The sequence below is a fragment of the Carassius auratus genome, unplaced genomic scaffold (assembly GCF_003368295.1).
Source record: "Carassius auratus strain Wakin unplaced genomic scaffold, ASM336829v1 scaf_tig00216514, whole genome shotgun sequence".
NCBI classification, from domain to species: domain Eukaryota; kingdom Metazoa; phylum Chordata; class Actinopteri; order Cypriniformes; family Cyprinidae; genus Carassius; species Carassius auratus.
Window position 1 is genome coordinate 625334 of NW_020528609.1, and position 72089 is coordinate 697422.

The 72089-nt window shown below is 39.1% G+C and overlaps 1 protein-coding gene and 1 long non-coding RNA gene across 2 annotated transcripts; one reads left to right on the forward strand and one right to left on the reverse strand.

Annotated features, from left to right (window-relative positions):
• Window positions 1–11327: 11327 nt before the first annotated feature.
• On the reverse strand, window positions 11328–46895 carry LOC113098319 (uncharacterized). Its single transcript, XM_026263348.1, has 9 exons — window positions 46395–46895; window positions 45736–46074; window positions 45345–45632; window positions 44363–44443; window positions 13447–13539; window positions 13112–13140; window positions 12943–13017; window positions 12773–12841; window positions 11328–12594 (listed from the first exon to the last, which is right to left on the reverse strand). Exons 1-9 carry the CDS (start codon window positions 46450–46452, stop codon window positions 12532–12534), a joined length of 1095 nt encoding a protein of 364 aa, XP_026119133.1. The 5' UTR covers window positions 46453–46895; the 3' UTR covers window positions 11328–12531.
• An 11601-nt stretch (window positions 46896–58496) lies between these two features.
• Window positions 58497–59005, forward strand: LOC113098325 (uncharacterized). The gene is made up of 3 exons (XR_003288990.1): window positions 58497–58524; window positions 58676–58834; window positions 58954–59005. It is a non-coding gene; the product is annotated as an uncharacterized LOC113098325 (long non-coding RNA).
• The last annotated feature ends 13084 nt before the right edge of the window (window positions 59006–72089 follow it).

Sequence of the window (72089 nt, forward strand, 5' to 3'; positions counted from 1 at the left end):
GTATCTTACATGGTAGATGGTGTGTATGTGAATGTGTGTGTACGTGCATGCATTTATATCTGTATATTTGTGTATGTATGTACGTGTGTATATAGGTGTGTCTGCATGTATACATGCATGTCTTTGTGTAAAATGAAACTATTGGTTACTGCCATGTCCAGGAAGTGCTGAGAAAGTTGTAATGTTATCGATTCACATGTGATTATTTGCATACTGAATGTTGATTGGTTGGAAGCTTTCTGTATGAGAGGCAGTTGATATCCAGTAAAGACGGAAGCTAGACGCAAACATGTGTGCTCTTGGTTATTTCTTGGTACGACACTATTCTGAATGACTACACGAGAATAATACAAAAGTGTCCCTCACTTTGGGCAGATCCATCACACCCATGTAGAGAAGCAGATCTACGTAACGTTACTTATTTCTTCAGGGTATACATCAGCCCATGAGAATCTCTTACTCTCCAGATTTCTCACCACAAACTTGTTTGTGTTTGCACACAAGATATTTATGTATGTGCGTGTACATGCGTTCATGTATGCAAGCATGTGTATATCTGCATATTTTTGTAAAGGTGTTTGTGCATATGCATGTGTTTGCATATGTGTGTGTGTGTAAGCAACTGCAGGCTATATTTTTATTGTTATTTCATTGTTATTGTATTATTATTATAGTTACCTTTTTTTTTTTTTTTTTTACAGTTTTGCTCTTACTAATAATTAGATTTATAATAAAAAGTATTTTTAGGACTTTATAGTGAGTTTGTAACACATGCTCTATTTTTCTTCCCGATGTGTCTTCTCCAGTTACCTACGAAGAAGCACATAAGAATCACTCGACAAGGGGTACGTGAAATCAAAAGCCCCGGAGGGTGGATTTATTGAATAGTGTGTGGTGCCTGGTGAAATGTGCTGCTCCGTTTTCTGGTGGCCGGTGCTTCCCGTGTGCTCTTCGTGCTCTTCTGTGCCAGTTAAGGTGAAAGTGGGTGTCCAGACGTGCTCCAAAGTGGCGGAGCTGTCGGTCACTCACTGCTTTCTGTAGAGAGATGAGAGAGGGATTAGACCAGCATTGCATTCGGTTCGAGACTGTTGTTTGAGTGCAGCGTGTGCTCCTTAAGAGTGTGCTGGCTGATGGGGAGCAGCTGTGACCGATCAGCCGGTGATGAGGATGTGCAGGTGTTTTCCGTTGGTTGCCAGGGCGATGCTGATTCCTCTGGGAGTGCTCATCACAATGTGTATTATAGTTAATGCATAGCCTTTTTCAATATTAAGGCATTAGATTCTTTCATTCATGAGTGTTCATATTTTTTTAAATAAAAAGCATTAAAATTTCGTCTGTTCGTTAGTTTTTTGTCCAATTAAATGATATTTACTAAAACACCACACACAATAATGTACAATAACTGTAATTCCCTGAAAGTCAATAATTTTCTGGAAAAAAAATGACACCCTGCACATGTATGGAGCCAGAAGAGTCTCAATAAAGATAAATGCACACACTACATTCACATATGCACACACAGGATTCATAGATGCACACACATGATTCATAAATACACACACAGGATACACAAATGCGCACAAAATTCACAAATGCACACACAAAATTTAAAAAGCACAGAAGATTCACAAATGCATACAAAATTCAGAAATGCACACAAAAATTCAGAAATACACACACAATTCAGAAATGCAAACAACATTTACAAATGCACTCAAGATTCACAAATGCACAGGACAAGATTCAGAAATGTATTTCTGATGCACACACACATATATCTTGATTCACAAACTGCTTGCGGTCTGTGAACTTCACTGCATTTGTGTGTGAATTTTGAGACTCCCCTGACTTGGCTTGACACACAAATGCTTTTTTTAAAACAGGGAATGATCTGCAACCAATCAGATATCTCCCTTCTTTTGGCCAATCACAAGAATGCACCCCATGTGGGGGGATTGTTTACTTATAAGCCAATCACATGAACGTGTTCACACAGCAATTGTATTAAATTGTATGAAAATACAGATGTTTAGATTACAATTCAGGTTTATTTTTTATTATTTTTTATAAAGTGGCTCTCTGGCTGCGAAAAGTGGGTCTCCGGCTGTCGTTCGCTTAGGAAAGTGAATTGATCGCTGCGTGAGGAAAGTGAATCGTTCGCTGAGGAAAGTGAGTCGCTCGCTGCGTGACTTGTGAGGAAAGTGAATCGTTCGCTGAGGAAAGTGAGTTGATCGCTGCGTGAGGAAAGTGAATCGTTCGCTCAACTTGGCTGCTTGAGGAAAGTGAATCGTTCGCTGAGGAAAGTGAGTCGTTCGCTGCGTGACTCGTGAGGAAAGTGAGTCGCTCGCTGGGTGAGGAAAGTGAGTCGTTCGCTGAGGAAAGTGAGTCGTTCGCTGCGTGACTCGTGAGGAAAGTGAGTCGCTCGCTGGGTGAGGAAAGTGAGTCGTTCGCTGAGGAAAGTGAGTCGTTCGCTGCGTGACTCGTGAGGAAAGTGAGTCGCTCGCTGGGTGAGGAAAGTGAGTCGTTCGCTGAGGAAAGTGAGTCGTTCGCTGCGTGACTCGTGAGGAAAGTGAGTCGCTCGCTGGGTGAGGAAAGTGAGTCGTTCGCTGAGGAAAGTGAGTCGTTCGCTGCGTGACTCGTGAGGAAAGTGAGTCGCTCGCTGCGTGACTCGTGAGGAAAGTGAGTCGTTCGCTGCGCAAAGTGGGTCGCTGGCTGCGCAAAGTGAGTCGCTGGCTGCGCAAAGTGAGTCGCCGGCTGTGTGAGGTAAGTGAGTCGTTCGCTGAGGAAAGTGAGTCGTTCGCTGCGTGAGGAAAGTGAGTCGTTCGCTGCGTGAGGAAAGTGAGTCGTTTGCTGATTGGCTTATAAGTAAACAATCCCCCACGTGGGGTGCATTCTTGTGATTGGCTAAAACAAGGGAGATAGCTGATTGGTTGCAGATCATTCCCTGTTTAAAAAAAGGCATTTGTGTGTCGAGCCAAGTCAAGGGAGTCTCAAAATTCACACACAAATGCAGTGAAGTTCACAGACCGCAAGCAGTTTGTAAATCAAGATATATGTGTGTGTGCATCAGAAATACATTTCTGAATCTTGTCCTGTGCATTTGTGAATCTTGTCCTGTGCATTTGTGAATCTTGAGTGCATTTGTAAATGTTGTTTGCATTTCTGAATTGTGTGTGTATTTCTGAATTTTGTATGCATTTCTGAATCTTCTGTGCTTTTTAAATTTTGTGTGTGCATTTGTGAATTTTGTGTGCATTTGTGTATCCTGTGTGTGTATTTATGAATTATGTGTGTGCATGTATGAATCCTGTGTGTGCATATGTGACTGTAGTGTGTGCATTTATCTTTATTGAGACTCTTCTGGCTCCATATGCACATGAAGATACCACATTGTGTTATAATTTTATACTCAAAAAAAAAACTGAATGAGTTAAAATGGCCTATTTTAGCTTTAGGTTCTAAAGGGTTAAAGAGCCAGTAAGATGAAAATTCTAAGCTTCCTATCACTGTTTATAAGTCCTGTACATTAGGTTTAAATCCATCCAAGGTTAAAAAACATTGTCATTTTGTCAAAATATCATTTTAAAATTACCTCAATTCTCAGAGATCCCCAAACGGTTCATACGAAGCTTTTCAAAAGATTCAGTTTCCTTAAACCCCACCTTTCGGTAGCATACTGTGTTCTGATTGGTCAACTGACATAGTCAGGTTTGATTGGTTGTTCCGCACACAACTCCACGGTAAACTATGCGTTAGCATCTGTTTGGGGTGAATTATGTCTTATTCCTCTTACCGTGAAGCAAACAGTAAAATAAAAAACTTGAACAGTCTCGCTGCTTTTTCTTCTGTGTGTGTGTGTATTCAAGCCGCGCGCTTCAGTTTGAATCTGAATAGAGCGTTCAGCGCGGGGGCGTGGTCACATTAGATATAACGAAGGGAGACATGAAAAACAGACATCGCGTTGTTTTCATATGGATTACTTTATCACAGAATATCTGTTCGGCAGCACGTGTTTAATTTTGAAGTAAACATGTCAAGCTTTCTATAGATATCTCTCTCATGTCACTTTGTTGAGTATTCACGGAGTTACACTTCATTTTAATGACGTGTTTGTACATGACGATCAGCGCAGACAAAGGCTGCAGACAGCACACATACTGATAAGACGCTCGGGAGAAAACAAACACATAACTTCATAATCATACTTCGCGTTGTGATTCGGAGATGCTCGTTGGTCTAAATAAAGTTGGTAATGAACCCTCTTTTATGGCCAAACGCTTTGAAAATCCCGCTGTACTCACCGAGATTAGAAAAGCAGGCATCAGTGAAATGTTGTGAACACAACAAAAGGGATTTGTTGTACTGCTCTGGTATTGTGGTGAAAATGAATTTTAGCCATTGGTTTTTCTGATCTTCATTCTTTGGCAATGAAAATAAAACAAACTTGCCTTTACAATTAAAAACACACTGTCTCCTCGACATGATGCTATCACACCCACCAGAGCGTCTGTGTGTGTGTGTGTGTGTGGGGGGTGGGGCAGGTCAGAGTTTTGTTTCTCCCAAGACGGTAGGCGGAGATTATTATGCAAAGTGTTCTAGTGACGTACATAGAGATGGGCAAAAGATTTGAAATCTATAACGACTCGTTTCAGTGATTCAGAGTCGACTCCTTACTTTAGAAGCCAATAACTTTATAAATCGTGTACCTTTTGGGTTTAATTACTTTGTACATTGTTTACACTGATGGACAGCTACATCATACACTGTAATACAGGTCATTTTTTATTTCCCATCTGTGTGCCTCTTTAAAGTTCATGGTATATATACTGATATCTTCTCAGCTCTTCCCAGGCATTGCTGTTGATTTAACTGGGTTATACTGTTTAAGAATAAAGCAGAAAGTTTTTATCAAAGTATTTTTGTGTCCATAGTACATTGTGTGCAAAAGCTTGAAAGTTCAGGTTCATATTCATGTCAAAATGATGCTGTCATCAATAACACACTGTTTATCAGCATTCCAAAGGAACAGGTCACTACTGTAGTTGAGGGGCCACAAACATGATGAAGTGAAAAATTTATTTACATTTATATTTATTATCTGTGTTCATACACCTGGAGCAATACACAGCTAGAGCATGCAATCACTCTAAGGACACACAGATTAAGCCATGAGAACAGGGTTAAATGAGACCAGCATTCTCGTGTAAGCATTTCAACAGGGGTTCGCTGTATTTAGCGGCGAAATATCAATGTCACTGGTGTTTATTTCTAAGGTTGATGTCACATTAACTGTGTGAGTGTTTCAGATGCACGCAGCTTCAAAAGCACGCATTTATCGCTCTATGGCTTCTATACATAGGAGTAAAAGAACGTGATCTCAACATGTATTTTATTTTTTTCATTCAGATTTGACGATTCGGTGGACTGTTTACATGAGACATTATCTAATCCGATATGGTGTTTACATGTGGTCGTGCTTTCGATTTGGGACATACTAAGTGTCTACGATGACATGCAAATTATCAGAGAGAAATTTTTTTTTAAATCCCACCCGAGGTTGCATTAATATTTTTAATAACTGCTGCACTTGCTTGGAATTAACAGACTAATATTGAACCTCTAGTGTTCATTCATGTGCTCAGTCATGTGGCCCGAACACGATCACATACACACTAAGGCTGTCTTCTGTCGTACCACATGTGTGGTCGGGGCCATTAAGTATACCCACTTGTTTTGTTGCTTCGCACAGTCTGTAATTTACTATCATGAACCGTTCCCTTTAATGGTGTACCATACAGTTGTGAAACTAGTGATTCTTTGTTGTAATTGGTGCATTATCAGTTCTGTGATTTCACATTTCCCCGCCCATCATCTACTGATTATGCGCATCCACTGCAGCGAGAGAACTCCGCTCAAATGCCATTGGGAGCACCGGGACATTTCTGGTCCGGTTGAGTGAGAGCTGATCGCCGAAGCGAGGGGAACCTCCCCCACTTTAGGCATGGTTTCTAAATTACACCAAACTGGGGGAGATGCGGTGACAGTGGAACGAGGCACATATCAAAACACTCTGAAGACCATCTTTATGATGTACCACTGGCAGATAGAAGAGAAACACCAGGGTCTGGATCATAGCACCCATCACTGTTGCCCTTCACTTCTCAGAAGATCAGAAGCACTGCCAGGGCCTCACATCTCAGAACAAAACCATCAAACACCTGTCCATTCAGCTTAACCCTGCAGTACAGGGGTCTGATCTGATTTAGGGAAGGAAGGAAAAGATAAATTGTTTAGAGCTATGACAACATAGTAAAGGAAATATTGAGATACTTTAGTAAACTATAATAACTACTAATACTGTATTGAGGAAAAACTTCTAGTTGTCATATTTAAAACATTTGCTGAAGGGACAGTTCACCCAAAAATAAAAATTTCAAACCTGGAACAACATAAGGGTGAGTAAATGATTACAGAGTTTTCATTTTTGTCTGAACTCTGATACTCTAATATACTTAAGGTATTGAGAGTAAAACTGTTGGGTAGTTTAATCTACAACAATGCATCATGTTGTAAAAGAACATATTTTTGTAGTGCTGATGTCCTATGAGAGAAACAAAAAAACGTAGTACTTTATAGTTGTATGAGTATACTTAACAAATGTACTTTCTTACAGTCCACCTCTGATTTTTTTGTTAGCTGTCACAGATGCCACTGTACTATGCTAAAATAAATAAATATAATCAGTTTATTCCATTTTATTTCCATGGTTAACTGCCTTAAAATTCTGGCTTGCAAACCTGTCTACATATGATCACCATGGTCAAGAGAATAAACTACATAACATCACACCTTTGTCAAGTCAAGTCACCTTTATTCATATAGCGCTTTAAACAAAATACATTGCGTCAAAGCACTGAACAACATTCATTAGGAAAACAGTGTGTCAATAATGCAAAATGATAGTTAAAGGCAGTTCATCATTGAATTCAGTGATGTCATCTCTGTTCAGTTTAAATAGTGTCTGTGCATTTATTTGCAATCAAGTCAACGATATCACTGTAGATGAAGTGACCCAAACTAAGCAAGCCAGAGGCGACAGCGGCAAGGAACCGAAACTCCATCGGTGACAGAATGGAGAAAAAAACCTTGGGAGAAACCAGGCTCAGTTGGGGGGCCAGTTCTCCTCTGACCAGACGAAACCAGTAGTTCAATTCCAGACTGCAGCAAAGTCAGATTGTGCAGAAGAATCATCTGTTTCCTGTGGTCTTGTCCTGGTGCTCCTCTGAGACAAGGTCTTTACAGGAGATCTGTATCTGGGGCTCTAGTTGTCCTGGTCTCCGCTGTCTTTCAGGGATGTAGAGGTCCTTTCTAGGTGCTGATCCACCATCTGGTCTGGATACGTACTGGATCCGGGTGACTGCAGTGACCCTCTGATCTGGACACAGACTGGATCTCGTGGCTACGGTGACCTCGGAACAAGAGAGAAACAGACTAATATTAGCGTAGATGCCATTCTTCTAATGATGTAGAAAGTACGGTGTTATGTGAAGTGAAGTGAAGTGAAGTGAAGTGTTAAAAGCATATTAGTATGTTATGTGTAAGCCAGGTTAAAGAGATGGGTCTTTAATCTAGATTTAAACTGCAAGAGTGTGTCTGCCTCCCGAACAATGTTAGGTAGGTTATTCCAGAGTTTAGGAGCCAAATAGGAAAAGGATCTGCCGCCCACAGTTGATTTTGATATTCTAGGTATTATCAAATTGCCTGAGTTTTGAGAATGTAGCGGACGTAGAGGAGTATAATGTAAAAGGAGCTCATTCAAATACTGAGGTGCTAAACCATTCAGGGCTTTATAAGTAATAAGCAATATTTTAAAATCTATAGGATGTTTGATAGGGAGCCAGTGCAGTGTGGACAGGACCGGGCTAATATGGTCATACTTCCTGGTTCTAGTAAGAACTCTTGCTGCTGCATTTTGGACTAGCTGTAGTTTGTTTACCAAGCGTGCAGAACAACCACCCAATAAAGCATTACAATAGTCTAACCTTGAAGTCATAAATGCATGGATTAACATTTCTGCATTTGACATTGAGAGCATAGGCCGTAATTTAGATATATTTTTGAGATGAAAAAATGCAGTTTTACAAATGCTAGAAACGTGGCTTTCTAATGAAAGATTGCGATCAAGTAGCACACCTAGGTTCCTAAATGATGACGAAGAATTGACAGAGCAGCCACCAAGTCTACATGCATACTTTGTAAGATATCAGTCAGCATTTGAAATGCTATTTGTGTGTGTGTGTGTGTATTTTGTAGTTTTTCATATGTTTCATTACATTATTCAAGTAAGCTCAAGACAATACCTGCATTTAAAGTTGTAAAAGGACGCAGCAAACCAGTGTAACTTGGAGCTCGATCTTGGTCAAGCCTGAGGTACATCACATTCTCCACTTTGACGTAAAACATAAAAACAGAGCAGTTCTGGCTCCACCTCCTGACAGGATTGTCCTCTCGTCAGCGCTCCTCTCCCACTGTTGCTATGTGACAGAGCTCTACACATGTTTAAAATTAATTCCCTGTAAATATTAGAGCAGTATTTTCTTTTGCATTTCATAGTTTCTCTAGGATGAATATTTAAAAGCTAAACATATGAGAAAAAAACAATTATTTTTGACGTGATTAAACCAGCTCACTGTGAGTATATGTTCATTGTATACCCTGATCTCTTTTCTCTACACTACAAACAGAGCTACAGAGAGCGATCTAGCTCAACAAGTCATGGGTCAAGAGCATAACTAAATCAAACACTGATCTCGTGATGATGGCATCATTTTCACCAATAAAACATCGACATCAGATCCTCTGTAATTCTCAATAACAGCAGCTGTTCATCACTAATGCACAATCTTCATTTAATTAGTCATTTAATTATCTCATTGACTTGGGATTTAACTGGTATGGAAGCATATGGGTAGCATTATTCAATTTGGGATGTAATATGCAAAATGACAATGCAATATGTAAAATGACAATGCATTTCTGTATTTACATTTACATTTTCCAATACATTTGTGCAACGTTTGGTGCAAAATGAAAATGAAAATTAAATTACATAATTTTCATTTGCCATTTACTACACCAGTTTTAAAATGTAAAATGAATATTAATTTTAACGCTTTATAAGTTGCAAAATGAAAATGAAAATGTATAACAGAAATGATTAGATATGTCTAACATGTTAAAGCAAAAACTGTGGCAAAATGATCATTTAAATGCTATTTTTCTTAATTGCATTAACGCTCACAGTAAAGACACTTAGGATTGCATTTTCATTCGGTGTCCCGCAATGAATGTAGCAAAACTCAATGTGCACATTGAAAATGCATTCCGAGCCGATCACGTGTCCCCGCCCTCGCGCCACGTCAATCATTGTGTGAACAAGGCGGGGCTTACAGAAGGTCAGAGACTCAAGTCTCAAGAAGAGGATTCAAGTGAGAGAACATGGACAAGACAGTTGGTCCGTGTATGTTTTGATCATTTCGGTTTATGGCTTCAATATTTCATTCGCACTTGTGGGCGGAGCTGAAACGGTGCTTTCATCTGATTGGTCGAATCGGATCGGTTTTCATCTGACAGCCTTCAGCTCGGTCTTGTCATTCTTTCAGGCAGAATAAGAGTCAGTGCGAGTGAAGCACTGCAATGTCTGAAAGCACTCACTGTTAATTAGCATAATATTTGAATCAGATGTAGCTGGGCAAATTCGTGCTGCTGAGACCTGCAAATTATTTCTAGGTTGTAGTATTGTATGAATATTGTCCCACTGATAAATACAGTGCAAATAGTTCTGTCCCTTTGGATAACAGTGAAGTGGAAATAAAAATCAATAATAGACTGAACAGTTCCATGTCTGTAACATTTACCACTCTCATCTTTTAAGTCATAAGGCACTAGGTATGTGTGTGTGTGTGACATTAATAAATAATTGTAAAAATGAATATAGTTACATTTCTAAATAAAAATAGTAAAATTAGCTCTATGCTGCTCAGTGCTCCTGTAGCCTACCCCAGAGCGCCCTCTCGCGGCTGTAGACGGTAATGTTTTCTCTTTGTCTTGAATAAATGTGACATAGTCCAGTGCGACTTATATATGTTTTTTTCCTCGTCATGACGTATTTTTGGACTGATGCAACTTATACCGAAAAACACAGTAAACATTATTATTATTATTTATTATGAGAGTAATTGACACAGACTAGAACTTTAATGTTTCACCCAATTCAGCTCATATCTTTAGACTCGTCCGACTCGTGTTGCTTGTATAACTGGCCAGACTTACCTTCCCAAAAAATCCTATTTAATTTTATTTCATAAATGTAACTATATTTATTTCCACTTTACTGTTATCCAAAGGGACAGAACTATTTGCACTGTTTTTATCAGTGGGAAAATATTCATACAATACTACAACCTAGAAATAATTTGCAGGTCTCAGCAGCACGAATTATGTGCCCAGCTACATCTGATTCAAATATTATGCTAATTAACAGTGAGCGTAGTTTCAGACATTTCAGCTGAAGGCTGTCAGATGAAAACCGATCCGATTCGACCAATCAGATGAAAGCAGCGTTTCAGCTCCGCCCACAAATCCGGATGAAATATTGAAGCCATAAACCGAAATGATCAAAACATACACGGACCAACTGTCTTGTCCATGTTGTCTCACTTGATTGAATCCTCTTCTTGAGACTTGAGTCTCTGACCTTCTGTAAGCCCCGCCTTGTTCACACAATGATTGACGTGGCGCGAGGGCGGGGACACGTGATCGGCTCGGAATGCATTTTCAATGTGCACATTGAGTTTTGCTACATTCATTGCGGGACACCGAATGAAAATGCAATCGTAAGTGTCTTGACTGTGAGTGTTAATGCAATTAAGAAAAATAGCATTTAAATGATCATTTTGCCACAGTTTTTGCTTTAACATGTTAGACATATCTAATCATTTCTGTAATACATTTTAATTTTAATTTTGCAACTTATAAAGCGTTAAAATTAATATTCATTTTACATATTAAAACTGGTGTAGTAAATGGCAAATGAAAATTATGTAATTTAATTTTCATTTTCATTTTGCACCAAACGTTGCACAGATGTATTGGAAAATGTAAATGTAAATACAGAAATGCATTGCCATTTTACATATTGTATTGTCATTTTGCATATTACATCCCAAATTGAATAATGCTACCCATATGCTTCCATAAACTGGAGACTCGTTTGTGAATTGAAGGAATGGCTTGGTTCCTCCTCTGAAATCAGCTGCTGAGTTCATGAGTGGAGCAAAAATATGGCAGGACTTTTACTCTTTGGCCCCTGGACTTCCCACCTCTGAGTTCATGCAAAGTAATGTCTTTATTGGGAGAGGATCTTGACTGATTATCTGGGTGACCCCAACTTCACGAGACTAATGATGAGCATAGACAACAGAGAGAGAATTAAATTAAATTGAGTGCTTTTATTTCCAACATACGCTAATTCATAGCTACATATTAATTCAGGAAAAGATTTTTATTGGGACGGGAATTGATGGATTATGTAACATGACTCCGTGAGTTAGTCTCTATTTCTTAGAGCCAAGCTACATAAACTATATATCAGACATTTATGTAATGCATCTAATTTGTTCATAACTGGCTGTTATGTTATAAAGTTATAAAGTTTACTAACTACAGCAAATCAAGTACCTTCACGCAGTTGTGTTTGTTGTATTGTCTCCCCTCAGACGTGCTGCAATGGTGATCCTGTGTCCAATTTCCAAACACCCACAAGAGGGCGGCATTTAAAACAGTGAATCCAATATTATGAAACCGATATCTGATTATGGTAAAATGCTTAAATATCGGGAAAATATAAGGAAATCAATATATCTGTTATATATTTGTTTTTGTATAATTGAGCTTTATGTACTTTTAAGCAATATAGAATATCTGCAATTACATTTTTGCCAAGTATGTTTGCAAAAAACAAAAAAACAAATTCTATCTTGAATTTGTTTAGTTTAAAAAAATTTACCTGTAACTGAGAAGTAATAACACTAGAATACAGTTTTAGTGAATAGAGAAGTTTTGGCTTGCAGTACTGATTTGGAGAGAAGGGGTTCTGGGGTAAAGGCAGTTTTAGGTAAAGGCAGGCCCAATTTTACAGGGGTATTAAGAATTGAATATGATTTTTTATATTATTATGTAAATTATAATAATAATAAAGTAAACAGGAAGAGTGTTTACTCAACTGGTTTTGCGAGAGAATGCAAAACTTTCTAAAGGGAATTCAAAAGTTTTGAAAAAAAAAAAAAAATCCTTCCACATGTACTTTTAGGGGCTCTGTATGAATTCAACAAATATCTGCATACAAGTTATGTTGATTCACATACAAATATCTAATTCTTCCAAACAGCAAAGCTATAAATCTCATCAGTCATAGAAGCGTCACATCTGCAGCTGATGTGAGAAGCTCACGCTCCTCTGTATCATGAATCTTTATTTGTGGAGCTCATTTTGTGTTCCTCTGATGGCAGCGTAAGTCACTGAATCATCTTGATCCTGAAAGAACAGCACAGAGTTTCTCCGTCAGTGTCTGAACCACAGACACGTGTTGATAAAGCTTCATTTATCTGAGATTCAGATTCAGAACTACATCTCAGCAGCGTACAGACGAGAGAAGCTGCTGTTTTCTCTGAATAGTGATGAAGAACAAGAGAAGGAGCTGCTGTCTACTCACTTTGACTGATTTGACTGGCTTTTTACTGGAAGAAGAGACTTCAGAGTAAGTCACATCATCTGTCTGCTCCTAAACGTTTAACACACAGAACAGACGTGTGTCACTGTAATGTGTCAAATAATATGAGATTATAGACCAGAACTGAACGTCTAATGCTTTATTTGACTCACATTGTCTCTCGCAGCAGCAGGAGTCGACATGTTGATCGTCTCATACGTCACTTTATCTTCATTCTCATCTTTGACCTTCAGAAAACAAACAGTTCAGACTGAGGATTCACTCTTTATTGAGCTTTAAAGACAGAAATCAGATCTACATCACTGGTTTTACTGAACTCACCGCTGTTTCACCCGTCTCTCTTTTATTACCTGAAAACAATGTGCCTCATATGAATGATACATTTTATGAAACACATGCAAAACACTGAATGCTAACAATGCTAATGACATTCAGATTACACAAAAGCAAGATTAAGTAGAATCATTAGAATGAATGATATAAACTTGGTAACTCCGTGAGACTGACATTACAGGAATACATTTCTGTTTCACATTATCACATAATCCACGTTTCTATAATACAAATAATGTGAACATGATGTGCTTGTTTGCTAATCATTACAGTGAGATCTGTGCTGCTTTTAATTTATAGAAATTAGTGAATCTGAAACTCACCAGCTCTTTTTCTCCAGATCAACCAGAGAACAGCAGCAATGACAGCAATAACAGCAATAACAGCAATGAACACAGCGGCAGCAACAGGCATCACTGTCGTTAAAGAAGAGACAGTCATAGTCAGGGTCATTGATCACAATCATAGTGTAAACCTCTTCCACAGGGCTGGAAATGGAGGGTTTCAGCTGCTTAAGATTTTAGTTTTTGGGGGAAATGAAAGTAGTTTCTATATTTTATGAATTCAGTATTGAAATTCAATATTAAAAAACCTTAATGCGATCTCATTATTTGCAGTGCTATAATATATAATATATATATATTTTTTTTTTTTGTTTATGTTGGCTTTTGTGATTTGTAATAACCTGCAGTCTCCAGCCAATGGAAAGCTTCTCTATCGCTGCATTTCCTGCTCCTTAAAAAACAGATTGTGAAAGCAGACTGCAGTTTTTTTCCAGTGCTGAGTCATTAAAGCTCAGATCCTCTCATTATAACAAAGTATATATAAACCTGATTCTAAAAAAGTTGGGACACTGTACAAATTGTGAGTAAAACAAGGAATGGAATAATTTACAAATCTCATAAAATTATTTTTGATTCACAATAGAATATAGATAACATATCAAATGTTGAAAGTGAGACATTTTGAAATGTCTTGCCAAATATTGGCTCATTTTGGATTTCATGAGAGCTACACATTCCAAAAAAGTTGGGACAGGTAGCAATAAGAGGCCGGGAAAGTTAAATGAACATATAAGGAACAGCTGGAGGACCAATTTGCAACTTATTAGGTCAATTGGGAACATGATTGGGTATAAAAAGATCCTCTCAGTGTGACAGTGTCTCTCAGAAGTCAAGATGGGCAGAGGATCACCAATTCCCCCAGTGCTGCGGCGAAACATAGTGGAGCAATATCAGAAAGGAGTTTCTCAGATAAAAACTGCAAAGAGTTTGAAGTTATTCGAGATTCTGGAACAATCTCTGTGTGTAAGGGTCAAGGCCGGAAAATCATACTGGATGCCCGTGATCTTCTGCTCTTAGACGCACTGCATCACATACAGGAATGTTACTGTAATGGAAATCACAACATGGGCTCAGGAATACTTCCAGAAAACATAGTCGGTGAACACAATCCACCGTGCCATTCGCTGTTGCCTGCTAAAACTCTATAGATCAAAAAATAAGCCATATCTAAACATGATCCAGAAGCGCAGGTGTTTTCTCTGGGCCAAGGCTCATTTAAAATGGACTGCAGCAAAGTGGAAAACTGTTCTGTGGTCAGATGAATCAAAATTTGAAGTTCTTTTTGTAAAACTGGGACACTATGTCATCTGGACTAAAGAGGACAAGGACAACCCAAGTTATTATCAGCGCTCAGTTCAGAAGTCTGCATCTCTGATGGTATGGGGTTGCATGAGTGTGTGTGGCATGAGCAGCTTACACATCTGGAAAGGAACCATCAATGCTGAAAGGTAAATCCAAGTTCTAGAACAACATCTGATCCCATCCAGACATCGTCTCTTTCAGGGAAGACCTTGCATTTTCCAACATGACAATGACAGACCACATACTGCATCAATTACAACATCATGGCTGCGTAGAAGAAGGATCCAGGTCCTGAAATGACCAGCTGCAGTCCAGATCTTTCACCCACAAAAAACATTTAGTGCATCATAAAGATGAAGATGCGACAAAGAAAACCTAATACAGTCCTATTCCTAAACTTGAGCAACTTGTCTCCTCAGTCCCCAGACGTTTGCAGACTGTTATAAAAAGAAGAGGGGATGCCACACAGTGGTAAACATGGCCTTGTCCCAACTTTTTTTCAGATCTGTTGATGCCAAAGTCAACTTATTTTCCCCTTAAACTTATACATTTTCTCAGTTTAAACTTTTTATATGTCATCTGTGTTGTATACTGAATAAAATACTGATATTTTAAACTTCCACATCATTGCATTCTGTTTTTATCCACAATTTGTACAGTGTCCCAACTTTTTTGGAATCGGGTTTGAAGACACAATGTAAATAATAGATTTAGTGTGCAGAGTACAGAGCTTCATTAATAGGACTTGGGCACCGCGTTGCATTATGGGATATGGCGGCCATGTCGATGGCCTCGTGTATGTAAACAAACAGCAAGTCGAGTTGGGAGAAAGAAAAAATATGTTAAAATCGTGAAAAGGTTGTGGTATTTACAGGGATACGCTAATTAGGGATGCCAGGGACCGGTATGCGGACAAAAAAGCACTATTAACGATTTGGATACATATGAAATTCCCAACAAAGAGTGGAGCACCGATGACGACTTGCTGCAGCACTTTTGCATTACAGATATCTTCGGCTGCCTTGTTTGTTTTGTGAGCGCCTACACTTCAGAATAGTTCCGAAGCTAGAAGTCAAGTCTCATGTACAGTTCACAAATGGATAGGTTCAGGAGCTGCAGATCATAAAGCCAGCAAACTGTATACAGTAATACAGACAAAGGTAAGCTGCGCTTCACCTAGCTGCTAGTTTAGTAACCGTTAGTGCTAACAACCATTCACACATGTACTTTTAACAATGTGTTTCAAAAGTGTAGTTATTAACTGACAACCCACCCGTTTTTTTTCCGGGGTTCTCACGTATTTGAGCTCTTTTCCCGCTGTCTTTCCGTTTTAGTATTTTCCTGTAAAATATCCCGTAAGCCCCTCCATCAGACCTGTCAAGTCTCTGTGCTGTTGTCCTGTTGCTACCCCTTGCCCTTCCAGCGAAGCAGATGTTTTCAAAGCATTGTTTTGCTTACTTAAAAAAACAACCTTAGCATGATGTTGGACTTGATAGCGTGGTTGTTGTGAGAGCACAATTTCACTCCAATCTGTAAGCAAAGTCACGTTAGACCTAGCTTCACAACTCGCTTAGTTAATACAAATTTTTTGCTGTCAGCAGAGGGATAGCAACAGAAAGAAGATGTTGAATGTTCCCGTATGTTGGATGAGTATGCGGGAAATTTTAGTAAATATTCAGATGTTATGGTCTCCGTGGTCACGCATACAAGCAGGAAAGTGGTGGAAAGTTATTCCATTTTCATTTTTCCCCATGCATTTATGTGTTGCGCTATTACTCCCTAAAGTGTATCAACAGTTTACCATGGTTGAAATAGATTTTTAATTAATCAAATTAAGACACATGGCTGAGAGGGAGTACGTCTAAACACTGCTCAGTAGTCCCAGTAGCAGTAAAGGAGGCCATCAACATGCCGGCCATGCTAAGTAATGACGTCACGACGCCCAAGCCCTATTATAACAGAAGTTTGTGAGATCATAATGAACTAAGATGAGTGACATAAAGGAAGTTTGCAAATGTGATATTAATTTTATACAACAATAGTATCTTGATAGGCGCTCCAGAGGAGCTGGCTCTGGCGGACACTGGAGGGAGCTCTGGGGCTGGAGCCCTCGCTGAGCTAAAAAAGGAATTAGGAGCCCTCTCTGGGCTAAATATTTAATCAGGAGTCCATCTAGGGCTTAATTCGGGAAAAGTAGCCCATCCTGGTCTTAACTATAAAAACAGAAGCCCATCCTGGGCTAGACTGGGGATTGGGTTCCCTTCCTGGGCTTTGCTCTGGGGCTAGTCCAACACTGGAGCAAACTCAGGAAGGCGCTTATGAGGAGCAGGCACTGGAGTGAGCTTTGAGGCTGTGAGGCTTGCCATATTAATGTCCTGTGGGCTTGCCACATTAACATTAACTATCAGAGACTCTCCAGAAACCAGATGACTGCCTTTTTCCAGCCAAGATTGGTAGTGACTGGGAGCTCTGCAGGGTTATGGTATGTCATCCCAATCCGTAACAGCATCACTAGGGTTTCCCCTCGAGGGAGCTGGTGAGGGCGAGCAGCACTAATGCCCTCACGTTACTAACTGGGTAAAGGCTCGTTTGAGCCACGTCAAGGAACCTCGCTCGTTCCTCCATTATAGCTTACTTTCGTTTTGGGGTCTGGAATTCTGTCATGGGGTGCTACTGTGAGGAGCACAGAGCAAGGAACGAGGAGAGGCAATGTCCCATTTTAAAGTTTAGTTCCCTCTAGCATGTTTCAAAATAATGATGGTGTCGTGTTGTGTTTGTCATCATGAAATGACGTATGACTGTCATTACCAATCAAAATGTGTGTTTATTTAAATGCAATTTGTGGACTTTGTAAATTGTCCAACCTGATCTCACTGCAATTTGTACATATTTTACTAGGTGGCGAAATCATATGAATTCATACGAATGAACACAACTAACCCCGTCCCTAAAACTACCCTCACATAAATCATGCAAAATCTTGATTTACAGTGGGTCTCAATACGTTACTGCCGCATTACACTGCTGACAGAATGCAGTGTGTTATAATCTAAAGATAGTAAAACTTATGTAGCACACGCACTGTCAAGTAAAGTGCCAGTGGATTAGAGACCTTCTCCCATGAGAATCAACGCAATGGAGTGCAGCGCGTGGGACAAGACTTGATAGGCGAGTGCAGAGACTTATGTGTGTGCGGGATTCGGTATAATAAAATGATTCATGGGACTCCAGTAAAATAGAAATACAAAAAAAATATCTAAAACAAATAAATTATTATTCATCTATTGCACAAAAGCAACATGAACTAATATAAAATACAAACAATTAGCAAGTGCAAGTGTAAGCAGAGTCTCTATTTAGGCTATAACACGTGTTTTCAGCATTGAGCAATGCATTGCTGAAATTTGCATGCTCACATTTTCCCTCATTATAACACACGAATTGTAGACATTATGAAATATTAATTATGCATATATTTATTACATTATAACAGAGATTTTTGAGATTATTTGAACTGCCTGCTCTCCATACAGAGATCGAAAACAAATGAAAGAGGTCGTTCTTATCTCGCATCCATCGGTTTCGGCATAAGAGTTATGGCGATGCGCGAAAGCAGCTATAAGAAGATGCCCCCTGTATAAAGAGCTTTCTTTCTGCGGGGGAGACATCCTCTCTTAATCTCCCGCCTTGCCATCTAGGCTCCTTCAAGAAATACATCTCGCTTAAACAGCAAGGCATATGCGACAGCAGGTCAGGCTGTGGCTTCATTACACACGATGGATGGTTGTACTTCAAGCAGCTCATCAACTACAAATGCCTGATGACTTCAAAGCATCAATGGATTACGCTGTTTTCATCTGAATGTGCGCAGCCTTATTAATACAATGGATTCTGTAAGAATCTGGGCTAATACGTTCATTACCGAGACTTGGCTAAAAACATCAGTCACAAACGATATGATCAAAATTGATGCATACAACGTCTTCAGATCTGATCGTGTTAAAAAGGGAAGGGGGGTTGCTATATACGTGAAATCTAATTTAAACTGCTCCTGCATACATTTCATCAACAAACCAAATGGTATGGAACTCTTAGTTCTCAAATTAAAATTTTCTGGTTCTGAGATTGTTGTGGCTGGTTGTTATCACCCACCCACATCATCATCAAGTGAGGCATGTACTTTACTTGCAAACTTCTTTCATGACTGGACTAAATATGAATTGATCTTACCGGACGATTTCTACTGGGATTGGCTGTCGTCATCTGATCTTTTCAGAGAGACTCTCTTCATTTGGTTCAATTGATAAGTTCAACAACTAGGATGAATCAAAAGGATATAGACTGATCCACTTTATTCAATATAACTTTAACTAATACTTCCCACAGATATTCTGCTTCTGGTGTTTTTTGTAATGACATTAGCAATCACTGTGCTGTTGTCTGTGTGAGAAATTGTAAAACTCCTAAAACTTCACCTCGTTATATATATAAAATATTTTTTAAGCATTTTAATGATCAAGCTTTAGTGATCTCCTCAATAGTGGTCTGGGTGTTGTGTCATGCATGCCATGATGTTATGCCAGAGATGTTACTCTGGCTTGGTATTATTTTAAATCTATATTTATATCCATTAGTGACAAACACATTCCAATCAAAAGATAAGGATAACACTGCCCTTAACTTCAACACTGCCCTCCACAATAGAGGTCGACCGCTAGGCCTATTTGTTTAAAAAAAATCTGTCATTTACAGTGCATTAGATCGAGAGCATGTGTGCTTTTATACTAGGATGAGCAAGTGTGGGTTTGGCTAGATTTATTTGGAGGTTATTGCTCATGTCTCGTTCTGCACATATCCAGATGTTTTCACATCCGCAATGTATCTGAATGTTAAACTATAATATATATATATTTTTTTATGTAAACTAGACGGAAAAGATCATCCTCTTCACATGAGCAAACACATCCTTGGCATAACAGCAGAGTGGAGTGGTACGATACTACGTCTATTTAAACTGACCAGTGTTTGGTTGACTGTTCAATAATGAACAGACTTCGATGTAAGTTTGAAATTAGAATGCACTTTAGATGTTCTGTGTCATTTATACCAAACACAAATGTTGCTGGTTGCTAGTATTTGCAGCACTACTATTTATTTTTTTATGTTTTTCGGCTTAATTCATTTTTATTTATAAAATTGTATTGATTTTATTTAAATGTATGTTTATGTTTACATTTATGTTCCAACAAACTTGAAAAATTCTGCTTGATAAATGCTCTAAAAATGGAAATGATTATGGAAATGGAATGGAAATTATTGACATACATACATACATATACATATATACACATACATATACACAGTGTTGGGAACGTTACTTAAAAAAATTAATTAGTTATAGTTACTCAGTACTTGTTCCAAAAAGTAACTGAGTTAGTAACTGAATTACTCTATAATAAAAGTAACTCGTTACCAGGGAAAGTAACTATTTGCGTTACTATAAAAAAATAAAAATAAAGTTGCTACATGTCAGAGAATTTGTAATTTTTTTTTTTTTTTTTTGCAGTTTTCAAAAGTCAGTTGAAATGAGTAGAACAGACAGGTGTTTCTTACATAACTTTCAATATTTATTGCACGTCAACAGACAGCAAGAGTTTTATCCTGCACTTCAAGTATTATCTTCGTAAGAAAAGTGTTTTGGCCACTAGCTTTGTAGATGCGTGTCACACATTACATGTACACATTCCATGCACGTTCTTGCCTTTGACTACAATGAATTTGAAGTAGTGCTTATATCTTCACCTTGAAAATGCCAACTTTTCATCGGATTGCTCCTGACTCACCATCTCTGCTGCGAATCTCTGTGTAGCTGTTGCGTGTGTGTGTGTGTGTGTGTGTGTCTTTGGCGCCGCTGGCGCAGCCGTGTGTGCCGGCATGTGTGTAAAAACACTGGCTCTGATTGGCTACCATGAAACACATGACTCTGCCTTAGCCAATCACAACCGCTTACCTCGTCATTAACCCCCCTCCTCACTCGCTGTGTGAGCCAGGGGTCCGTTCGGATTGCATAGTTTATTAAATCAATGCATAGTAACGCACCGCATTTAACGTTCAGTAACGTTAACAGCGTTGTAACGACGGGAAAAGTAATTAGTTAGATTACCGTGTTACTGAAAAAATAACGTTATAACAAACTCGTACTTCTATGGTAAAAGTTTACTATAAATCTTAAAGTAATTTGGGGAGGGATCTACATACCAACTTTTCACAATCATTAAAGGGGGGGTGAAATGCTCGTTTTCATTCAATATCCTGTTAATCTTGAGTACCTATAGAGTAGTACTGCATCCTTCATAACTCCAAAAAGTCTTTAGTTTTATTATATTCATAAGAGAAAGATAGTCTGTACCGATTTTTCCCGGAAAAACACGACCGACTGGAGGCGTGGCGTGTGGGCGGAGCTAAAGAATCACGAGCGCCAGTAAGCTTTTGCGTAGGCTTTTGTTTGGAAGCTGACATTACCTTGAGGAAAAAACCATCATCCAAAACAAACCATGGCTAACAGTCAGATTCAGCGTATATTTATGATCCAGAATCAGATCCCGAGGCTGAAACTAAACAAGAGCAGCAGCAGCAAGGACTCGATCCGAGCGGGGCTCGAACCCGGTCTCCGATGGGAGGTGGTTGCACTAACTAGGAGGCAGAGATATTTTAAGCAATTTTACTCACCGCCTGCGGTTCCAACACACGATCGTGACCCTTTTTCGTTGGGACTGCATCATCCTTAAGAAATAAACGATGTGCAAATCCGCCGTCAAACTGGGCCTTGTTTGTAAAACAAGCATTTTCGAAATGCAGGGAACAAACACAAACACTTGCACAACTCCGACGATGCTCTGTAAAAATAAACTCCATCCACTGGTCCCTTAATGCTGTTTCTCTTTTGGTAATCTGTGCAGGGTTGTCTTGCCCTGGCAACCAAAAACACACTCCTTTTGTGACATTTCGCGACGCTCTCGCTCTGATCAGTGATTGTCTGTGCACAGCCTCTCTGCTCTGCTATACGGGAGCGCGCTCTTCCGGCAGAAGTGCCCTTAGGACCCATATAAGGAAATTCCGCTCCATCTAACGTCACACAGAGCCATACTCGAAAAAAACTTTCCGAAACTTGTGACAAACCAAAAGGAGTATTTTTGGAACAGAAATACTCCTTCAAACGTACAACTTAATTTTTGAAACTTTGTCCATGTTTAGCATGGGAATCCAACTCTTTAACAGTGTAAAAAACTCAGTATGCATGAAATAGCATTTCACCCCCCCTTTAAACTGTTTGATGAAAAAAAAAAAAAAAAAAACAATAGAAAAAAATTGATTTTCTTCATAGAGATATATTATGAAAAAACAACAATGAAATGCACAATAATAAACCCAAAACAAATTAACATACCATAATCCAATAGTACAAAATGACTCAACCAACAATTAAAAATACAAAATGCATAGTCATGATGATATGAGCATTTAATATTGGATGTAATGAATGCAAGAATACTTAGGCTATATAACACAGTCCATAGTTGAAAGAGGAACTCTTCTAGACAATGTAGCTGTACCCAATTATTCAATCCTTGGTAACAGTCCAGATCAAATTCAATAATCCACACAGCAATTCCAGACTAAAGAAGAAAACATTTCTTATCCTCTTCAAGGTATATCCCTTTTCGGTGACCCAAAGCAAAGTTGGTAAATTTATTCTTCCTATTTCCAACATGTACCATGAAATGGAAAAATGGACCATGGGTACAAAACAAGGGTAGGTAAAAGGAGTCATTTTTGATCAAGCATAAAACGGTACGTTTCCCAATCAGGACATCAGTATGGGTTAGGTTACCAGAGGGAAGCCATGCTTTCCTCTTACCAAACAGTTCTCCCTTCTTCTACTTCTCACCTGTATTTAACCTTAGCATAAAGGAACAACAGTGTCCCCCAATGGTGGGTAGTAGAATAACACCATAAGTAACTTTGAAACTGTTACAACGTCGTTACCTAACGCCATTCTTTTAAACGCCGTTATTTCAAACACTGCATATACATACGTATATATATATATATATATATATATATATATATATATATATATATATATATATATATATATATATACCTGTTTTATATATTTAATACTTGGTCAGTTTATTGATTTGTTTGGTTAACTTTGGATACATTTTTAATTTTAATACCGTGCAGTGCACAAAATTAAGATTTGAGAGTTCAAGTCGGTTCTCAATAAATGATAATAAGTTTTAGAAAGTTTAGAATTTTTATTAGTGTGACATTTAGCATGCAAATGAAGGGGAAAACTTCAAGATATCAGCCCTAAAAATTGGCAGCACATATCGGCCATCGGCTGACCCTGACTTCTAAACATTGGCATCGGCTATAGAAATCGAGCATTGCGTTAGTTCAGTCAGGCCACGTTAGTCACGCTTTCATCAGCTGACAGTCAGCTGTTCCTGACGTGTACCAATCCAGTATAGACACCTACCACATGCGGTCTATTTAAATTCCCATATCACTGTGTATGTTGCTTAGTGGTTAACATAGTTTTGCATTCATACATCTGTGTTCATACACCTGGAGCAATACACAGCTAGAGCATGCAATCACTCTAAGGACACGCAGATAAGGCCATGACAACAGGCTTAGACGAGACCAGCATTCTCGTGTAAGTGTTTCAATGGGGGTTCGCTGTATTTAGCGGCGAAATCGCAATGTCACTGGTGTTTATTTCTGAGGTTGATGTCACATTAGCTGTGTGAGTGTTTGAGATGCACGCAGCTTCAAAAGCATGCATTTATCACTCTATGGCTTCTATACATAGGCTTATTAGAACGTGATCTCAATAGCCACGTCTACATGTATTTTATTTTTTCATTCAGATTTAAAGATTCGGTGGACTGTTTAAATGAGACATTATCTAATCCGATATGGTGTTTACATGTGGACGTGCTTTCGAGCCCGCGGTTGCATTGATATTTTTAATAACTGCTCGCACTTGCTTGGAATTAAGACTAATATTCGACCCTTCAGCTGATCGCTGAAGCGAGGGAAACCTCCCCCACATTAGGCACTGTTTCTAAATTATACCAAACTGCCAAAAATGTGAAGCGACGCTACGCACTGGATCCGCCAGCAGAACGCAAGAGCAGAGTCTCCCGCACAGCGATGCATTTGCGCTTGGGACCAAAACCGCTTCGTCCATTCAGCTGTGACACAGAATTATTGATATTGGCGTGTTGTGTGACACATGAGAACATTAAAGGTTCTATAGTGTTGCTGGCAGAAAACATCCATAAATTATTTTAAATCAGCAAAGGGAAAAAACTGTAGCTTAAGACCTTCTGTAATGCAGCTCTGAAATTGTATTCTGATATTAAAAAAAGAGAAAAAAATCAAATGATGATAATAATAATTAAAATAATAATTGTGTACTTACATGGAAAAATACACGATTTCTCACCAGGTTCATTAAACAATGAATTATAAGGAGGCGGCTTATGAACGCAGATAGTTCTTGCAACGTGCTATCGCACAACATTTACAAATGGGTTTATGAATCTGTATAATTCGTACAATGACAGGCAAATTTTTGTTTTCATTGAGCCATTCACTATCATAGTGTTGTTTCTAATATGAAAAGCAGTCAATTTTGCTCACTATTACATCAGCTTTCTGCTCTGGTCATGAGTTTCCAGATTTCATTCTAATGAGTGTTATTGTATAATTGGAATTGTATCTTTTTCGTCCACAATTTTCCAGTCTCTACTGTAATGTCAATGTCTACTAATCACTGAATGCACAGCGTTGCTGACATCACGTTCCCATTCGGATGACTAAGACTATTGATGTGGTTACATAGATATAAGTATGCCTAATCGGTTTAACACGTTTACATGGAAGAATTTTAATTTAGTTTGGTTATAAAAGGTTACCTCACTCCTTTAAACAGATTACCATTTCGGTTTGGGCAATTTTATTCTGACTGAGGTGTTTATATGGAGCATTTTCGTTCAGACTGGATGTCATCCTAAGTTTCCGAAGAGTGCTTCCCCTGCTGGACTACTACCCTCCATTATTCAACTTACAGCATTAATGCATATTACATGCTCCTCGTAACGCAGCACATTTGCTTAACCTGTTAGCTATGGAAGTAAAATAATGACAAATGTCTTTGAAACAAAAAAGCATGCTGAATAGCACTAACTGAAAAGAATATGCATTGCATTAACAGTACTTGCATTTTAATGCCTTGTATTTCCAAGGATTGCATTTTAGGTCCTGAAATTTAACATAGTTGTTCATTTCAGCTGTGAATATTTCAATTAAAAATATTTCACACACCTTTTTAAAATTAAAAAATCAATAATTCATATTCACGTTCCAGAATTCACTTCCAAAATATTCAATCGGTTTAAAAATACGATGTATAATATTCGACAGGCAAATTTCGGTCCATTTTATTTCACTTTCCAAATTCGCTTCCACAAATTCAGCGGTTAAAATTCGGCAGATAACCAGCTCACCAGCAGGCGGTGCAAGCGGCTTCTGATGAAGACCAAAGCAACAGGTGGATTAAGTAATACAGTTACAAAAACTGATCTGCATAGATGGAGCAAGCGCTAAGCAGAAGTTTTGATTATCGGGGCATGTGGAAAAGCTGATTGTGTGAATGTGAATGTTTATCTCAACATCTTTGCCTTTACCATAGACTGTATAAAGGCTGTTACCTGTAGCCTAAGCAGCATTCCCTACCATAAAGGAGATTATAATGGGATTTTACCCAACGCTGAAGTACAGAACTAACATTACATCCCCTCACGTCACACTCCAGGATTCCCCAATGACGAGTAAGGGGCTTTTCACATATCACGCTTAAAAACGCATGGAAAACGCTAGGCACACGGCTTTCTCCTTATTTCCAATACGCTCGGGCAGTTGCGCTCATGAGGCGTCTGCCGTTGCTAAGCATCCATGACCTGCTCTCTCCATGAAGATGCGAAAATTTCAGCAAAGGATAAATGGATTTGCAGCACTAAAAATCGCTTGCAGTAGCTCTGCCACAAAATTTATTTCAAAATGGCAATCCATATACAGCCATGATCAGCTGTTCCTTCATCTTGGCTGAACTTTCAACTTTGTTATGGGAAAGGATAAAGCTGACTGGTTAGTTCTTGCCACATGTTCTCAAAACTCAGGCAATTTGATAATACCTAGAATATCAAAATCAACTGCGGGCGGCAGATCCTTTTCCTATTTGGCGCCTAAACTCTGGAATAACCTACCTAACATTGTTCGGGAGGCAGACACACTCTTGCAGTTTAAATCTAGATTAAAGACCCATCTCTTTAACCTGGCATACACATAACATACTAATATGCTTTTAATATCCAAATCCTTTAAAGGATTTTTAGGCTGCATTAATTAGGTAAACCGGAACCGGAAACACTTCACATAACACCGTATTTTCTACATCATTAGAAGAATGGCATCTACGCTAATATTTGTCTGTTTCTGTCTTATTCCGAGGTCACCGTAGCCACCAGATCCACTCTGTATCCAGATCAGAGGGTCACTGCAGCCACCCGGATCCAGTACGTATCCAGAGCAGATGGTGGATCAGCACCTAGAAAGGACCTCTACATCCCTGAAAGACAGCAGAGACCAGGACAACTAGAGCCCCAGATACAGATCCCCTGTAAAGACCTTGTCTCAGAGGAGCACCAGGACAAGACCACAGGAAACAGATGATTCTTCTGCACAATCTGACTTTGCTGCAGTCTGGAATTGAACTACTGGTTTCGTCTGGTCAGAGGAGAACTGACCCCAACTGAGCCTGGTTTCTCCCAAGGTTTTTTTCTCCATTCTGTCACCGATGGAGTTTCGGTTCCTTGCCGCTGTCGCCTCTGGCTTGCTTAGTTGGGGTCACTTCATCTACAGCGATATCATTGACTTGATTGCAAATAAATGCACAGACACTATTTAAACTGAACAGAGATGACATCACTGAATTCAATGATGAACTGTCTTTAACTATCATTTTGCATTATTGAGACACTGTTTTCCAAATGAATGTTGTTCAGTGCTTTGACACAATGTATTTTGTTTAAAGCACTATATAAATAAAGGTGATTGATTGATTGATTGATTGATTGATGACCCGTGGTGCGCTTGCGGTATTCTGAAAAATGTAGATGTTTTTAACTCGATGCGGTGCGGACGCACCTAGAAAAAAACTAGGCGTCTTCATGGAGAGAGCAGGGACCTAAGAGACCATCTGACAATTCCACTGACTGGGTTAAAAGGTCCAATGTGTTTTAATAAAAAATTTAAATAACGTACTGTCAAATTCTAAATCTTGTGTTTCCCATAGTGATTATCTACAAGTGAGATTTTTCCTGTACCTCCCTTCATATATTTACAGTATACAATTATTTACATATTAAAGATCCCTGGAAAGGGTTTTTCAGTTGTTGTACATTGCTAGATACAAGACTGACTTACTATTTTTTTCTTAAATAATATTTGTGTAGTGTCCATACAAAGAGAAATAAGTTATTGGCCATATATATTTAGTCAGTTTGAGTTAATAATTAATTTAGTGTAAACTGATTAATTTGAATTTAATATTGTACTACGTTTCATTTTGAGGTAAATTTGCAGATGGTCCCTAAAGCAGCTTAGGCGAATAGACAGCAAATATCAAACATAAAACTACTGCACTTGGTTTTCTTTTTACGAAAAAAAAATTATTTGGTGAAACTTTTTGGTTTGTGGGGCTCATTTCTGTGCTCATCTGCTGAAATGTACATAATATACAGTAATATATTGTATTAATTAGATGCCGAATTTAATATCTTGAGGCAATAAAAGACGTAAATTCTTTAACGTTAAAGTTTAACAATGAGTTTTTCTTATTAAGTGACTTGGATAAAAGCGTCTGCTAAGTGAATAAATGTAAATGTAATCGCTGTTAGTGCGCTGAGCCAGTTTTATTTTCTTTAACAGATTTCTCAGGGAAACCGCGTGAAACCTTGAGCGTTCGTTCATATTTTATATCTGCTTAACTGTCTATATAGTTTGCATAATCATCAATAAAGTCTAATCTGAGATCTGAGGTCTTATATCACAGTATTAATTAATTGAGGAGCGTTACTCGTCATTGGAGAATCCTGCAGTGTGACGTGAGGGGATCCCCAGTATAACAGCACAGCAACACACAAGCCATGACACAAAGTTACGGAAACTAAACAAGCGAAAGCAATATATGTCTTCCTTAGATGTAATGTTAGTTCTGTACTTCAGCGTTGGGTAAAATCCCATTATAATCTCCTTTATGGTAGGGAATGCTGCTTAGGCTACAGGTAACAGCCTTTATACAGTCTATGGTAAAGGCAAAGATGTTGAAATAAACATTCACATTCACACAATCAGCTTTTCCACATGCCCCGATAATCAAAACTTCTGCTTAGCGCTTGCTCCATCTATGCAGATCAGTTTTTGTAACTGTATTACTTAATCCACCTGTTGCTTTGGTCTTCATCAGAAGCCGCTTGCACCGCCTGCTGGTGAGCGACTGACAGGAAATGGAGATCATGCCTCTGTGCTCTACTGCTATTCCTGCAGTTCCCGGATGTGAAAGGCCGAATTATCTGCCGAATTTTAACCGCTGAATTTGTGGAAGCGAATTTGGAAAGTGAAATAAAATGGACCGAAATTTGCCTGTCGAATATTATACATCGTATTTTTAAACCGATTGAATATTTTGGAAGTGAATTCTGGAACGTGAATATGAATTATTGATTTTTTAATTTTAAAAAGGTGTGTGAAATATTTTTAATTGAAATATTCACAGCTGAAATGAACAACTATGTTAAATTTCAGGACCTAAAATGCAATCCTTGGAAATACAAGGCATTAAAATGCAAGTACTGTTAATGCAATGCATATTCTTTTCAGTTAGTGCTATTCAGCATGCTTTTTTGTTTCAAAGACATTTGTCATTATTTTACTTCCATAGTTAGCCAGCACGCCCTCGTCCTGAAAGCCCCTCATCTTGCATGTGTCAGTGTTTATGAATAGATTAAATGAAAAGGGACAAATTTAATCTTGACAAACTATGTATCATTATAAAGATATAAGCCTCAAGCATCGACGAAAGATTGCCGTTTTTCAATGGAAAGCTTATAAAGACTGTATTTGCTACATTTGTGTAAGCAGTACACATACAAACATGAACATTAGAAACGCAGTACATACCAGATCCGTCGTAATAACGAGTCATAAACACATCCACACCTATAAATCCCGGTTTAGTTAGAAACGTTAGAAACGTGCTTCATGAGACATCTAATGAAGCACGTTTAGTCCGAAGAAGCAATAACGTTGTAATATGGATCATAATTCCTTTGTTTACGTTTCAGTTCTTCAGCGACAGAACTGTTTGCGTCCGTTATGGAATAACTCACGGTCGGAAATGGAAATGGCATGGTTTTGCAGCGTACAGTGTCACAAACAGAATGAGACAATCCACAGTCTCTTCATTGGAAGCAGTCTCTCACATTTTGTTTACAACTCACATAATTGTGAATTGTAATTATATAAACATTATATGTTTATAATGGTTCTGTTCTGTACCCCGGGGGGTTTGTCTTGCTGCTCTCCCCGCTCTGTCCAAGCATGGCTGCATGGACAGAACATAACCATACCGCCAACAATAACTGTATGCAATTATAATTGTCAAACATATACTTGACGGAAGTGGTCCTGATTGAAAAACCCATATCGGTCGATCTCTACCCCACAATCACTTAATTTTGTGCCAATTACCACTTCTCAGGTCCACAAAGCTCTAATGAAATTAGATTTTTTTTTAAAAGGCAGGAATTGATAAAATCGAACCCTAACTCTTAAAATTGGCAGCCGATATTGTAGCGGAGCCCATAGCATCTTTATTTAACTTAAGCCTTGTCTCCAATATTATAAAAAAAATGCGGAAATTGGCAATGGTTACCACTTTATTAAAGGGTAGAGATCCTGAAGATCCAAACACCGTCCAATTACTGTCCCATATCCAGACTGCCAGTTCTAGCAAAGGTCTTTAAATCATTAATTAATGACCAACTAAAACAATATCTACTGGCCAATAATGTTCTCTATGATTATCAGTCTGGTTTTAGAGCAGGACCTAGCTCCATTACTGCAGCCATGCTAGTGTCAAATTATATCATAACCTCTCTAGACGGTAAAAAGTAATGTGCAGCTTTATTTGTTGAGCTTTCAAAGGCCTTCGATTCCATAGATCATAAATAGGCCTTAGTAAAGCAGCTTTAAACTGGTTAGAAAATTATCTTTCAGATCACACTAAATGTGTATATGAGGAAAATTTCAGTTCACCATTCCTTTAAGTAAATACTGGGGTTCCTCAAGGATCCGTCTTAGCCCCTCTTTTATTTTCCATCTATATTAATGATCTAGGTCACGGAATAGATTCTGCTAAATTACATCTGTATGCTGATGATACAGTTATTTATACCTCAGCATTTTCCTTAAATCAAGTAATGAAATGTGTTATGTAGTTGCTTCAAGTACTGCAACTCTCATTATCACAACTAAAATTGGCTTTAAATTGAAAAAATACAAAATATATTATTTTTAGTCGATGTTGCTCTACATTAACTGATATCAAAATTACAAATACAAATTGTATACCATTAGAAAGAGTGAGTTCCTACAAATATATAGGTATATGGCTGGATGAAATATTAGCATTTGATGTTCATATTGATAAACTGTTGAAGAAGCTTACACCTAAATTAGGTTTCTTCTATCTATTCTATCTATAAAAAATTGTTTTCCTTATGAGGCCCAAAAGAAAATAGTAGAGTGCCTTCTTATCTATAATCAGTTATGGTGATCTTCTATATATTTATTTAATTTAAGTTTAATTTCAAATATTATTCCGAGAGCGTGGAAGTCAGCAACAGTTATTCCGTTATTTAAAAGTGGAGATCCTTCAGATCCTAACAACTACCGTCCTATTTCTAGATTACCAGTCTTAGCTAAATTATTTGAATCATTGCTAAACGATCAATTAAAACAATTTTTAACAGATAATAATGTTCTTAACGATCACCAGTCAGGCTTTAGAGCAGGTCATAGTACCCTAACTGCAGCTTTATTAGTTACAAATGACCTTATAAACTCTTTAGATTGTAAAAAGTCCTGTGCCGCATTATTTGTTGACCTTTCAAAAGCCTTCGACTCTGTTGATCATAATTTATTATTACAGAAACTTCTAGATCTATAGGTATTAGTGAAAGTTGCTATGAAATGGTTTGATAATTAATTATCAGAACGAACTCAATGTGTGAATATAGAAAATTATAATTCTCCTTTTCTTCAAGTTAAAAAAGGAGTTCCACAAGGATCTATTTTATCTCCTATCCTATTCTCTATTTTTATAAATGATTTGGATTCAGGAGTAGATTCTGCTAATGTGCATCTATATGCTGATGACTCAATTATTTATACAGCAGCAGCATCTATAAATCAAGCTCTGATGAATTTACAAAAAGCATTTAATGCTATACAATATTAGTTGGATAAATTAAAATTAGTTTTAAATTCAAAGAAGACAAAATATATGATTTTTAACCGCACTCACCGTAAGGATACAGACATGACAATTTCAACTTTATGTGGTTTAGAAATTGAAAGAATCGGTTCTTATAAATATTTAGGTATATGGCTGGATGAAAAATTAGCATTTAATGTTCACATTGATCAATTGCTGAAGAAGCTTAAATCAAAACTAGGGTTTTTCTATCGTTTTAAAAATTGTTTTCCCTATGAGGCCCGAAAGAAACTGGTTGAGTACTTTTTTAACAATAATTGACTATGGTGATCTTGTTTACATGCATGCAGCTTCCTCTGTACTAAGGGAATTGGACTCTGTCTATAATGCAGCGTTACGTTTTGTATGTGCTGCAGAATAATAGGCTAAAAGTGCCAAGGGTATTGGCATTTTCCTTTTGTGCTTTTTGACCTGGAATGAATTGCAAAATATACTCAATTTAGATGCACCTGTAACCCTAAGCATCTTTAAATGTATTTTATTAAATCTTTTATCGGATACTTGTAATTGTTTAAGTTGATCTGGTTTTACTTGGCTAATGTGCCGCTGTCTTGACCAGGTCTCACTGGAAAAAGAGATATAAAGACCTTAGTGTGATTCTCCTGGCTAAATAAATAAAAAATAAAATAAAAAAGCATATCAGACTGATCTGCTAAAAGACCTGGGGTAACACTTTATAATAAGGTTCCATTAGTTAATGTTAGTTAATGTATTAATTAACATGAACAAACAATGAATAATACATTTATTACTGTATTTATTCATCTTCGTTAATGTTAGTTAATGAAAATGCAGTTATTCATTGTTAGTTCATGGTAATTCACAGTGCATTAACTAATGTTAACAAGCACAACCTTTGATTTAAATAATGCATTAGTAAATGTTGAAATTAACATGAACTAAGACTTATAAATGCTGTAGAAGGATTGTTCTTGCTTAGTTCATGTTAACGAAAGTAGTTAACTAACATTAACTAATGGAACCTTATTCTAAAGTGTTACCAGACCTGGATAGAGGCAAGAGCCTTTTTCCTGTTCAGGTAGCCGAGCTTCAGGTAATCTGCTCAGGTTTCGCCTTCTGAACTCGGTATTTTCGTTGAGGCGGTTATCGAGAGGTTCAGGGAGACCAAGGCGCAATCTGCTGCTTTCAGATCCTTCATTCCACGAAGGTCCAGGTCTGAGCCCAAACAACATAGGGGTCCTGGCCTGTCTTGATCTGAGGATAAATGAAGGACACAGAAAGCTAGTGTCGTGACTCACACTCCTCCCCAACCTGTGGGCAGGGGTAAGAGGAATCGTGGGTCATGAGGAGGTAACCTAAGAACCTAAGGGGTGTGATCCAGATGAGGCAGCATATCTACTCGTTCCCTTTAGGGTTTTTTAACTACTACTTTTATCCTCCCCTCAATAGCCCGGTACCCACCAGCTCTCCACCCGATCGAGGTTAGGTGGAAACCTCTCGCATAACAGTCTCCTATGCTGGACCTATAATGTTTTTATGGTTCTATGTTCATAGCAACCACCTTACTGATGGTCCCGACTAAAAGGAGGAACCCCTTGAGCAGGGCTCTAGCGCTGGAGGGTGGGTGAGTATGTAACCCTCTCTGTATGTACTTATGTGTAATAAATTGTTGGTGGTTATGTGTCTACCAATAAACTCTGTGAGTTTCCTTTGCAGTGCTTAGTTACAGTGTTTACTAAACACTCGACAGCATGAAGCAATAACGTTGTAATATGGATCATAATTCCTTTGTTTACGTTTCAGTTCTTCAGCGACTGAACTGTTTGCGTCCATTATGGAATAACTCACGGTCGGAAACTGCATCTTGGTAGTAAAAAAACGGCATGGTTTTGCAGTGTACAGTGTCACAAACAGAATGATACTATCCACCGGCAGTGGCGGCTCCAGACAATTTTGATTGGGGGGGCAATGGGGGGGTCCTGGTCTTTTCAAGGGGGGTCTCATGAAAACCAACAAAAAATACAGTGGACATGGCTAATAACTGCATATTTCTGCTACTAAACAACAAAAACACCTTTGCAATGTAAACAAATGACAGGCTACATTTGTTATTCATATCCTTCACACTGCACTTTCATGTCAGGTATATTATGCATTTTTATTGACATTGATATTTTTACATTTATTTCCAGATAGATATTATTGAGTTTACAGGCTAAAGTGGTCTTGCTGTTGTAAACACTGTTGCTATCTTAGAAAAAATATTTGCATCACATTTAAAATCTGAATTGTTTTTATTTTTATAATGATAATTCAGAGAATGAGAAAATCTGAATAAGCCTTACCAGTGTTGTGATAATTATTTTTACGTGTTAAAAATAAATAAGTACTGTAATATAATAAAAGTTTATTCAAATAACATAAAAAAGACCAGACCCCTCGATGCCTGTGAAACTTTTCTCCCTCAAACAGCACGCTAGTGTTACTTCTACACTACAGGCTACACACAGCAATATAAACAACGTATCTGCATGTTCTCACATCACATCGTTCTTGTAAAATAATAATAAGTAAATAAACACCAAAATCACTTCGCTGAGAATGAAACACCACTTACCAGCTGCCACGATGTTGAAAATATCCTCTAGCAATTAAAAAATGCGCGTGCAGCATGAGGAATCTTCCCGGTTGGATGAAGTCGTAGTCAGGTGAACGGTCATCATGTTGGTCATTTTATTTACGGCTAAATTATTATTAATAAATTGTACTAATATTATGATTGGGCGTGGGCAGGCATTCACAAAAGTTTATGTAATTACAAAAAAAAAAAATTGAGGAAATTTTGCTTTGACAAAAGGGCACTTAAGGGGCAAAGGAGCAGGTGCTCAAGTGAACCGGTTCTTTCGGACAATTCGATCAAATAAACCAGCTGAAAAAAAAATGGTTCACCGGTTCTTTTGCGCTCGATGTAATGCCGTCATTGGCGATGATTGCCTTCATTCAAGCCTTTGGTTTACCCGCGCTTATAACATTAGCACAGAATCAGTTCAGAATCAATCACCAAAAGAATCAGTTCGGTTCAGATGCGCTCTGTGTCAGTCTGCTTCACGCTGAATCACGCATGCGCAGTTATCATCAGCTCATCGGTTCTCGAATCGGACGCGTCCGACAGAAACGGTTCTCGGTTCAGTGTATGAATAAATGTCGAAATAATTATTATTTATTATTGTTCTGCGTAGTTTGAAGAGAAATATTTTTGGATCTTTATCCCGAATATATATATTTTTAATCAGGAAGAGGCTGGGGGGTCAAATGGGGGGTCAAGGCATTTTTTGGCAGGGTCTTGAGACCCCCCAAGACCCCCCAAGACCCCCCCTGGCGCCGCCGGTGTCCACCGGAAAAAAAGATTGAAGATGAATGAAAGATGAAAGGCGAAAGATTGTTTATTTGAATTTGGCGCTCCATTTGGCAGCTGTCAGCTGATGGAGGCGGAATTTACAGCAATCGCCTTTTTCTTTGTTTGTTTTATTTTTCAACAGTTTTTATATATGTGTGAGTGTGTTTTATGTTGAATGTGAATGTATCTGCATGATTACCATCTGTTTGAGTGCAAATCAGCCCATATCAGCTCGCTATTAATGTATGATCACGGCTATCAAAGTGAACGCCTCTATATGAATAGAGAGACTGGATTATTTACTTTATGACACATTTGTGTTTTTACCATCTCTATAAGTGGCCATCAGTTCTTATTTGCATCGTAATTCATTGTAAAAGATGCATTTCTAGCAATCTCAGGATGTTCTGTAATTGGCAAACAAAGCTAAATCTTTTTTTTTATTTTTCTTATTATTCATATTTTTCTTACTCAAATTATTCTTATTGTATTTTTCTAGTGCTCAAATAAATCACTTATATGATGTCTAAGTTTCTGTCTAGTGTTTTATAACTGAAAAAACTATGCAGTGGTATGTTTAATGACTAAATAGTTTGTAGAAGCCTTCAATACTATTGGGAAATATATTTTCTTATATTTGAGGGGTGGGTGGTGTGGCATAGTCTCAGAAAAATATTAGCAGGAGTCTCATTTTTCATGATATCTTATTCAGATTTGAAATAGAAACTCATGAGACATGTGGCTTTCAACCCATTACTTTTCTAGAATACTCCAGGGCTCATTTCATGTTTTTTTATATCAAATAAAAAATATATAAGTGTGGTAAAAAAAAAAAAAATTCAAGGCACTTCAGTGTCTTTAACTTTTAATATTTTGAGCATTATCAAATCTGGTGATAAAAAGTAAAGCTCAAAGGGTCTTCTTTCTTAAGACACCACAATTATGTTTGTAACACACTGAAGTATGAAACGGTTACAATTATAAGTTAGGTAGAGCACTTTCAGCTGTGAGTCCCATAATGGGGGGTGCTGGCTAACAGATATTTTAGATTTAGTCCGAGAGATCTCAGTCCCTCCATTGAAACTGTGTGTACGGTATACTGTCCATGTCCAGAAAGATTATAAAAACATCTTCAGAGGGTCAGTTAGAATTTTTTGAAGCATCGAAAATACATTTTGGTCCAAAAAAAGCAAAAACTTCAACTTTATTCATCATTGTCTTCTCTTCCATGTCTGTTGTGAGAGAGTTCAAAACAAAGCAGTTTGTGATATCCGGTTCACGAACGAATCATTCATTGTAAACAGATCTTTTTGAACCAGTTCACCAAATCAAACTGAATCGTTTGAAAAAGGTTCTCTTCTCCAATAAGCATTAATCCACAAATTACTTAAACTGTTAACTTTTTTTAATGTGACTGACACTCCCTCGGAATTAAAACAAACCAATATCCCAGAGTAATTCATTTACTCAAACAGTACACTGACTGAACTGCTGTGAAGAGAGAACTGAAGATAAACACCAAGCCAAGCCAGATAATGACCAAAAGATTGATACGTTCTCGAGTCAAGAACCATTTCTGTCGGACGCGTCCGATTCGTGAACCGAGGAGCTGATGATACTGCGCATTTGTGATTCAGTATGAAGCAGACCGACACACAGAGCGTCTGAACCAAACTGCTTCTTTTGATGATTGATTCTGAACTGATTCTGGGCTAAAGTTATGAGCGTGGGTAAACCGAAGGCTTGAATCAAGGGCAATCTTCGCCAATGACGTCATTGCGTTAAGCGCAAAAGAACCGGTGAACCGTTTTATTCAACCAGTTTATTGAATCGAAATGTCAGAAAGAACTACTGGTGATCCGAAAACCAATATCACTCATAAATTATTAAATAAATTAATGATAGTTATTAAGATTGATATGGTTTGGAATTGGTAAAATGTGTTTGAAAACAATGTTTTAATGTTTAAGTTTGGAATATTAACTGACATTAATGAATGCTATATAATTATTGTTCATGTTAACATAGTTGATGTTAATTAATGAAACCTTATTGTAACCTGTTACTAAAGTTAATATATATTGTTCTGTGTATGTGATTTCAAAGTCTAGTTCGGATTAACCCTTTAACTGACATATCCTTTAAAACTTGACTGCCAAAGGGCTACTGTAAATGCATGTGCCCGCTGGGCATCGTTTTCCTGATGCCACCGGGGTGGCGTTCGCACTGATGTCTTGAGCCCGCCATCGCTGCTTGCCGCTATATTTAGAGCCTGAGCGCCGATGGTGCGAGGACCCTCTTGTATCTGCTCTGTCCCTTCTTCTTCTTCTCCCAAATGAATCACATTTTTGAGGGCTTAAACATGCTCAAAAAGTCATGAAACTTTGCACATGCATCAAACCTGGTGAAATTTTTCGTCTGATATAGGATTCAGAAGAGGGTGTGGCAAAATGGGTTGGCAGCACCACCTATACAAAAAAAAAATCAACAGCCTTCCAGCTATGTTTCACGTACATGCACACACATGTAACACACCAATACCTACAAAAAGACTCTTGGAGCAAAATTCTAAACCCAACACGAAGTTGGTTATTTTTGATAATATGAGGTAATTTTTAGTAATTTTTGTCATTTCCATGCATTGTATTTTAACAAACTCCTCCTAGAGATTTATTCAGATCAACACCAAATTTGGTATGCCTAATCTAAATGCCTTTGCGACGTTAAATTGCGAAGATCTTGAGTTTTCGTTGAAGGACCTGTCCATGGCTGCCTGGCGAATTTTGATGATTTGCCATGAAAAATGAAGCTGCTATAACTCAGACATACAGTGTCCAATCTGCCCCAAATTTCACATGTTGGATAAGACTCTGAACCTGAACAGATTGACATGCCCTTATTCAGTTATAGTCATAGCGCCACCTATAGGCAACAGGAAGTGATATAGTTTACGCTGTGACAGACTACTCTTAGAAATTTTTTGACATCAATGTCTTTTTTATGTTCAGTCTAATCTAAAGGCCTGGGAAATGTTAAATTGTGAAAATCTTGGGTTTTCGTGAAAGGGCGTGTCCATGGCACTGTGACAAAGTTCAAAATCTTGCCATGGGAATAAAAGTTGTTGTAACTAAGGCATAAAATGTCCAATCTTGCCCAAACTTCACATGTTTGAATAGACTCCTGACCTGAATAGATCTACATGCCCATATTCAATTATATTCATAGCGCCACATGAAGGCAACAGGAAGTGACATATTTTACGCTGCGACAAACTACTCCTAGAAGTTTTTGGACATTAATGTAGTTTTTGTGGTCAGTCTGATCTAAAGGGCTGTGCAATGTTAAATTGTGGAGATCTTGAGTTTTTGTTAAAGGGCGTGTCCATGGCGCCATGACAAAATTTGATGTCTCGCCACAGCAAGAGAAGTTGTTGTAACTCAGGCAATAAAATGTTCGATCTTCCCCAAACTTCACATGTTTGATAAGAGTCCTGGCCTGAACAAAGCTGAAGGTCAATATTCCATTATAATGATAGCACCACCTGCTGGCAACAGGAAGATTGGCATATATATGGAATATACTTGGATATATTCCACTTAAATTTATGACTTCAAATGCATATTTCTCACCATTAACCTTTTTACTAAAGCCACTCGCTGCCGGTGAGCCCGGGTGTGAGGGCCCTTTCATCGCTGCTTGCAGCTTTAATTGAGAATTTGTTCTTTAAAGAAGAACCCAATGTTAGTATCCATTTCTTTCTTATTAGGCTAGGCCTTACATTACCTAATAATATTTGGATTGTGTATGTAGTTAGGGTTTGCGGATTTGATTGTGTCATTAGTGGAGATGCACCGATTACAATTTTCTAGGCAGATTCTGATTTCTGTTTTTTAAGTTTGACCTGCCGATACCGATTGTAGCCAATTCCGATTAATTTTTTTCTAATCACTTTACAGCACACACAAATACTTATTATCTTTTCTTTAATAGAATATTTTGCTTAGAACATAGAACATTTTAAACAGATAATCGCTATAATGCATACTTTTACCCAAACTGAATGATTAAAAATAAGCTTAAATACATAAATCTTCTATAAATTTTTTATTATTCATTTATTTTCTGACATGCTCCAATTTTTTGTTAAAACACACGACACATGGTTTATTTTGTGCATTTTGAGTGCTTTTTCTGTGTAATTATTTCTATTTTTGTCCATCAAAGGGGTACTTTCTCTTTAATTGAGCGTAAGCAGCGCAGCAAAAAGTAGACTCAGTGCCGAAAGCCTCACTTCACTACATGCAACACTCCTGCTGCCGGTGTGAATGCACTCATTGGTTAACATGCATGCTGAAAAAAATATGCCCCGCTCACGTTTGCGGTGTGAAACTGCCGTGATGCTGATATTGCACAATGGTAATCATGAGTCACGGGAAAGTCAGCCAATTCCGGTCAATCTGTGCATCTCTATTCATTAGCTTGTTTCATTATTTTCACCTATTACAGATACAGAAGTATTTTAACAACAGTTATAGTACAGAGAAAATGACACAAAACGCTACAAAGGCTACGTTCAGACTGCAGGCCTTAATGCTCAATTCCAAATTATTACCAGAGCAGAGATTTTTTTTTGACTGACTGTTCATATTATTTTTAAAATGTGGCCCGCATGTGCAGAAGAGTAATATGACGTAAATCGTGCGGAAGTAAACATGGAGACCACAGATGATAGCGCTAGCGCCTACAGTTTTGTTAGAAAGAATTTGTGAGCAAATAATAATGAGGGGGAGTAGAAAGAGAGTTAAATTTACTCTTACCCGCTGTTCTCGTTGCCACTAGCGCAGAATTGTGACGGTGATCAATCTAGAGTGACGTTTAATATGCTAATTATTCATTGGCAAAGCTCAAAATAATAATTTGCTATTTTTATTTTTAGGTTTATTTGAATTAATTTTATATTTGTGTAGATAATTTTTTTATCCCTTTCGGAGTGTTAAAATAGCTTTATTATGAAATTAACATTTCCTGATAATTCACTCACCCCATTGCCATCCAAGATGTTCATGTCTTTCTTTCCTCAGTGAAAAAAAGAAATTAAGTTTTTTGAGGAAAACATTTCAGGATTTTTCTCCACACAATTGGCTTCAACGGCAAACCAGAATGTTAAAGTTCCTGAGTGCTTCTAAGAGCTCAGCACGATCCCAGCTGAGGAATGGGGTCTCAGCTGGCAAAACGGTCGATCATTAAAACAAAAACAAAAGATCAGCACAAAGAACAGTTGTGGTTAAAAAGTATATGACCAACCGTTTCGCCAGATAAGACCCCTTTCCTCAGCTGGGATCATGCAGAGCCCCTTGACACGGCATTGATTTGAACTTCAACATTCTGGTTGTCATTGAAGACAATTGTGTGAAGAAAAATCCTGAAATGTTTTCCTCAAAAAACTTAATTTATTTTCCACTGAAGAAAGAAAGACATGAACATCTTGGATGGCGTTGGGGTGAGTGAATTATCAGGAAATTTAAATTTTGAGGTTAACTAATCCTTTAACCTGTATTAACCTGAATTGTAACCTGACCTATTAACCTCCACAACTAACCCCGTCCCTATAACTACCCTCACATAAATCATGCAAAATCTTGATTTACAGTATACATTTTATGCACATATGTTCTCTGGCGAACCCATTATCACATGTTTGCATATTTTCATAAAATTTGATGCTCTACCAACTGAGCTATACGAAACTTGAATTATGAAGCAGATAAAAGAGTACGAAGCATTAATATGAAAGTGTCCTGTTGCTAATAGGAGCACAAATGTACATGCTCTGATGGGTTGTATTTCAGGGATTTTTACAAATGACCTACGTGGGTGTATTGGGATCGTAAAAAAAATGATAAAAGTCAGTGTACTTGTGTGTCCATTAGTTTTTCGTTTTTTAACCAGGAAATTAAATACGGAAAATGCGTTTTCTTCTTTAATGGTTAAAACACTGATGAATAGAATAAGCAGACACAAACTAATTTTCTAATTTTATTTTATTTTTTTATTACAATTTTTTTTATTTCATTAAAATTGTAAAAATTAAATAAATGTGCTTTTTAAAGTGTATATTAATGCTAAATTTAATTTCTACCTTTTTTGGCGTCTCTATACAAACGCTTTGCCCCTTTTACGCTACTGGCGTGGCTCCAATAACTGCTTTATGAAAACTTTTAGCTTTGATATTTTTATGATCTTATAGTGTCCCTATGCCTTTTCTAAGGTTATTGCTTTGGGAGTCTTCTACAATAGGTTTTCAAACGATTCTCAAACGATTTGTTTGAAACAGTTCTAAAATGTAGTCTCTCTAAACTCCTCCTAATGTCGAGCCTTGTTGATTATAACAGATATTTTTGAGATCATGACAAACTGAAATGAATGACAGCCTTAAAATTATCATAGGAAGTGCAGACCATGCTTTCTTCATTCAGAATTTAACCAATTTTGTTTTTCATTGTGCTGTTGGACCAGTGACAGCCGCATACTCCAAACATCCGCATAGACGGCGACCAAAATGGTCACCATTTAAAAAAAAAAAATAATTATGTTACCATATTATTATAAACTATGATAAAAGTTCATCAGCATGCATTGATGAATGGCATGTTGTAGCAAAAAAGCAACAACAAAAAAAAAAGACTGCAAATGATGTTCTAGTGCTACCAACTGCTAAAGTGCAAAACAGCGACCTGTAGGAAGAATGAGTCTAGAGCCCTGTACAGCCTAAATGTGGAATTATGTGAATGCCATCAGTGAACAGGGAAAAATATGTCTAAATGTATAAGGCATGTGTAGCCTTTATGTGAACTGAACAATCACGCATCCTCTCCAATAACGTACACAAATAGCACACAAAGTTATCCCAATATACATTTTCATGATGATAGATTTCCCATGATTCTGCAATATCTTTTTTTATCTAATATTTTCTATATTAATTTGTGCTTTTTCCAAATGTTTGTTAAAAGTGCAAAAGGAATTTTAAAAAATCTGAAAAGAAGTTAATATTCTACTTTTTCAGGCAGCATTTTGTGTGTACAGTTCAAATTTTTGGTTTTTCATTTAAAAATACAATAACTGATCATTTTTCATTTTTTTCATCCAATTTTCTAATACTATTATTTGATGACAACAATACATTTGGAAAACAAAATACAGCCATTTCTGCTTTCTTTCTTTAAAACAAAAAGACACCCTTTCCTAAATTTCATCTTTCATTCCGAAATAGAATAACGAATGAACGAAAAAGTACACAGACTGTATTGGTTGGAAGACATTTTGATACAAACCTGATTCCAAAAAAGTTGGGACACTGTACAAATTGTGAATATAAGCAGAATGCAATGATGTGAAAGTTTCAAATGTCAATATTTTATTCAGAGTACAACATAGATGACGTATCAAATGTTTAAACTGAGAAAATTTATCATTTTAAGGGAAAAATAAGTAGATTAAGTTTCATGGCATCAAACCATCTAAAAAAAGTTGTGACAAGGCCATGTTTACCATTGTGTGGCATGGGTATCTTTGTTGTTCTAGAACTTGGATATACCTTTCAGCATTGATGGTGCCTTTCCAGATGTGTAAGCTGCCCATGCCCCACACACTCATGCAACCCCATACCATCAGAGATGCAGACTTCTGAACTGAGCGCTGATAACAACTTGGGTTGTCCTCTTTAGTCCGGATTACATGGGGTCCCAAAAAGAACTTCAAATTTTGATTCGTCTGACCACAGAACAGTTTTCTACTCTGCCACAGTCCATTTTAAATGAGCCTTGGCCCAGAGAAAACACCTGCGCTTCTGGATCATGTTTAATTGTGGCTTCTTTTTTGAACTTTAGAGTTTTAGCAGGCAACAGTGAATGGCACGGTGGATTGTGTTCACCAACAATGTTTTCTGGAAGTATTCCTGAGGCCATGTTGTGATCTCCATTACAGTATCATTCCTGTATGCGATGCCTGCAGGGCCCGAAGATCACGGGCATCCAGTATGGTTTTCCGGCCTTGACCCTTAAACACAGAGATTGTTCCAGATTCTCTGAATCTTTGGATGATATTATGCACTGTAGATGATGATAACTTCAAACTCTTTGCAGTTTTTCTCTGAGAAACTCCTTTCTGATATTGCTCCACTATTTTTCGCCGCAGCATTGGGGGAATTGGTGATCCTCTGCCCATCTTGACTTCTGAGAGACACTGCCACTCTGAGAGGCTCTTTTTATACCCAATCATGTTGCCAATTGACCTAATAAGTTGTAAATTGGTCCTCCAGCTGTTCCTAATATGAACATTTAACTTTTCCGGCCTCTTATTGCTACCTGTCCCAACTTTTTTGGAATGTGTAGCTCTCATGAAAATCCAAAATGAGCCGATATTTGGCATGACATTTCAAAATGTCTCACTTTCAACATTTGATATGTTATCTATATTCTATTGTTAATAAAAAATAGGTTTATGAAATTTGTAAATTATTCCATTCTTTTTTTTTACTCAATTTGTACAGTGTCCCAACTTTTTTAGAATCAGGTTTGTATATGCTTTGTTATAATGAGAGGATCTGAGCTTTAATGACTCAGCACTGGAAAAAAAACTGCTTTCACAATCTGTTTTTTGAAGAGTAGGAAATGTAGCGATAGAGAAGCATTTCCATTGGCTGGTGTCTGCAGGTTATTATTGATTATTGCTTTGTTTTATTGGTTATTTTGGGGGATTTAAGTACTTGTAATTTGTGGGTGGACAGCTCTCCTTATTATAATCCATCTGTGATAGGGATGCTGTCTTCATAACCTAACCTGATTGCTGAGTGCCTAAGGCAGGAGTAAGATTCCTGGTGTTAGTGTTTCTTTCACGAGTGCTGGTTGAAGTGGTTGTGTGTGAATGTGTCACAGGTGTAAGTGAAGGGTGGTTTGCTGTGTAGACAGATTGTGCCCTTTTGTCCTGCTGTCAAGCCTCAGTTCCTGTAACTTGAACTGAAGGATGTCCTTGATGACCCAGGTTGCCCATTGTTTGATTTCCTTAAAGTTTGTAATTGAGTCAGTTATGTGAACTGTTGCATTCAGCGACTGTTTTCTACCTTATGTAATAAAAACCCTTTTTTAATTGTAATAAAAATTCTTTTTGTTTATCTGTGTCTCCTGCCAATGACTCGTGAGCTGACCAGTGTTGCTTAAAAAAAGGGGTAAATGTATTTAATAGATGTCCCTGGGCCAGACCCAGGGTGGCGAACTTTTGTCCCTTTACTGCTTCTGCCACATATATATATTTATATGTGTGTGGGGGGGGGGGATAATGCACGGCCAGCTGTGAATTAAACCATTTCTTAACCCAATCAGAACTGAGTATTTAGACAGACCATCAAATCACTTTAAGGCGTTACATTATAATGTGCAAATACACACAGTGTATCGTTAACTCTGCCTGAATTGTCAGGGTGCCTGTCTTGATATCCCTGATCTTCAGTAACATCCTCAATGAAGAGCAGCAGCATCATGTACCTGTGTGTGTAGAAGTTTCTGGTGTGTTTGTAGTTGAGGGATCCTGAGAGTTTGGGACTGGTGTCGTCGTTTGAGCTTGATCTGTAGAGAATGAATGTTAGTTCAGATTCATCATACTGTAGAACAAGGCATCTCTGAGAAATCATCTTCTATACAGTGTTTTCTGAACTACAAGTCATGTTTTTATCATCTGAAACATGCTAACATTTATTCAAAAACATGCACTAAAAAAAAAAAATCAAAGAGCAGACACTTGATGATGCGCTTCAAGCTTTCAAGCATATAACAATCATTTCTAGCAATGCTAACTTGTTTAATATCTGTGACAGTCAGTGTGAGCATTCGAGGCATATTTCCAAACACATTCTCCTGTGAATCGATGCCGTTTTAAGAAAAACAAAACCTTCTTTAATAATAGTTCAGAAACCAAATGTTCCTCTGCAGCTAATGATTAATTCATGGAAATGATCCATTCTGAATGAGAGGGACGTAAGCAGCTTCAGTTTCACTTTAAATACCTTTTTATAGGTTCGACATGTCAAATAAATGTTGTTTGCAGTGAATTCCACTGAAATTTACTAATTTTTCTGTTTTTGTTCAGTAAAATATGGAATAGTGCAAATATGTGGACCGTTTACACCAATAAAACCAGTATATTACACACACAGACACATTCACTTTAGCCTTAAACACTGTGTTAATTATGAGGATCCTTGAAAACATGGTTTACTAGAAAGTGTGAAAAGCCCTGACATAGAATATGACAATCATATTTTAACTTAGATCATAACATTACATAAAAAGTTTAAATAATTCCAGCAGAACTTCTTGACTGTAATATTTGGACATTAGTTTGCAGCAGTGCTTTGAGTTTCTTCTGTCAGACTGAACCAAGCTTTTGTTCTGCTTCAATATTACTTACAGTCCTTAATATTACTCACATTATGAGAGTCTAACACTGATAGAGGAGATGTTTTCTCACCTGATCTCTTGACAGTGATTGTGACTGAGGTCTTGACTTGATCTTTCTGAGTAACATTACATCTCCACTCTCTGTTGTGATCTTCATTCAGGAGTGTTGTATTCTGAGAGATGATACAGGGATCTGATGAGGATGATCTCGTCGGTTTAACACCGGCCTGATTCACCCAGAACAGATGAATTCCCTCAGAACTGATCCATTCATCACAAGAGACTCGAGGATATGAATACAGCCGACAGGAGAGAGTCACAGAGAGACCTGAACTGATCTGAGTCTGTGAGGATGAGACTGAAACACAGAATAACACACACATCACACACTCTTCAACCACCAGGAGAGATTAAATGAAGAATTTGTCATTTTTAAACTGAACAAATAATCATTAAATTACCATGAAGAACATGCAGATAAACACGAGCATCAGGTCCTATTTGTGGTCCATTCACACCAGTCCATTGTTGGCAGGTGTAATATCCATAATCTTCTGTTGAGATGTTCCTGATGTTCAGAGAGCAGTCAGACCCCAGACTCAGTCTCTCATGTCTCTCTGTGCCTTTCCTCTCTTTCCCTAAACCAATCAGTTCAACTGTTCCTGATTGACTGCCTCTGTTATAGTTCCATGTAGTTGAGTTGCAGTCATGAAGAGCATCATGAAGAGCATTATTACAGGGCAGACAGACATCTTCACCAGAACTGATGAACACATGAACATCATCCTCTCCACTGACACCTGAAACACAAGAAGATCTGAGTGATCATTATGATATATATTAATAAATGAATGACAGAAAGCAGAAGGTTCAGATCAGTCTTTTTCAGCAGTTATTACAAACACACTCTCCAGAATAAACTCTTGTTCTTCATCAGAGAGCTGTTCAAATCACAAACACACTCTTCATCAGAGAATAATTGAGAGATGTTTGAGAGTGAATCTGTCTAGTTTGAGTGTGTTCAGGAAGAATCAGTGTGTTCTGTATCAAACACAAGAAGAAACTCTTTCTCAGACTGATTGCACTGAATGTGTTGAAGAGAAAACACAGATGTCTTTACCTGTGAGAAGTGAAGAGAGAGCGATCAGTCCCAGCAGACACAGATGACACTCAGACATTTTCTCTTTCTCTTCATCATTTGCTCTCAACTCTTTCTTTAAATACTCTCAGCTCCTCCTGTGGTTTTCACTTCCTCTGATCTGACCGACTGAGTGTTGAAATGACTCTAGAGTTGTTATTTAGTAACATGATGTCAGTCGTAATGGAGAAGTGAGGTCAGCTGGAGCCGATGTAACCTGCAGTGTTTCTGTGTCCACCTCAACAGGTCAAGATTATCCCTCGAGACCCGAGCGCTGACTGATGCAGTGTTGTGTTGAAACCTGTTCCTCTGCTGTTTCTTAAGACCTAACCATAACCACTAACCAGACGCCACAGCGGTGGTGAAACATGTTCTTCAGTGAGAACTGATTACTGTTATCCTCTCAACACACATTTACTCTGAACACGATCTACAGGCCGTTCTTCACATTACTCGTAGTTTCACTTCTTTCTTTCTGCAGTTCAACTCTAGACAGAAAATCATTCACTTATAGAAAACTGATCAAACTGGTTTGTTACTGAAAAGGTTTCCGCTATCAATCACTTCCTATGATTGTTTTCACACTGAGAGAAATAATACCCATAATGCCACAGTGGATCAATGCTGTCTGACGTTTTGAAAATCTACTTTTTCAAACTCTTCCAAAGACTTTCAGTAAAAGATGATGGGTTTGTTGTTAAATGACCAAACTGTGAATGTTTTTAACACATCATCAAATGTGATGACATGATGTCAGAAGTGTTTGTTCTCTGCGAGTCTTTCAGATGTTGACTGATCTTTCGTCTCGTCTCGATATCCACACTTGAGAGTGAATGTACAGGAATTAAAACTTTGCCCTTTATGTATATTTAACTTGAAAATACATATAACTTCTGTAATTTTAGTAAATATATAAAGCTGTATGTATTTGAAGCAGCACCACTGAGCAGACAAGTGTGTGAAGAAAGCGCTGTATAAACTGTTAGTTTTTCTCTCCTCTCAACACTATAATGGTCATCTTTCATCTGTTTGTGGGAACTCAGTTAGTTTGACCGCACTGGTTTAACACACACTGATCTGAGATCATCTCTGAACACTGTTTAGACAGATGCAGTGAATTCTCACACATTCACACAGCACTTCCTCTTCTTTCTTTAACTGAGTTCCTCAACTCTTTCCTTTCGTATAAATGTTTCCCAAAGTTGCTGCAAACCATTTACAAGTTCAGTGTTAGTTTCCCAGGTTCAGTGTTTCTAATGAGTTTATTTTATGTGAAGCAGGGCTTCACATCCACACAGATGGCTGTGTTGTTCAAGTTAACTCAAAGACATTGATTAGTAGATGGAGGTGCGTTGAATTAGAGTTATAGAGTGACTCTCTAGGAGCAGGAATGAAGCACCTGATGCAGCTCAAGCACAGATCTACACACACTCATCTCTGTGGGTTTATATGTACCCAGCTGCTCTCAGATCTGTTCTGGAGTCTCCTCAACACTGCACACTGCCTGTGTCTGGAATGGCATACTTCCCTACTATATAGTATGGTAAAAGCAGCAGGCGAGCGAATGAGTGTGTTTGAATCTTTTGTGTTTATAAAAGAGTAGGCGAGAATTGCACTAATTCTCATGAGATTCGGACGTACGTATATGTTATTTGTTTTTTAATATGCATACTCATCTACTACATAATAGAGAAAAACTGTATTTGAAGAAAGAAGTACGTTTAAAAACCCCAGTATTCATAAAACAGTAGTGAAGAAATCCCCGTTTGTCCTACTGCTTCAGCCCAGATTCTGAAGGGTTCATCGAGGGATACTTTTCAATCCCAGAATGCCACGCGAAAGGGATACGTCATCATTGAACGTGAAGGAGAGCAGCGACGAGGGTGCTTACAAAGGTGAGTATTATAAACCAAAACACGGTTCCCATGTGGTAAAATCTCATTTGTTTAGCTACAAGGTGTATATGGTTTATGTAAATCCACTCTGGAGACGTACATGTTCTTTCTGGAGCTCTGCTGTTCTCTATACATCATAAAACATGTTTAATTTTTTTTCTTTTTTTTTACAAATATACTGTAATGTTACTGGCTAGCGTCTTTACACCTTAACAAATCAACAGTTTACTCTACAGTACAGTATATATATATCTATACATACGCTCTTTAAATAACAAAGTAAAAACATTGCTCCAGACTTTAGACCAAGTTTGAGTTGGTCTATGGTGCAGTCTATTTTCAGCTCCTGAACACACCTCTTTTTTTAGACCAGCCACCCATGGGTGCACAAATGGGGACAAATGCATTTGCTAATTAAACGATGTGGCGCTGGACGGGAAAATGTGAACGGTGCCGGACTGAAACTAGCAAACACACTTGTGCTGCGCCTTGTGTCGCTTGCGCCGGGTGTATGATAGGGCCCTTAAAGGTCCCGTTTTTCATGCTTTTTTGAAGCTTTGATCGTGTTTACGGTGTGCAAAATAACATGTGTTCATGATTCGCGTGTAAAAAAGAAAAAACTGTATTTTTCACACAATTCACCTATCTGTATACCGCTGTTTTCACAGTCATAAAAACGGGCTGATGACTTCCTTGTTCTATAAAGTCCCTCCTTCAGAAATACGTAACGAGTTCTGATTGGGCCAGCGGTTCCTGTGTTGTGATTCGACACCAGCTTAGATCACGCTGTCCTCTTGGAAACACGATTGGGCTAGTTTTGAGAAGAAGGTGCTGGTGATGTACTTATAATCACAGGAGCGTTTTTACTGATGAGATGAGCATGAAAATCGCATTCGTTTTTTTTTGCACAGCCCTAACATCAAGTTAACAAAGCTAAACAGCGTTGCCCTTTGTGTAGTAAGTTACAGAAACTGTTAAATGCACCAACTTAAATAATAAAATACACGTACCGGTTGTGGTCCATAAACAACACCTTCTCCAGACAAAGAGGGAACTGCTCCATCTTTCAAGAATAATCTTTGTGTGAATCCGGCATTAAACTGATTGAGAACGAGGAAGCTGTCCTCAGCTAATGTGCTGCACATAGTTTTACATGTGGATTATAATTTTCGGGAAACGAGTTAAAAATAAATTGTAACCATTGATCTCTAAGTACAGCGTCCCTGGGAAGCCCAAACAAAGATGATTGGACTCTGAGATTAAAATAACAGCGTTTTGATGACATGGAGACAAACACAAACTCAGCTCTTCCTTCTTCTCCGTTGGAGCACAACAAGGCCACGCCCCCTGTTTGTTAATTCATGTGGGCGGAGGTTAGTCAAAAACTGTTTTAGTGACGTCATTACTGCAGGAACTAGACGGCTGTAGTCCAGACGGGTCATTTTTTGTAGGCGAATCAAATATCTCGCTTGGCATTGAACTTTGAGCTTTAGAATTTAACAGATATTATTTATACTCTAACAACAACATTACACACTAACTAAAGTTTAAAACATGGGATCACGAAGAACGGGACCTTTAATGTTAATGTTTTTTTTTTGTTTGTTTTTTCGCAACAGATAAATAACAATGTATATAACTTCCTCTTTTAGTTTGTTTGTTTTTTATTTCAATGATCGATCAATTTGTGGAAAATCATTCAGATAGGAGGTCAAACATTCTAAAAACACAAACTAATAGCCTTCAAGAACAATAATTCTGAAGAGACTCATCAAATCATCAGTTGATTTTGTGGCAAAATATTTTACAGTGCTTGAGTATTGTCTATTATTGCATATAATTATTAATTCTCAGAAAGCAGATATGGCATTTATTGCAAGATTAGTTAAAACATTCAGAATGCACCTGCAGACTATTTTTCCAGGCATGTTTTTCATCAGTGAAGATTTCTTTAAATAGTGTATAAATCTTGTCTAGACTCATTCTTGTGAACCCTGTCTCGTGTCTCATCTCAGATTGTTGCCTTCAATTAGGTGTTGCTTAAATCTGCTTCAACATGTGTTTACACTTATGTTTGATTATTTTTGCATTATAATCTGGCCTGTCATTCCAGCCCATTTATTATTATTATTATTATTATTATTATTATTATTCTGTTCTCTAATTTAATTTTCATAACTAGGTTTGTTTTAAGCATTAAACTTACAAAAAATTGTAACATTTCTCTCAAACAATTGTTAAACTCTTTCAATAATGAACAATAATGAACACAAGTTCTGCACAGAGGGTTGCACAGAGAGCATCTGCATCCGTGCTCTGGCATTGATCTTGGAACAACTACGCATGTTGCTGAGTGACACGTGAGCATTGCTTATCGTGGACACTTACACACACTAATGTCCCTGTGTGCTCTGCGCGCATACACACACACACAGACACACGCACGCATGCACGCACGCACGCACACACACACTCTCTCTCACACACACACACACACACACACACACTTAGTGTCATGTAAGCTGGTTATCTTATATTCATTTGTTACTTATCTTTTTATTGTTTGAAAGCTCCCGTCGAACACTGATTTGCTCAATTTTTGTCTAATTTCAGTAGGGTCTTGCCAGCCAGGAGAGCGACAGGAGAAGGTGTACCCTGTTTTTCAATTGTTTACACGCAATTTTGAAAACAGAGTTCTTTTTGTCAAAATATTATCACAATTATCCAAACACCACAATCAATTAGCAAAATTCCTAGATTGTTTGCAAAATGACACACTTCAGTCAAAACATATACACATATTTGTGAAAATGCTATTAGTTTTCATTTAACCAACACAGTCATCAATGATCATACACTATTGCAGCCAGTTGCACACTGCTGTGATAAATAAAAAACAGAATAGATTTTTGGCCAGACATTCTTACTGTATGTAAGAGAATTTAGGTGACAGAAAAATAGTGAGAAACTCACAACATTATTCATGATTTGTTTTGAGATATAAGGAGAATGTAGTCAAATACTGTAGGCCTACTATAACCTTACCAAGCACTCCACAACACTTGATGCTGCAGACTGAATATTTCAAGTATTTATTTCAATACTTACAGTATTTCTTACCATAATCAGTTACAGTAATCAACCAACAATGATATCAATTACTGTAAACAAATAAAATCTAGACAAATAAAAATTACTGCATGAATTACAGTACATACACTTTGACTCTGAAGAAAAGTAAAAGTAAACAGAAATGAAAGAAAACTACTATAAAAGCAACAATAATACTGTAACTATCCGTCTCTCCGTCTGGCTGGATCAGGCCATAAGATTTGATCCACATCACAGGCTGTGTCTTCATTGGCAAGGCACCGTTGTGTGAGGAATCCACCCCTGCACTGAAGCTGCTTCAATAAGATCACATGCCTGTTCCATGGCCTGAATGAGGGGCAAACGGTCATATACCTTCCACCGCCACGCTGAAAAAATAATTCTATAGGATTCAGGAAGGGGGAGTATGGGGGAAGGTATAAAACTTCAAAATCAGGGTGATCATGGAACCAGTTCTGGACCAGAGCAGCCCGATGAAATGAGACATTGTTCCAAACTACAATGTACCGCATCTGGTCCACTTGGTCTAATGATGTGACAATCTCGTGCAATCTGTCAAGAAATGCAAGTATCAGATTTGCATAATAGGGTCCTAGATTTGCATGGTGGTGGAGGACCCTATTTTGTGTGATAGCAGCGCAAAGGGTGATGTTACCCCCTTGCTGCCCCGGCACATTGGTGATTGCCCTGTGCCCAATTACATTTCTCCCTCTTCTTGTTTTTGCAAGGTTAAATCCAGCCTCATCCACATATATAAATTCATGTTGAATTTCAGCAGCATTTATTTGTAAGACTCTCTGAAACACATTAAAGAAAATAGGATGCTATTCAATATCATAGCACAGTATTTTTTTGTGACAGAACATTATGAGCAGTGCATGATACCACACCATAGTCAGATGAACAATACATACCTCTACATACTCATTGTGCAGATGTTTCACCCTCTCTGAATTTCTGTCAAATGGTACCCGATACAGTTGCTTCATGTATATTTGATTTTTCTTTAGGATTCGACCTAATGTTGACAGAGAGACTCGTTGGATGTTATTGAAAATATTGTCATCATTGATGATATTGACTTGGATTTCTCTTAGCCTGATACAATTATTGGCCAAAACCATGTTCACAATGGCACGACTCTTGTGCACGACTAAACATAGGGCCCCTTCCACCTTGGTGTCCTCGACCCTCAATCCTATGTAAAAAAAAAAAAAAAAAAAAGAAGATAAAAATAAATAAATATATATATATGCAGCCTACTGTCAAATGTCACAGTAAACAATATTGATTATACAAGCTTCAGTTTCAATGTATACTGTGTGGTTAGCTTACCTGTTTCTTCAATGAAATGTCCAAATTACTGACGCAACAGTATTTCTGCTGAGATTTGGTTGATCTCTTTGTCCAGCTTCCTTCAGTGTCAGACCATGGTTGATAACATGGTCAATAAGTGCTGCACGGATTTCTTGATTCAAATTTGGTCCTCGTCTTCTTTGTTCAGGTTCTATCAACTCTTCAAGTTCTTCTCCTTTTCCTCCATCTAGGCCTCTTCCTCTATCTCCTTCTTCTCCTCTTCCTCTACCTCCTTCTCCTCTTCCTCTACCTCATTCATCCCCTCTTTGCGCTCCCCCTCTCATTCTCACTCTTCTTCTTCTTCTAACGCTTTCCATTTTTGTTGGAAACAGCTTTTATAGCACTGTAAAAAGTAATTGCTGATTCTACTTAAGAAAATCTAGTGAATTTAACTTACTTTGTAAAATTTGTTGAATTAACTTGATTAGACTGTGTACTGTGAACTTAGGCAGTTAAACTAAACAGATCTACCACAATGTACTTATGATTGTTAAGTGTATTGTACTAAAGGCATGTTCACGCTGTTGCAAATTTCTGGAGCAAAGAATTTGCATAGTAATAATAATAATAATGATGAATAATGAAATTAATATTTTTTTAGTAAATGCCCTACAATTATTTATATTTATACACGTGTGCGTGTGTATGCATTTATTTATAGGTTCTGAATCTTTTTTTCCTTCGCGCTATATAAATTAACTGGGAAGATTAAAGCTTATTTGCAAGCCCCACCTGCTTCACAGTCTATTATATTTTTATTAACAGAGCTTGATATAGTTACTGGCCGTTGGGTAAGTTTCAGCATAAGACAAAACTACTATTCTAATCGGCTACTTAAATTTTTAATTACTTTTTAATTTCTTAAATGCATTTAAACGCATGCGCAATGGGACGGTTTGTGTTAAGAAGACGACGACGACGACGAAGAAGAAGAACCTCAGCTCGTGTTTGGGATGAGGGAGCAAAACTAGGTATGCTCTTGAACAACCATTTATAAACCTTGATGTCATTGTATTGCGTATAAACACACACACACACGAGTGCGTGTGCATGCATTTATTTATAGATTCTGAACCTTTTTTCCTTCACGCCATAAAATAACTGGGAAGATTAAAGCTTATTTGCAAGCCCATCAGCTGCTGCTGCTTCACAGTCTATTATATTTTTTATTAACAGAGCTTGATATAGTTACTGGCCGTTGGGTAAGTTGCAATGTGCAATGGGATGGTGTGTGTTTGAAGAAGACGACGTCGACGAAGAATTTAAGCTCGTGTTCGGGATGAGGCAGTAAAGTTAGGTATGCTCTTGAATAAATACTTATAAATCTTAATGCATTTCGTATAAAAACTCGAATTTAATTTGCTCATTGTACAGTAAGAGGAAAAGGCACACTAAAGTAGTTTTATGTTGAATGAGACCATTGGCTTTTACTAGTTTGCAAAAATAGCTTTTTACTGAACACTGTTTTTATGTAACGTTACAGTTTATAAACTGTTCGGTAATAAGTTCGGGGTTTAAAAGGATGTAAAAACTTGTGCGGCCTTAACGAAACAATTTTCTAGAACGTTCGATGCTCACGTGTCGTTCACATGGAAATTAACAACACAATAAATTAAGATGGTGTAACTAACAAGCAATTACTACCTTATTTTGTCTTTTTATTTTGTGTATTCTTATTTTTGTGACTTAAATTCATGCAGTGGATGTGCAAGTTCTGCTTGTTTTCGTGTGAAAAGAGGGCTCCGCTGTTGAAACACTACAGATTAAAACATGGAAGCTACTCTAGAAGTACTCCAATTCCATGTCTCTACACAGATTGTCTTTGTTCATTTAAATCATTAAATGCACTAAAGGTGCACTTAACAAAAAAATCATTCACATCAAGCACATGGTAGCCAATCCAGTCCATGTGATAACATCCCTTTGATATTTAACTGCCCACTTTGCAATTTTGAGGAGCCCTGCACAAAGTCAATTTTTTCTCATTTACGGCAGCATCTAAAAAATCAAGAAACAGTGCAGTGTCCATACAACAATTGCAATTTTGAGAGCAATGTCTACTCTACATTTAATTCACATATATGTAGAGATCATGGAGCACATGATCAAAGACAATTGAATTCTGAGGTTCTCTTGCACATTGCTTCTCACAGTGTAGATAATGTGCAACAAGAAGAACCTTTGAGCCCTGATCCTGTAGATGAACATTTGGAGGAAAATGATATAGAGAATGAAAACCTTGATCAATTGCATCATCAATTGGAGCACAATTTAGCCTCACTATTTCTCAAAATACAGGCAATTTTGCATGTGTCTGATTCGGCTGCACAGGAAATAATTCAACAAATAAATCAAATTTTACTTTTTCAGAACCCCTTGTCTATCATGCAATTCAGCAAATTCTCAGTTAATGAATTCAAGACTTACCGAGATGGCACCCACTATCAAGAAAATGACTTTTTTAACACTGAGACCTTCAGGATGGTTCTGGGTCTTTATGTTGATGAATTTGAGCTGGCCAATCCCCTTGGCACTTCTAAAAAAAACACAAAATGTTCGCTCTCTATTGGGTTCTAGCTAATCTTCCCTCAAAAGATCGTTCATTACTTCAGTCAATTCAGCTAGCAATTTTATGCAGAGCTACTGCAGTAAAACAACATGGTTACACAGACATCTTGCGCCCACTTGTTCAGGACCTTAAACTCTTGAAAAGCATGGTGTATACATTGAACAGTTAGGAGAATGTGTGAAAGGAAGTGTACTTTTTGTGTCATCTGATAATCTAGGTGCTCATTCATTGGCAAGGTTACAGGAGAGTTTCACTGTTGAGCACCCTTGTCGGTTCTGTTTAGCAGCGAGGAGTGAAATCCAGGAGAAGGAGGTCCGGTCGGGAGCATTTGAACTGAGAACCAAGCAGGAGCATGACAGGCATGTGGATGAAGTGTTACACGATGCAAGTTGGGTAAAGCAATATGGTGTAAAAGGTGGCTGTGTTTTAAGTGAAAGGTTGGAACATTTTCACACAGTTGGTGGTTTTCCACCTGACATAATGCACGACCTTATGGAGGGTGTCATCCCTATTGAAATGTCCTTGTGCATTAATGATTTGGTCTCAAGGAAATTAATCTCTCTTGAATCCCTGAATCAAGTTATCAAGCAATTTCCTTACAAATTCTCAGACAAAGTTGATCAGCCTCAAATCATCCCAGGCACATTTGCCTCAAAAGGTACCATTGGGGGTAATGCACATGAGAATTGGGCGCATATTAGACTTCTGCCCCTCATGGTTGGCTTTGATATCCCTGAGAATGATAAAACATGGGAAATTGTGTTGCTTCTGAAAGATATGTTAGAAATGACGTTGGCATTCAAGTTCACTGAGGATTCTCTTGATTTTCTTGATGCAAAGATCTCAGAACACAGACATTTGCTTTTAACAGTCTTTCCTCATTTCAAATTGCGCCCTAAACACCACTATATTGAGCACTATCCGCAGCTCATAAGAACATATGGGCCACTAAGAGATATGTGGACGATGCGATTTGAGGGAAAACATAAGGTGTTCAAGCAGGTAATCCGTGACACCAAAAACTTTAAAAATGTTCCACAAACTTTGGCTGTTCGCCATCAAAGACTACTGGCTTACTACATCGACTCCCCCTCCTTTCTCAAGCCACCCATACTGACAGATAAGATGATGGGTACTTTGATGTCAACTTTCCCTCAGAACATTCAGGAATTCCTGAGAGACAAATATGCAGTTCAGAACACTGTCCTCGCAGCATCATCTGTGAGCATTGATGGAATCAAGTATAATCCAGATATGGTTGTATCTGTTGGTACTTGCTCAGGCCTACCTGATTTCAGAAAGATTTTCAAAAATCTTGTCATCAACAGTGATGTTCTGTTTGTGTGTAAAGATCTGTTGGTACATTGAGCACCTGCGTTCTTTTGAACTGTGCAGTCCTGTGCTATCACTGTCAATTGCCAAACCCTCGGATCTAAATGACCCATTTCCTTTGCCAGCCTATACACTTCAGGGCAGGACCTATGTTACGCTCAAACATTATATCATATGCTGAATGAATGACAGTTCAGGTTTTAAAGGGACTTCAGAAATTCTGCAAATTATCATTATTTAGTCTCATTCTTATTCTGTAGACAAAAATTATTATTTTTGAAAAGATTTCTGACTGCTCTTGTCTATGTCAGAAGATCGCAGGCATAGCTTCAGGAGCACACAAAAGCATACATAATTTCATTAAACTAGGTGTTCAAATAGTAGATCAATAGGTTTGGTGAGAAACAAACTGAAATGTTATTTATTATTTTCTTTAAATTGTCACATCCTGCATGTACTCGAGAGAGTAGCGGTTAGCTTAAATGCTGTCCTGTGTGAAGGGTTTCTCCTTTGCACAGTATATTTTGTTCAAGATTTATAACTAATTTAAAAGAAAAAAAAACTGTATATCAATCTTGAACAATCTTGAATTCTCCTGTGCAAATGAGCAACCCTTAACACAGTATAGCATACACACAGGATGTATACAGTTAAATGGATTATATATTGAAGTTCATTTCTCAACAAACCCATCCATTTATGCCTTAAATGCTTGAACTGTATTGCACAAGTCACATGAAATTATGAATGCCTCTTTGTACATTACATTTTAAACAAGGATGAGTGAAACTTTTTGAATCATATTTTTGCAAATGATGGGTTTAGAATGATGAAATTGGGGTGAGCAGTCCATTTAATTTAAGAAAACTAACTCAATTCTTTAACCTTTGTAGAGAGACCAAGTATGGAGACAACAACTGTACTCAGAGTTATAATTTGTGACAACAACATCCGAAAAATTTTACTTCCTGTGAAACCACAGACAGGTGACTCACTGTTGGAACAACTTGAAGAAAAGCTGGGACTTCAGTACAAGTTCGCACTTCAGTTTGAGGATCCAGACTTCAACAATTCCCTCGTGAATCTTACCAACATTGCTGACTTGCCAGATAAGCCTAGACTGAAGATTGTCTCCCTTGTGACGTCACCAACCCCTAGCACAGCTGACACTGAAGTCCTATCTGTGGCTTCTGATCATCCACGTCATTGTCTACGGACTGCATGGCCAGAAACTTTCGAGATCCCTACTTTTCCTGTTGACGTTGAGTATAGATTACGTCAGGGAAATCTACAGTACATGCGAGATCAAACATACCTACAATTGTCAGGAGAGCTTATGCATGAGATTCTCGAAAAACTCTCAGAAACTATATACAGTTACAAAGCTTACCCAGATAAGGAAGACTTCGAGGCTGTTGCTACTGCTTTTATACAAAAACACCCTTGCCTTACCCAGCCTGGCTCATGTAAGGGGTGGAATGGGTGGTGGTATGATAGCCTTAGGTGGAAAATGGGCAATTACCGCTCAAAACTGCGTCGAGCTGGATGCTTGGAGGTATCCATAAATGGTGGGAAAAGAAGAGGACTGCAGCCTCAGAAAAACATCAAAAGACCCAAGAGGTTTGAAATCAACTTTCTACCGAACTTCCCTGATAGTGAAGATGAAGCCAGCATGGAGTCCAAAAGAAAAGAGATGGTGGAAGAAATGAAGAAACGTCGTCTTAACGTTGCACTGATAGCCCGGAACATGAATTCTACATTTGCCTTGCCTAGAAAGGAATCGATAGAGAAGGAGCTTGCTGTGAAGAATACAGTGGAAAAGTGGCCAGCCCTCTTCACACAGAGTCAGGTGAGTCTTAATTGTTTTCCTATATCATTTCATCTTGAACATTTTCAAAGCAAATTTATCATTAACCAGTTTTGGTGTTAATTCATACTTGGACATTTCAGTGAAAAGTGATTGCTTAATGTCAGTTTGTCCTACTTCTTTTTTTTTTTAGATCATGGCAGAGTTTAACCGTATATCTGGCAAAAACCTGCAAACTGAATTCTTTCAAGAACTGGACAGATTTACTCCACGTTTCATCGATATCTTCAGGGCTAAAGGTGGAGACATTGGTTCCAAACTTAAGAAGATTCTGCAGCAGATTGAAAATGACGTAAGCTCCTCGACTTATTACAATTATTTTTCGAAAGCAAAACAAATGTTGCTTTTGCTGTTGTTTTTTGCTCTGTGTTGTGTAAGCGCTATTCAAGATACATTTTTATAACTTTGCAGAAATCGAACATCAATGCGGGACGAACAGCCGTTCTTCACGGCCTACCACTCCTAATAAGACATGTTTTGTAAGTATTTTCTTCTCTGACGATTCTTATTTAACAGGAAAACTGTTCTTCAAACAGTTTTGATATCTAGAAAGAAGAGTTATGAAGGCAAGAAAACAGTCAGGATACTGAAACAAAGAAAGGGATAGAGAAAAGAAAGTGAAAGACAAATAAAAAATTTAGGGGAAAAGACAGTATAAGAAGATACATTTTATATTGCATAAATGAATAAAAAACATTTCTAAGAAAGACAATAGATTATTTTGATAGTTTTAATTAATATAGCTGGCCTTCAGTTTGTCTTTTCATGCAGTTGTTTGATGTATGTATTCCCCCCTGCATCCACTCCTGTGTCCTGTTTGAAAAGGCCTTTACATTTAGAAATAACGTGTTATTAGTTTAGTTTTACATTTTAATGAGAGTATGTGCTCTTAAAGGGATAGTTCACCACAGAAACAAATTGTCATTTACTTACCCTTATGTTGTTCCAAACCTGTATGAGTTTCTTTCTTCTAGCTGAACACAAAAGAAGATTTTTCGAAGAATGTCAGTAATCAAACAGTTGAGAGTAGAATTTAATTGACTTCCATAGTATTTTTCCTATTATGCAAGTCAATGTCTACTCTCAACTGTCTGTTTACCAACGTTCATCAAAATGTCTTCTTTTCAGTTCAACAGAAGAAAGAAACTCATGCAGGTTTAGAACAACTTGAGGGTGAGTAAATGAGACAATTTTCATTTTGGGGTGAACTATCCCTTTAAAAGATGTTTTGTGGCTTTCTTTGACCTAATTTTTGTTATGTTTTCCCATTTTTAGGACTGTGATGACAATGAAGACATGTCGGACGTTGAAATAGGTATTCTGACAGTGATTCCCGAGGACTCTGCAACTGTACCCTACTCCCTGCATCTTGGTGCCACAACAACGGCAATCATTTTGGAAGGTACAGTGGTTGTGGATGATCTTGAAAATCTTCCACAAGCAACGTGTCTGCTCTTTGGACTAATTTATGCTCTAAACTTAGAGTATCCTGCAGCACTGAAATGCACATTCGACTTCATACAAAGAGTGATTTTGTCCCTTGGCCACAAGTCACTCAAACCTAAAATCCAATCACTGAAAAATCGCCTGATGCAGTAATAGATCATAGCCATGATGCTAGTTTGAGTGAATAGAAGCTGTCTTTAAGAAAACTAAAGAAATTGTTCAGTACTGTTTTACAGATACTTCACTTTTTTCAATTGTTGAAAATGAAAAAAAAAATCCACATTTAAGAGGATGTTTTGAAAATTTTCAAGTTTACTTGTTTGGTTTTAGAATAGTTTTAATATAAGAGAACTGTAGTAGGAAGGTGTTCTGTACTAAACTTGTAACATACTTGCAAGCTCTGCTTTTGAACACTTTGTAAAGATGTTAAAAACAAAAAAACATTGATCCTTTAATTGTCTTTTTATTTCTTTTCTTTTTTCTTGAGTGCAGTATGTGCTTTTTTTTCTAAAATGTTGCTGGCAGGCAGTTGACGGGCATGCCTTAAGTAATGTTTTAAAATGAACACTGTTTTATAGAGCAAATAAAGTGTTCTAGTGTTGTGCCAAATCTGTTGTCTGTCTTTGCATTCTCAACTTAGAATTTTGAGTACAACTTGCTTGAGAAATTTAAGGCAATCAGTTTCCACACATTCGTCTAGTAAAATGAACAAGCCAACATCAGGGGCGGAGCGGGGGGGTGGCTAATGGGGCTTAAGCCCCGAATGTTTTGTCAAAAGCCCCGAATCTTTTAGCTTTTTTAAAATAACTTCAACTTTGTTTCATTTCCTTTCAGTCTCTCAGACTGGAGCGGCAAAAAAAAGAAACAAAAGCTCTATTACTGTGCATTGTGGCGGACGGTAAAGCATCACGCATCACTTCGCTTGTTTGCCAATTGCCGATAAAAACTAACGAAGAAGAATATAAATCATCTTCTTCGTCGTTGTCATTAGGGGCTGGTGGGCTTTTTATTTCACCGCCGTCGTAGCGAGCTCACTGACTAACCGCCTGAAATTAGCATTATGGACATAACAATTTTTTTTTAAAGGTACTCGTAACAGCAAACCTCACCGGCCAGAGAGAGATTCAAAAGCAATATATCCCAATGTATCAAATGCTAAGTTATTTCAGGGCATGTTTTACAACTGTTCTCGGCACATTAGTGGGATAAGAAGATAGATTAATTGAGAAATATAGCTGGAGAACAATTAAATACAAAATAGTTTGTAGGCTCTACTGGGTGAATATTTTTTTTTTCTGAGTAACCATCATTTTCCCAGATAGTGTATAGATTTTTAGGCATTCTGTTATCTCAAACAGCCTGAAAAATAGTGCATTTAGCTGACATAAACGTGGGGAAAAAAATCTCCCCTGCGGAGTACACCCCTGCAGCCCCCTAGGTTTGGGCTAAGCCCCGAATGTTTACATCTTCTGGCTCCGCCCCTGGCCAACATGTTAGAAGAACTGTTTTGTTTAAGTTCTGCTTACAAATCTCAACTTAAATCTGTAAGTTACCTAAACTTTTGAATTTGAGTTACTTGTACTCAAGTTTTATGGTACCCTCTCTACAAATACACAAGTTATCTCTACAAAGTAGTAGAGAGTAGTATCAACTAAAAAATTATGACCTAATTTACTTGAGAATTTTGAGGCAATCAGTTTCCACAGCTTTTCTAAGTAAAGTCAACTTATTACTTTTTACAGTGCACCAGAGTGCTGCGTTTTCAAATTAGCACATGTGTGCTTCCACACCTGGTAGATGTGTTTATCCAATTCGTTCATTAGTGTGGTAATTGGCAATCTGGCTAATATCTGTGTTTAAGGTGTGAAAATGTGTGTAGAGTTTTACAAATCACTGTGTGTAATGTTTTGCAAAAAGGGTTAAGCAGACATTGTGTGTAATGTTGTGCAAATCTGTGGAGGTGTTTTGCTCATTGGAGTAAATTTTTTTGCTAATTGTGTGGAAATTTTAATTTCAGTGTGTAAACAATCGTAAAAAACTGTAATTTCAAATGCTTATATCACTGACTTATATCATTCTCATTTCAAAATCAGAGGTGCAGCCCACAACTGATATTGTTTACATTTGATATTTGATAAAAGTTCCCAATCAGGGAGAGGAGGGCTCTAAAGTATTCAGAATTTGGGTGGATATATTATTTAACCCATTTTGGCCATTTTTGTCAATTTCTTACATATGCAGGGTTTTACCTCCATAGATATTTCGGTGGTGGCCGCCACCATGTTATTTCTTGCCGCCACCACCTCACGATGAGAAAATCCAAAAATAAATACTTCAAGTGCTGTCTGTCAGGTGCGCTGGTTTATTCTTTATTATATTTGTTAATTTAGATTATTCTGCGCGACCTATGCTATTTCTGGATCTTACAGTTACGCTAGAACCCCCCAACCCCATCTTAGCTATGATCGCACCATGTCACGTGCTCCATGAGGGGTTACTGCCACTCTCCTTTTTTGGCCAAGGTGGCCCTGATATTGCTCAATTAAACTTGATTGTAGTATCAGTTTTAGTTTACCACATGTGGAAATGTGTTTGACTTGACAGAATGATTTGAAGAGTTGCAAGTTGGAGTAAAAAAGAACCTTAAATTGACTTATGTTCCTTTGTTTTTAGGTGCACTGAAGAGTAATGCAATGACTCAAAATGTGAACCGCAAAGAAGTGGAAATGGCGCTGGGGAAGTGGTTTACCAGCGGACGTGACCGTGGAGGGGAGAGGGCTGCAAGAGCTCAAAGAGAAAAAGGAGCATCCACCACACAGACGCCAGGAGTGTATTTTGGGTTACTGTATTTTTTGGAGAGGTGTTTTTATTCAGAGATTTTTAAAAATATCTTTGATTTTTTTCTATTTACCGGTATGTTGTGACATTTTAATTGTTTTTAAAAGATTATGTTTGTTGTTCGATGTAACAATTTTATATTAATGTGTTTCTTGGAGAGATGTTTTTTTTTCAGAGATTTTTTTTAAATATGTTTTTGATTTGTTTGCCAGTATGTTGTGACATCTAAATAGTTTTTTAAACATAATTTTTGTTGTTCAATTTAACAATATATTTCTTGCAGTTCAAAGCGTCAAGTGTCTTTTATTTATCTTGGACTTACAGTATTGTTCAAAATAATAGCAGTACAATGTGACTAACCAGAATAATCAAGGTTTTTCGTATATTTTTTTATTGCTACGTGGCAAACAAGTTACCAGTAGGTTCAGTAGATTCTCAGAAAACAAATGAGACCCAGCATTCATGATATGCACGCTCTTAAGGCTGTGCAATTGGGCAATTAGTTGAATTAGTTGAAAGGGGTGTGTTCAAAAAAATAGCAGTGTGGCATTCAATCACTGAGGTCATCAATTTTGTGAAAAAACAGGTGTGAATCAGGTGGCCCCTATTTAAGGATGAAGCCAACACTTGTTGAACATGCATTTGAAAGCTGAGGAAAATGGGTCGTTCAAGACATTGTTCAGAAGAACACCGTACTTTGATTAAAAAGTTGATTAGAGAGGGGAAAACCTATAAAGAGGTGCAAAAAATGATAGGCTGTTCAGCTAAAATGATCTCCAATGCCTTAAAATGGAGAGCAAAAACAGAGACGTGGAAGAAAACGGAAGACAACCATCAAAATGGATAGAAGAATAACCAGAATGGCAAAGGCTCAGCCAATGATCACCTCCAGGATGATCAAAGACAGTCTGGAGTTACCTGTAAGTACTGTGACAGTTAGAAGACGTCTGTGTGAAGCTAATCTATTTTCAAGAATCCCCCGCAAAGTCCCTCTGTTAAAAAAAAGGCATGTGCAGAAGAGGTTACAATTTGCCAAAGAACACATCAACTGGCCTAAAGAGAAATGGAGGAACATTTTGTGGACTGATGAGAGTAAAATTGTTCTTTTTGGGTCCAAGGGCCACAGGCAGTTTGTGAGACGACCCCCAAACTCTGAATTCAAGCCACAGTACACAGTGAAGACAGTGAAGCATGGAGGTGCAAGCATCATGATATGGGCATGTTTCTCCTACTATGGTGTTGGGCCTATTTATCGCATACCAGGGATCATGGTTGTTTCAACAAGACAATGACCCAAAACACACTAGTAAACGGGCAAAGTCTTGGTTCCAAACCAACAAAATTAATGTTATGGAGTGGCCAGCCCAATCTCCAGACCTTAATCCAATTGAGAACTTGTGGGGTGATATCAAAAATGCTGTTTCTGAAGCAAAACCAAGAAATGTGAATGAATTGTGGAATGTTGTTAAAGAATCATGGAGTGGAATAACAGCTGAGAGGTGCCACAAGTTGGTTGACTCCATGCCACACAGATGTCAAGCAGTTTTAAAAAACTGTGGTCATACAACTAAATATTAGTTTAGTGATTCACAGGATTGCTAAATCCCAGAAAAAAAAAATATTTGTACAAAATAGTTTTGAGTTTGTACAGTCAAAGGTAGACACTGCTATTTTTTTGAACACACCCCTTTCAACTAATTGCCCAATTGCACAGCCTTAAGAGCGTGCATATCATGAATGCTGGGTCTTGTTTGTTTTCTGACAATCTACTGAACCTACTGGTAACTTGTTTGCCACGTAGCAATAAAAAATATACTAAAAACCTTGATTATTCTGGTTAGTCACATTGTACTGCTATTATTTTGAACAATACTGTATATTCATTTTTCGTATTTATTTTTTCTTAGATTGTTTCCTTAAACCATTTGGCATGGTTCGGCTTTGATAGGCCTTGCATGAATTGCCCAGTTAGGACCCACATAAGATCCTTACAGAGCCCACTTTAAGCCCATTTATGTAAAGCACTTTGAATTACCATTGTTTACGAAATGTGTTTATATAAGTAAACTTGCCTTGCCTTGCCTTGTCATTGTTCATGTCTAATAAGCATTCGCTAAGTTTGGGTAAGGGGTTCACGTATAATAGTAGTATTAAATGGTAACATTCTTTTTTATTTCAGGTGATCTCCCTAAAACATTGGGAGTGTTGACTGCTAGTCAGGGCGTGTTTCATGTCCTGCCCACGGATCGCATTGCTTCTTTGTGTTGTGTTGATTTTGCTTTATATTTTTCTTTTTGTCTTGTTTAAGTTATCTTTATATACATTTGGTTAGAAGTGATGCTCTCTGCTCTTCTTTGACTTCTAATAGTTTTATTTTTTTTTATTTTTTTTTTGTATTTCCATTTTGCAAGGAACCCTTTCTTTTGTCTCTGGGTTTATCTTGTGTGGCTTCTTTGCTTTCTTTGTTTCTTCCTATTAAGTGTGGTAACCCTGTTTTGTTTCACATCATCCTTGTATGTTTTGTTGGCCAATTGATTTATCTTCTCATATTTTGTTAAATGCAACTTTATTCTCTCTCTCTCTCTCTCTCTCTCTCTTGCTTAGTTTATTTTCTTAGTAACATTTTTTAAATGTTTCTCTTGTGCATTCTTAATTCTTTTGTTGAACTCATTCGTAGAGCTAACCTCTTCTGATGGGCTGTGCTTTCACTGAGGCCTGATGTTTCAGTAAAGTAAATGGTTTTGTGTAATGAACTTTGTGTGTCCTTTAGAGACCCTAATTTCTCTAGGTGAAATTCCCAGAATGGTGTAAGTAGTCAATATGCGCCAGCAAACGTCATGAATAATGATTGATGAGACCTTTGACCTATGAATTATTTCCAGATGTGGCCTTTGACCTATGAATTATTTCCAGATGTGGCCTTTGACCTATGAATTATTTCCAGATGTGGCCTTTGACCTATGAATTATTTCCAGATGTGCCCTTTGACCTATGAATTATGTCCAGATGCGACCTTACGGCATGCGTGAAATTGATCCGTCATGCTTTGAGTTCCGGGAGGTGATGTTGTTTGTTCAGCGACCAAGTGATAAATGCGTTCCCCTGAAGAATTTGTTTGATGATATTATGGATCGTTTCCATATTCGGACTCTTCTGGACGCGTCTGTGTTACGCAACCGCGGTATCAGGTTGCAGCCTGCTGTTCGAGCGCGCGCTCTCTCTCTGTGTGTGCTTTTGTGTGTGGCATAATTTTTTTAATTTTGTGGCATAATGCCATTTTTTCACGCAGGCATAGTTTTGATAGTTTTGCATAGTTTTGATCATCGTATCTAACTCCGTCTCAAACGTGGTTCAAAGTGTTTTTAAGTGTTTAGCAAAAATTACATCTAATTTAAATATGAATCAGCTTTTATTCTCGTCATTTGGCGTTGGGTCCATTTATTTCACAGTGTTTTTGCTACGGTGCACACACGGCTCGGTTATATCTAATTTTCAGAAAAGTGGTCCGGAGAACATTGCTGGAATGTTTACAGACAGGTCTCATGCTGCTATCTTCACCCCCGTAATCTTACACTTTGTTTTGAGAAGCTTATTTAAATAAAATCAAGGTATCTTAGAGCCTGTTTCGTATTTAACCGTGACGACATGGTCGTAAAAGACATAGTCCTGGTTATTTTCACAGACTTCAGACTTTACAGAGATTAAGAGAAGAGTTAAAAATGTCAGTGAACACAGGTGCTAACTGTTCTGCACAGTGCTTCAGGATATTACCACAGATTTTGTCAGGGCCAGGGCTTTTTTGCGGATTACAACGTCTAAAAAAGTGAAAGACATCCAATTGTCTGGTATTTAATACAGATGCAGAAACAGAGGATGGAGGGGGCAGCACCGCTTCAGCACCGCTGTCACCCTCAAAATGACAGAAGAAGGCGTTAAGCTGGTTTGCCCTTTCCAGTCCCTCACCTCCATGCATAATCAGGGAAGGATTCCCCCTGCCTTTGTGGGGGACATTGGTCATGGTCTTAATTCCCTGCCATGCCTCACGAGAATTGCCTGACACCAGGGTTGCCTCAATCTTCTGTCTGTACCTGTACTTATGCAGCTTTATTTGTCTTTTAATCTGTCTTTGAATGTCCCTTTTAACTATATCATCCTGATTCCTGTATGCATTTTTCTTTTCAATTATAAGATGCTTTAATTTATTGGAGATCCAGGGCTTGTCGTTTGGAAATACTTTAATGGTTTTTATGGGAATGACTGAGTCTACACAGAAATTGATGTTTTCAGATATTGTTTCTGTCACGGGGTGACGAAAGAGAAGCGGAACTAAGTCCCGCCGGAATTGTGTTCCCCCCGGGACGGTGTCGCGGTAACACCGGTCCACTTCCGGGTTGCGCCCGATGTCACAATAACAACGCTAATGACAGATTGACATCTGGTGTGGGGAGTTTGATGTGGCGATCATGGATTATGGAGGCGGAGTAACCACATAAAAAGAGAAGTGCAGAGACCATGGGGTGGGTTGATTCTTATTGGTCGTTCTTTCTCCCGGCTATTCTTCCTGGTTGTCTTTCCCCCGTATGTGGTTCTTCTCTTCGGATGTGTTCCCCTAGGAGAGGTGAATTCCTGGGACGTTTGGGCTGGCGTGTGGAGGTATTTGAGGACTATTGTGGGGTTTCGGCTATCTGGCTGTGCAACAGATATATCAGCGATCGAGTGGAGATATTCAGGACAGAAAGAGTGTGAGTTCTGGAAAGCAAGTGAAGACCAGGCCGCGCCATCACTATCGGAGGGAAGTTAAGAGACCTGATCTGGGACTTCGATCAATTGTATACATCTGGACTGGGAGTGATAACGTTGTGAAGTGGACGGAGCCATCGTTGGGTGAGTGCTGGCTCTATTTGCACTAAGAGTGGGTGTGCCGTGTCTGAAGTGGTGTGTTTGCACAATAAATCGTTTGAAGTGAAGTTACAGAGTGTGGGGAAGATATATAGAGTTAATGCCGGACGCTCACCACCCCGAGAGCCCACCACCGTCACCGTAATCCACACCCAGGCACTCAACTGAAGTACCCCCCAGCCGTAAGCCCCATTTCTTATTCAAGAACACATACATGCTGTTGATTACTTACTCTGCTGTGCAGATCGCAGGATCCTCTGGGCCGAACGCCGCATGTGATGTCCCTATGAAAGGAGGTGGACACAAGAATTATTCCTTTCCCGGTCACAACCGAAGCATCTCCCAGCCGTAAGCCCCATTACTTATTCAAGAACACATACTTACTGTTGATTACTTACTCTGCTGTGCAGATCGCAGGATCCTCTGGGCCGAACGCCGCATGTGATGTCCCTATGAAAGGAGGTGGACACAAGAATTATTCCTTTCCCGGTCACAACCGAAGCATCTCCCAGCCGTAAGCCCCATTACTTATTCAAGAACACATACTTACTGTTGATTACTTACTCTGCTGTGCAGATCGCAGGATCCTCTGGGCCGAACGCCGCATGTGATGTCCCTATGAAAGGAGGTGGACACAAGAATTATTCCTTCCCCGGTCACAACCGAAGCATCTCCCAGCCGTAAGCCCCATTACTTATTCAAGAACACATACTTACTGTTGATTACTTACTCTGCTGTGCAGATCGCAGGATCCTCTGGGCCGAATGCTGCATGTGATGTCCCTGTAGAAAGAGGTGGACACACGAATTATTCCTTTCCCGGTCTTAACCGAAGCATCTCCCAGCCGTAAGCCCATCACCCATTAAAGACTACATACCTGCTGTCGATTGCTTACTCTGCTGTGCAGATCGTAGGATCCTCTGGGACGAATGCTGTATGTGATGTCCCTATGAAAAGAGATTGCAGGATCCTCTGGGCCGAACGCTGCATGTGATGTCCCTGTAAAAGGAGGTGGACACGAGAATTATTCCTTTTCCCGGTCTCGACCGAAACATCCACGAGCTCTACTTACCCGGATACCCCCCTCACTCCGGGACGAGTGACAGACTATCCTGGCTCTTGCTGGCCCCGTACAGGCACGAACTGCCGACGACTCCACGCCTTCCCGGCGTCCGAGGTCTGGCTCCGTTCTGGTCGGGAGACACGGAAGGAACACTGAACTTTTAAATTGCTTTTAACCAAATAAAACCTTGTTCATTTTTTTATACTTTCGTCCGTCTGGTTCTTCTGGTACGCTCTCCGAGGTGATCCTGGGTTTCAGGGGTGGGTGCAGTCCGGCTTGGCCCCCCCGACCTGTGACAGATTTGGCGTAGTCGGCAGGGTTTCACCTCGGGTTGAGCGACCAGGGATTCTCAGATGGCCGACGACGAGGCACTGGGGGCCCCACCCCGAGTCATGCCAGTGTTCATGGGAAACCCCTGGGTCCAGAAATATGGAGGAAATGAGTCAGAGGTGCGCCTCTCCGAATGGCGGGCTCAGATCGAATATCTGGCCGGGCTACAGGGACTGAGCGCGACCCAACAGCTACAGTTTGCCCTCAACTCCCTTGACGGGGAAGCACGGCGGGAAGTCCAAGCCGCCCCCGAAGCTGTCCGAACCACCGCCCAGTCTGTGTTCAGATTCCTGACGGAAAGGTATGGTGACGCCACTCCAACTGCGGTTCTCCGGGCCCAGTTCTTCAGCAGCAAGCAGGGCCCCCGCCAATCCGTCAGAGCTTTCGCCCTCCAACTACGGGAGCGAGTTACCAGGCTGCAGGGACGCCCAGACCATGGTCTCGGAGATAGTGAGACTCTGTTGAGGGACCAATTCCTGCTGGGGCTAAGGGAAGGCCCGGTACGCCAGGGACTTAGAGTCCAATTCAGAAGGTAGCCGGAACTCACCTTCGAAGACCTAAAGAAGGAAGCGGTGGCATTGGAGAACGATCAGGTTGAGGTGAAAGAACCCCCTGTGTGTGCGGCCGTAAGTCGCTCCGCGTGTGCGGCCGTAAGTAGCTCCGCAGTGGCTGTCCCCGACATGGCAGAGTGGAAACAGACTCTGAAGCTCGAACTCCTAAAGGATGTCCGGGAGCAGATGGCGGAGCTAACCAAGACGCTCGTGGAGGAGCTGCGTTCTGGGGCTACCAGGCCAGAGTTGAGGCCCATCTCGCGGGACCGGGTGTACTCGGACGGGAACAGGGACGCAGGGAGGCGACCTAACCGGCCCAACCGGCCCCAGTTTGAATGGGACGAGCAAGGACGACCTATCTGCAACCGCTGTGGCCAACCAGGCCATTACAGCCGACAGTGTGGTCCTCGAAGAGGTTCGGAGGGGGGTTTTTAGGTCGACCGGCCACAGTGGGTCGTGTGGTCGGGACCCCCTTAGATGACCCACCCATCGGAGCAGGCTCCAAGGATAGGCTGGTCGGGCATAGCCCAGTGGTGGAGGTCCAGGTGTGTGGTGTGAAGGTGCCCTGTCTCGTCGACACCGGATCCCAGGTGACCCTATTCGCGGAGAGCCTGTCGCAAGAGCTGTTTGGAGATCAGAGGATGCATGGGACGGAGGCTCCCTGGCTCTCCCTGAAAGGAGCAAATGGTCTGGACATCCCCTACATTGGCTACAGGCTGACGGACTTGGAGATCCACGGAGTGATCGTGCCCCAGAAGGGAGTGATCATCGTAAAGGACCACTGTCTGGGGAGTCACCGGGCCTTGCTAGGTATGAATGTATTATCTGCATGTTGGGAAGAATTGTTTCGGGCAACGCCCGCTCGAGGGATCTCGCTGGCCGAACAACAGGAATGGGAACGTGTCGCCGCTGACTGCCGACGGATCCAGATGTCCCGGGCCCGGCAAGGCCGCGAAGGGACAGGTCGGGTAGCGTGCCGTTATGCCCTGTCCGTGCCAGCGAACAGCGAGGCCCTAGTATGGGTGCGAGTCCTCCAGCGGGACGTGGGAGCGGAGGAATGGGTGTTGGTGAAGCCCCACTGGGATGGCCAGCAGGTAGAAGTCGCCAGAGGTTTGGCCGTGGCACGAAGAGGACGGATCCCGGTGAGAGTTCGGAACGGGACGCCCCATGTTGTGCACCTACATAAACATCAGCGGCTGGTCAAGGTAACGGCGGTAGAATCCCATCAGGTGCGGGAGGACCAGGACGTGAGCTTTCGCCAAGTACACCCCGCGGTGGTGGAAGTGGCCCTTACCCAAGCGAGCTCGTCGCCCCAGAGTCTAGGGGAGGAGGTGCCCGGCCACTTGAAGGGAAGTTCCCTGCAAGGGGAGGAGCTGGGACCGACACAGGCCAGGAAGCTGCGAGACCTGCTGAGGCATGTGTCGGTCCCAGGCCCCAAGCTGCGAGGCCAGGCTGATGCAGCGGTGCCTGGGAGGTCAGTTGATGGAGTCCGCCTTGGTATACCTGGACGATGTGATTGTCTATTCCCCAGATTTCGACTCCCACTTACAACACCTTGAGCAGGTCTTCGGGGCCATGGAGAAATATGGGCTGAAGCTCCAGCCGGACAAATGCCATCTGTTACGGCGGGAGGTCAAATTCTTGGGACACTGTGTGGGCGTGGCGGGAGTTTCGGTCGACCCGGAGAAGGTGTCGGCGGTGCGAGAGTGGGCTGCCCCGCAGACGGTGAAGCAGGTCCGGTCATTCCTGGGCTTCGTGGGGTACTACCGCCGCTTTATCAAGGACTTCTCCAAGATCGCAAAGCCCCTAAATCAGTTGCTGGCTGGGACAGGACGCCCCCGAGGTCGCGGATCGCCGGCTATCCTGTGGAGCCCCGAGTGTGAGGCTGCGTTCCGGCGACTGAAAGACGAGTTGCTGCAGGCACCGATTCTGGCGTATGCTGACTTCTCCAAGCCCTTTGTCCTATACACGGACGCTAGCAACCTGGGTTTGGGGGCCGTGTTGGCCCAGCAACAGGACGGTGTAGAGCGGGTCGTAGCCTACGCAAGCCGGAGCCTTCATCCAGCAGAGAGGAACGACGCCAATTACAGCTCCTTCAAGTTGGAACTGCTGGCGCTGAAATGGGCACTCAGCGAAAAGTTTAAAGATTACTTGTGGGGTGCCCAGGTGACGGTAGTAACTGACAACAACCCCCTAGTACATCTACAGACGGCGAAGTTGGGGGCAGTGGAACAGCGCTGGGTGGCCCAGTTGGCCAATTACAACTACCAGCTCCGATACCGGCCAGGACGGGAGAACACCAACGCTGACGCCCTGTCCCGACTCCCGGAAGCTCAAGGTCCGAGGGACCCACCGGAACCCACGCCAGACCCCGAAGGAGAGGAGTATATGGTGGGCATTGTGGAGGCGCCGGGGACTCA

What these genes read in the sequence shown, in the direction of transcription:
- LOC113098319 (XM_026263348.1), bottom strand. Translation starts at nt 46,452, where the DNA reads ATGTCTGAGTGTCATCTGTGTCTGCTGGGACTGATCGCTCTCTCTTCA. An exon ending in AGAAACTTCTACACACACAG is followed by an intron (nt 13,540 to 44,362) that starts GTACATGATGCT and finishes CTTTAACGACAG; the next exon opens with TGATGCCTGTTGCTGCCGCT. An exon ending in GATCTGGAGAAAAAGAGCTG is followed by an intron (nt 13,141 to 13,446) that starts GTGAGTTTCAGA and finishes CATTGTTTTCAG; the next exon opens with GTAATAAAAGAGAGACGGGT.